This window comes from Phacochoerus africanus, chromosome 9 (genome assembly GCF_016906955.1).
Source record: "Phacochoerus africanus isolate WHEZ1 chromosome 9, ROS_Pafr_v1, whole genome shotgun sequence".
Taxonomy (NCBI): domain Eukaryota; kingdom Metazoa; phylum Chordata; class Mammalia; order Artiodactyla; family Suidae; genus Phacochoerus; species Phacochoerus africanus.
Window position 1 is genome coordinate 40,566,728 of NC_062552.1, and position 71,716 is coordinate 40,638,443.

Sequence of the window (71,716 nt, forward strand, 5' to 3'; positions counted from 1 at the left end):
ACAGAATTGACTTTGATTCTATCATAATAGTTTGTTACATAATAGTTATGCATATTATATTTACCCTGTCTTGCACTGTTTTCTTTTATTATTTCGATAAAAATTTAAAAATTATTTCTTTTGGGAGTTCCCATCGTGGCGCAGTGGTTAACGAATCCAACTAGGAACCATGAGGTTGTGGGTTCGGTCCCTGGCCTTGCTTAGTGGGTTAAGGATCCGGCATTGCCGTGAGCTGTGGTGTAGGTTGCAGATGCGGCTCGGATCCTGCGTGCTGTGGCTCTGGTGTAGGCCAGTGGCTACAGCTCCGATTAGACCCCTAGCCTGGGAACCTCTATATGCCGTGGGAGCGGCCCTAGAAAAGGAAAAAAAAAAAAAATTATTTCTTTTGGTGTTCAGGAATGCTTGTATTTGTGTTCTACTGGTTCTTTACACTAATATATTTACATATTGCTCTTCATTCTGCTTTTCTTATTTGGTCTTCTGCTATTGGGTTGCCAGCTTTATTTATTTATTTATTTTTTGGTATTTTAGGGCCGCACCCGTGGCGTATGGAAATTCCCAGGCTAGGGGTTGAGTGGAGCTGTAGCCGCCAGCCTACACCACAGCCACAGCAATGCAAGAGCCCAGCCACGTCTGCAACCTACACCACAGTTAATGGCAATGCCGGATCCTTAACCCACTGAGTGAGGCCAGGAATTGAACTTGCGTCCTCATGGATGCTAGTCATATTCATTTCTATTGAGACATGATGGGAACTCTGGGTTGCCAGCTTTAAATGATAACCTCAACTCCACCTGTTACTATGTGTGGTAATCCTCTTTCTTCTTACAGAGACTTTCTAGCCTCCAGCAGGTTTATCGGGGTATTTTCCCCATCACGGTGCATTTTTTCCCCATGGTGCATTTTTTAATATTTGCATAAAAATATGAAAATGCTAGCTGCCAAAAGATGAAAGCATTCTTCATCTTCCTGCTCTGACTCATCCCAGGAGTCACACTTCCTGGTACCTCTTGGAACGCACAGAGTGCCACCCAGCATATGCCCTTTCAAATCTCAGACATGGCAGGTTGCTGGAAGTCTGTATCAGCTGAGGTCCCAGCAGAAAGCAGAGGCGCATTCACCTGGGATTCTGAAGACAGTTTAAAGAAAGGACAGTTTACCAGTGTGTGGACAAGTTGGGAGGATGAAGCCCCCAGGGGCTCCTGACAGTGGGAAGCTTTTCCTACTCCTCTGTCTGAGCAGCAGGGAGAGGGCTCATGATTCACATGCAAGTGGGAGAGGGAGAAGGGCTGTCTGAAAGGAATAGTGGTAGTGGAAGAAGCAGCTGCTCCTGAACTGGGGTGCCTCAGGACCTAGGGTGGGAGTCGAGGAGCTCAGTAAGATCCAAACTCTGTCTTTTCACCTTCTGATTTCCTCCCATCAGCCAAGTCTAGCTCAAAGGAGGGAGCAGGGAAGAGTCAAGGTGAAGCAGGCTACAGGGGCCAGCTTCCTGGACAGAGTGGGACACAAGAGAGATCTGGGTTTGGGGCCAGGGCAGATGGTGACAACCAACACTGTTTTGTTTTGTTTTGTTTTTGTCTTTTTCTTATGTACCCGCAGCATATGGAAGTTCCCAGGCTAGGGGTTGAATCGGAGCTGCGGTCGCTGGCCTACACCACAGCCACAGCAGTGCAGGATCTGAGCTGAGTCTGCTATTTACACCACAGCTCACAGGGATGCTGGATCCTTAACCCACTGAGCGAGGCCAGGGATGGAACCTGCATGCTCATGGTTACTAGTCAGATTCATTTCCACTGCGCCACAACAGAACTCCCCACAGTGTTTTATTTTGACACTTGGTCTCCAAAATTGGAGATCTTCTTTCTTTCAGAGGACATAGTGCCTTGCCTACTGAAGTTATCTGTAGTGACCTTTTTACAGATAATAGAGTTGTAGCCTCTCTTACATCTGGTGTCTGCCCCCCTTGTGGCTGAAGTCGGTATGGGGGCTTGCTGTAGGCTTCCTGATGGGAGGGAGTGGTGCCTGCCCACTGGTAGGTGGAGCAGATTCCTATCCCTCTGGTGGGTGGGGCTTAGTCTCCGGATGGGGTTAGAGGCAGCTGTATGCCTGAGGGGTCTTTAGTAGCCTGTTTACTGAGGGGTGGGGCTGTGATCCCGCCTGGATTGTTGTTTGCTCTGGGGCTTCTCAGCGCTGACTGACGGCTGGGGCCAGATTTTCCCCAAATGGCCACCTCCAGAGAAAGGCAGCTGCTGAATATTCCCCGAGAGCTTTGCTTCCAATGTCCTTCCCTCACAACAAGCCACATTTACCCCCGTTTTCCCAGGATGTCCTCCAAGAACTGCAGTCAGGTTTGACCCAGATTCCTATGGAGACTTTGCTTTGCCCTGGGACCCAGTACACGTGAGAATCTGTGTGCACCTTTTAAGAATGGGGTCTCCGTTTCCCCCAGTCCCGTGGAGCTCCTGGGCACAAGCCCCACTGGCCTTCAATGCCAGATGCTCCAGGGGCTCTTTCTCCCCGTGCCAGATCCCCACACGGGAGGGTTTGATGTGGGGCTCAGAACTCTCACACCTGTAGGTGAGTCTCTGTGAACCAGTAGTTTCCAGTCTGTGAGGCTTCCCACCCGGGAGGTATGGGGTTGTTTATATCGCGAAATCACCCCTCCTACCTCTTGATGTGGCCTCCTCTTTTTCTTCTGGAGTAGGGTATCTTTTTTAAGGTTTCCGGTCCATTTGGGTGAAGATTGCTCAGCCTTTAGTTGTGAAGTTTGTTGTTTTTAGGAGAGAAGTTGAGCTCCAGTCCTTCTATTCTGCCATCTTAATCCCATCCCGAAGATATCTGTAAATTTTGCATCAGATAAACTCAAACTCTGGGTGGTGTTTTCTCCCCACAGCTTGCCTTTCTGGGTGAAGGAGAAGGCCAACAAGCTCAAGAATGAGATAAGAGAAGTCGAGGAACTTGAAAATTGGCAGCCGGCGGTCCCCTTCCTGCACAGTTTGCTACCTGCCGATGGGTCAAAGGACCATCAAAAAATAGTATAAAAGCTGGAGTGGAGCTCAGAAGAGCAGGCTTTTCAGAGGCTTTGCAATAGAGAGGAGAGAGGTAGCGCCTCCCCCAGCGCAGATTCGCAGATGTCATGGCTGCAGGTCTTCATGGAGTGTGTGGTTGAGAACTATTAGTCTTGTAATGGAGCACAGCCTTTAATGTCAGGCCTCTATCCGCAGGTTCTTTGGACTTTTCAAGACAATCCTGAACAGGGACAGGTTGAGAAATCACGCATCGTCTGTCTTCTGGAGAGCCTCTTCCAGTTGATGGCTTCTGTCAGCATGACTGTCCTAAATCAAATGTTTGACTCAAATGTGGAATCACTGTGTTTTGCCCTTTTTAACTTTCTATTTTGGAAACTTTCTTTCCTCCTTCTTTCCTTCCTTCCTTCCTTATTTGCTTCCTTCCTTCCCTCCCTCCCTCTCTCCCTCCCTCCTCCCTCTCTCACTCTTTCTTTCTTTTTGTCTTTTTTAGGGCCATACCCGTGGCATATGGAGGTTCCCAGGCTAGGGGTCTAATCGGAGCTACAGCTGCCAGCCTACGCCAGAGCCACAGCAATTCCAGAACTGAGCTGTGTCTGCAGCCTACACCACAAGCTTACGGCAACGCTGGATCCTGAACCCACTGAAGAAGGCCAGGGGTCAAACCCACAACATCATGGTTCCTAGTCGGATTTGTTTCCACTGCGCCACGATGGGAACTCCTATTCTTAAAACTTTCAAAATGATAGAAAAGTTGCAACAATCATACGACGAACACCTACATACTTTTAACCTAGTCTTACATTGTTAGACTTTGTCCAAAGTTGTACACATTCTCTCTTTTTCTCATATTATTACTAGTATTATTTTGCTCAATTATTTGAGAGTGAGTGGCTGACATCATTACCCACTACTCCCACATGTCTATATATCTTCAGTGTGTATCTCCTAAGGTCAAGGGTAATTTCTAACCATGACAATACAAATATCAAATTTGGAAAATTTAACATTGATATGATACTACTAGTATACAGTTCACATATAAGTTTTTTTTAATTTAATTTAATTTTTTTTTTTTTTTCTGTGCTGGCAGCATGCAGAAGTTCCTGGGTCAGGCATTGAACCCATGTCACAGCAGTGACAATGGCTGGATCTGTAACTGCTAGGCCACCAGGGAACTCCTTATATTTAGTCTTATTTTTTTTTTGTCTTTTCTAGGGCCCCTCCGGTGGCATATGGATGTTCCCAGGCTAGAGGTCTAATCAGAGCTACAGCTGCCTGTCTACACCACAGCAACAGCAACTCGGGATCCAAGCCGCATTTTCGACCTACACCACAGCTCATGGCAACGCTGGATCCTTAACCCACTGAGCAAGGTCAGGGATCGAACCTGAAACTTCATGGTTCCTAATCCAATTCGCTAACCACTGAGCCACCACGGGAACTCCTAAATTTCGTCTTTTAAGGATCAAATCAATAGTAAAATGCAGATATTATGAGAGTTTTCATTACTTTTGGTAAAACTATTCTCATTTTATTAATACTTTTTGAGATTTTTCTCTACTGTTCACTCGCTGAGTAGCTGGGAAATACAATGGCAGTTTGGCAATCTCTATCTCATTGGGTTTTAGGTATGTCAACTAATTTGCCCCTCAAATTTATGAGGTATGAATTGTTAACTCCACTTTTCAGATAAGAATACTGAGATTCAGCAAGGTTATTACTCAAGCTGATGAGAGAGGCAAGATTTCAACCCAGCCTGATTTTGTCTAATTTTTTATCTTTTTTTTTTTTTTTTAGGGCTGCACCATGGTATATGGAGGTTCCCAGGCTAGGGGTCAATCACAGCTGTAGCTGCCAGCCTACACCACAGCCACAGCCTTGCCAGATGTGAGCCATGTCTGCAACCCACACCACAGCTCATGGCAACACCGAATCCTTAACCCACTGAGCAAGGCCAGGGATGGAACCCGCGTCCTCGTGGATACTAGTCAGATTAATTTCCGCTGAGCCACGACAGGAGTTCCTTTCTCATGTTTGTGGATGGTAACTCTCTACTATTAATCCACATAAACTGAATAGCAATGAATGAAAATCTCTGACATGACATTTCTGCAGCTTTCTGGAACAACCACTGATCTCTTGGGGTTGCCCTTATTGTAATAACATGTTTTTTCCCACCCCACAGCATATGGAAGTTCCTGGGCCAGGAATTGAATCCCAGCCCTAGCTATGACTTATGCTACTTTTGTGAGCATTTATTATGTATCAAATATTATGCTTAGGTTTACCATCTCATTTAAATCCTTAGGACAGGGAGTTGTGGCGCAGTGGAAATGAATCTGACTAGTATCCATGACCATGCAGGTTCAAGCCCTGGCCTCCCTCAGTGGGCTAAGTATCCCGTGTTGCCCTGAGCTGTGGTACAGGTTGCAGATTCAGCTCGGATCCTGCGTTGCTGTGGCTGTGGTGTAGGCCGGCAGCTGTAGCTCTGATTAGATCTCTGGCCTGGGAACTTCCAAACGCAGCGGGTGCAGTCCTAACCCTCCCCCCCCCCCCCCCCCAAATCCTTAGGACAACCCTCTGAAGTTGTACTATTATTATCTCCATTTTACAGGTTAGGAAGTTTGGTCTTAAATAAACAATGGGTTTTTCCTGTGTATTCTGTGGATAGATTTCCATGCGTTAAATGCCTAATAACATGCTAAATTAACAAAGCTCTTTTTAAACCGGGCGAGCTTAAACTCCACACGCGCGACGTTCCCACTCTTTGCCACTAGGTGACGTCACGACCAATCCCAACACAACTACAGTCCCCGCTGACACCTCGCGAGAGCCGTGGTTTCCTCCACCTATTTTGGGCCTGCGCCGGGCATAGGCCGCTTTGGCTAGAGCTGTTTGATGTTTTTCTGTCAGTCTTTCTACAGCAGCGCTTTAACAGCAAGGCACTTATTTCCTCTCAGCCACTTGAGTTCTCGCGAGATTTGTTACCCTGTCCCCGCAGCACCCCCTTGCGCCTGCGCAGATCTCTTCAAAGCAGAAGGTCGCGCTTAGAGGAAGTGGCGCCTTAGGGTCCCGTGGCCGCAGCGCCGTTACTACTTCTCTGAATCTCCACTCGGCTGCTTGCCGAGACACTCCGCCGCCAAGATGCCTCGAATTATGATCAAGGGGGGTGTGTGGAGGAATACCGAGGTAAGTCCCCTTTTCCCGCCGTCGGATGCCCTCCGCCCCTCCGGCTGCTGATGCGCACGCGCGCGGGGGTCCAGGAGGCGGGGAGGATGCCTGCGGGGTCTGCGTGGGGGGCGGTGCGGGGCCGACCCCCGGACCTTTACCTGGTGCAGGGCTCAGCGTTATCTGAGGACCTTAAGGACAGGGACCTTGATTTACCTGCTTGATTACTTGCCGGGCCCTCGTTAGGCCCTCAGTGAACATTTGTTGAATTGAGGACGCGCCCTCCGTTCTGGTGGATCCCACGGTGTGTCGGGGAGATAAGAACAGCGAGAGTCGATCTTCTGAGCCACCCCCATTTCTCAACCCAGGCACCGTGCCTCTCTCTGATATTCAGAAATGAAGAAGTGCTGTGGCCACAACTTTGTTTTTTCCTTGACTTCCTTGAAGAGGGGAAGCAGTTTGAGTGCCTGGTTATTTGCGCCCATTTACGCCCGCATCCCCACGACTGTTATCAAGGCATAACTTGTCTGCCCTCCCTACACATCTCATGGCCTCTCTCTTCCTGTCATTCCACTTCAGCCTGGATAGAAGCCAGATAGGACAAACAGGGTTCCCGAAACGTAGTGGATAATACCATTCGTGAACCAAAGGATGGTAGAGAGGGAGTAAAATAGAAATAAGGTTTTAGTGCGGTTTGTGTTTATAGGGCACCAAATTTGTCAGTTTTCAGAGCACACCATGTCTTTTCTTGCTCTTTATCTTTACATTTTGCACCTTCTTGGAATATCTTCCTACGCTTGGCATCTTTCTGACCCTCCTTCTAAAACTATTTCAGAAACTCTTCTGGAATTTTTCGTCTTGTGAAAAGTAGTTGCACCCCCCCCCCCCACTGGTCCCATGACACCTCTTTTATCCGTTTGTTTTGGTGTACTTTGTTTTTTTTTGCAAGCATCACATCCTCCTATGTGAATCTGGGTGAATTTATTAACTTCTCAGAGTCTCAGTTTCCTAATGGGGATGGAAATAATACCTTCCTCTCTTGAGAATTAAATGAGTCACTACATTTGGAACTTTTGGAACACAGTCTGGCACATAGTAATTGCTCAGTAAGTGCTAGTTGCTATTTCTTTCCCCCAGTAGACAACACTGCAAGAGGACAGGACCAGATTTTGGTATCTAGAACCTAGGACAGTACCCAACAAAATTTGCTTGGCTAGTGTTTGCTGAGTGGGTCTAGTAGGTTAGATTAACTGTTGTTTATACTTAGTTGAAGCTGTGATTAAGTGTAGCAGTACTGCATCAAAGTTTCAAATAAAGTTAATGACAGCCTTGCCTCATAGCTTGCACCGAGGGAACCAGGATGTTTAAACTGGAGAAGAGATGACTTCTGGGAGAGAGACAGATGTGCAAAATCAAGTAACAGCAGGATTCCTATGCAGTGGCCAAAGTCCTGCAATCTTTTTTAGTCTCTGGTGATAGGGCTGTGGAGTGCCTCCTACATGAAGCGTGTAACTCAAGTTCAGTGTGGAAAAATGCCTAAAAGTAAAATGCCGCAAGTGCATTCATCTATGGCTCTAATATCCCTGGTGTCTGTGCTTTAGCTTGCGGGGCTCCGATTTCCATACTGAAATGGGTGCCCTGGTAAAATATCTATTTGGAGGCTGGAGTCAGAGTTGAGTGGTGAGTTAGGGGAGAAATACTTAATTCTTAGGCTAGACCCAAGATGTAGATTCCTGGGTCAGAGTGGGGGTTGTGGGACTAGAGAGAAAATGCTATTCATGAACTGGAGGCAGGAAGCCTGGATTGAGGGCTGGATGTGTCCTATTTGATTCTCTTTTCCTAAGTAAACAAGACCTGGTATCAGGGCATATGTTTTTTGAATGAATGCATAAGTGAATGAGCCATATCTTTTTGAAGATAATGACAGCCACACATTGGAGAATCCTCTTTAAAATCTACCAAGTAGGATTTCTCAGATTGGGCTGTACTTATTTGAAGTTATTGGTGGGATGGGGGGGGTTGTGTGTAAATCTCTAAGAGATTTCTTTGTTTTGTTTTTTGCTTTTTAGGGCCGCACCCGAGGCATATAGAGGTTCCCAGGCTAGGGGTCTAATCAGAGCTACAGCTGCTGGCCTACACCACAGCCACAGCAACGCCAGATCCCAGCCACGTCTGCAACCTACACAACAGCTCATGGCAACACCGGATCCTTAACCCACCGAGCAAGGCCAGGGATCAAACCTGTACCTCATGGTTCCTAGTCAGATTCGTTTCTGCTGGGCCATGATGGGAACTCCCTTTTAAGAGATTTCTTAATTTCTTGCATTTTGCTCTTTCTGGCTTACTTTTTTTTTTTTTTTAATTGTAATGAAATTTTGTTTTTTTCTTTTTAAACTTAGGATAGGAGTTCCCGTCATGGCGCAGTGGTTAACGAATCCGACTAGGAATCATGAGGTTGCGGGTTCGGTCCCTGCCCTTGCTCAGTGGGTTAAGGATCCGGCGTTGCCGTGAGCTGTGGTGTAGGTTGCAGACACGGCTTGGATCCAGCGTTGCTGTGGCTCTGGCGTAGGCCAGTGGCTGCAGCTCCAATTCAACCCCTAGCCTGGGAACCTCCATATGCCGCGGGAGCGGCCCAAGAAATAGCAAAAAAAAAAAAATAAACTTAGGATATATGTGTATGTCTATATTTCTTTATCCCTAGCACAACCTATTAGAGTTAATTTAAATTTTGTCTTTTCTCACTGTGATTGAGTACACTTTTTCTTTTTAGGATGAAATTTTGAAAGCAGCGGTAATGAAATATGGAAAAAACCAGTGGTCTAGGATTGCCTCACTGCTGCATAGAAAATCAGCCAAGCAGTGCAAAGCCAGATGGTATGTACCAGTTAATGAGTGGAAAACAGAAAACAACCTTAATTATGATGAGGAAAACATTATTTCTTTGAACTTTACCAAGGACAGCAGGCATTGTGATAAAATAGAACGTATGGAGTGGGGGATGGGAATTTAGATTTAAGAATTAGCTGTCATTTGCTTTCTGTGTGATCTCAGGCAAGCCATTTCCTATCCCCTCTCTCCTGCCCCTGTTTCCTCCCAGTTGGCCTTAACTGATGAGAAGTGAGGTGCAAATGAGTCAATGTTGTTTGAGAGTGCTTTGTGAAGCATAAAATACAGCTACTTTTAGGGACAGGCGGACCCTCGCTTATAAGTGGATTCTGTTTAAAAGCTTATGAGTTGCTTGTTTTAGAATGTACTTTCACAAAGAAGTAAATAATAAATAATAGATTATTTTCTAGGCTAGCTTACAGTAGTTGAGTTTCCTCATTAATTAATCCCATTGAATGTTTGCTTCCCCCAAATATAACATAACCCAACAGTACACCTCTGGTGTCCCCTTTTAAGTCACAGGGTAGTGGACACATTAAGCTCTCTACATACGGTTTTGGCGTGAGTGATCTGGCCCCAACTCTGACCCATGTGGTGCTAGGAATCGTATTTTGAATTGTATTAGGGTGACCTAATTCCCTAGGCCCCTCGGTAGAGGGAAGGATCAGAATGTAGAGATGGCCCCGCAAAAAGGAAGATGATCCTCAGCCTGCAAAAGTGGTTCTGATTTCTGCTTCTCTAAGCTCCTACTCCAGTATTTAGTTAGGCTTATATATTGTTTGTAGGCCTCTCCATCCGCCTAAGTAGACAGGATGGAAAGGGTGGAATGGGGGTGTTGGAAAAATAGAGATGACATGCTAGTTTTCTTAAATTAGAAAAACTCACCCAACAAAGGTATACATTGTCTAAAAGCATTTAGTGAATGTAAGTCAGATGCTTAAAGAAGTAAGCCAAGGTGTCCTGACAATCAAATCAAAGCAAGAGAAAGTACTATGAAAACTAGAAACACAACATAAATATGAAGTGGTTTGGTCTTATTTGCAAATCATTTCAAAACCTCTAATAAAGTGTTGTGAGCCACATGGGAAGTCCAAAACCTCTACTATTTATTAGAGGTTTTGGACTTTATTAAAGTGTAAGATGAATGAAACCAGTCAGTGGTTTAGAAAGAAGGCATATGATCATGTTTCAGTCAAGTTACCTTTTTTAAGCATTACTAACCTTGCATAATTAAAATACAGTAGAATTTAGTGAGACAGGGAATTAGGGATGAGGCAAATTTAACCAAATGGTTAATAATTCTTTTGTAAAAGAAGAACAGTTTTTGTGACTGAAGGATGAGAATTAACTTGCATTTTTCAGAGACTAGAAGTCAGCATGTCTTTTGTGGAAATGGGGTACTCATACTGGGTGACTAATTAAGGTATAAAATGGTGTCTTTTTCATAGGTATGAGTGGTTGGATCCAAGCATTAAGAAAACAGAATGGTCCAGAGAAGAAGAGGAAAAACTGTTGCACTTGGCCAAGTTGATGCCAACTCAGTGGAGGACCATTGCTCCAATCATTGGAAGAACAGCCGCCCAGTGTTTGGAACACTATGAATTTCTTCTGTAAGTGAGTCTCCAAAAGCAGTATTAAAATATGTATGTCGGAGTTCTTGTTGTGGCACAGTGGAAACAATCCTGCTAGGGTCCATGAGGACTTGGATTCCATCCCTGGCCTCGATCAGTGGGTCGGGGACCCAGCGTTGCCGTGAGCTGAGGTGTAGGTCGTAGAAGAGGATCTGGCATGGCTGTGGCATAGGCCAGCAGCTGTAGCTCTGATTCGACCCTGGGAACTTTCTGGGAACCTTCGTATGCTGCAGATGTGGCCATAAGAAGAAGAAAAAAAAATGTCTATCTTCTGAATGAGGCTGAATAAACTTTTAGCATTTTCTCTCTTTAAACATTAGTTATAGATCTGAATAAAGCCAGAGGGGCTAAAGCTCTTGGATTGTGTGTTCCAAATCTCATGTGCTTGATCAAGATTATGAATCCTGTTACACAGTTTATAAAAGAATAATTTAAAAATATTATATATGGAGTTCCTGTTGTGGTGCAGCCGAAACAAATCTGACTAGTATCCATGAGGATACAGGTTTGATTCCTGTCCTTGTTCAGTGGGTTAAGGATCTGACATTGCCGTGAGCTGTGCTATAGGTCACAGACACGGCTAGGATCTGGTGTTGCTGTGGCTGTGGTGTGGGCCGGCAGCTATAGCTCCATTTCCATCCCTAGCCTGGGAACTTCCATATGCTGTGGGTGTCTCCCTAAAAAAAAAAATTGTACAAATCATACATGTTCATCATAGAAAATCTGTGGAAAAATGGGTAAAAAAACAAATAAAAATCACGCATAACCACACTGTAGAGAGTTAACTACTTGAACATCTTGGTTCTTCACTGAAAGCTTTTTGGTATAGTTCTGCTGCATTTGTGATTTAAGATGCTGCTTGGATCCTATTTCGTGGTGAATGGAAACAACTGAAATTAGAGAACTTTAAAGCCATCTCTTTCAGGTGAAGCAGTAGTGGAAATGCCTTAATTTGTTAATGCTCATCCATTGGGTTTTTGAAAAAAAGAGTTCCAGCAATAGGGGACCTGGTATTTCTAAGACTAAATGGTGTGACCATGTGACTAATTACTTTGGGCTCATTTCTAGGGATAAAGCTGCCCAAAGAGACAATGAAGAGGAAACAACAGATGATCCACGAAAACTTAAACCTGGAGAAATAGATCCAAATCCAGAAACAAAACCAGCACGGCCTGATCCGATTGATATGGATGAGGGTAAGTGTATGTTTGTGAGGAATTTCTGTGGTAACCATAGACACCTCAGGCCTCTTTTTAACTCTTTTAGTTCTCTTCTAAGCTCCTCTGACTTTTTAGAATCACGGTTCTATCTGCAGTTGTTATTGTAAGTCTCTTTCTATTATAGAGTAATTGTTCTTTTTAGACAGTTCTTTATCTTTTGATATTGTAGTTCATTTTGTAAGTTAAGCAGTGTAACACTGCTGGACAGGTTTTCTGGTGGCTAGATTCCTATATTCTCATTCCTCTTCAAAGGAGAGAGATAACAGATCAGGATTTGGGGCTCCAGTGCTCTTATTAACTACTTTCAACCCTAGGCAAGTAGTTTGTTTTTCATGAAAAGGTAGCACCACAAAACTATGAGGGTGACAAATATGCCTTTTGAGACATTGAATCAAGAATTAGAGAAACTAGGGAGTTCCCTTGTGGCGCAGTGAGTTAAGAATCTGGTGTCGGAGTTCCTGTCGTGGCTCAGTGGTTAACGAATCCAACTAGGAACCATGAGGTTGTGGGTTCCATCCCTGGCCTCTCTCAGTGGGTCAAGGATCCGGCGTTGCCGTGAGCTATGGTATAGATCGCAGACACCGTTTGGATCTGGTGTTGCTGGGGCTCTGCATTGGCTGGCAGCCTACAGCTCCGATTAGACCCCTAGCCTGGGAACTTCCATATGCCACGGGTGTGGCCCTAGAAAAAACAAAAAAACAAAACAAAAAAAAAAGAATCTGATGTCACTATAGCAGCCCAGGTCGCTGCTGTGGCACGGGTTCGATCCCCGGCCGGGGAACTGCCACATGCTGTGGGTGTGGCCAAAAAAAAAAAGTCAGAGGAACTATAATCTAGTTAGTGCGGTGTGTGCCGCTTATTAGCTGTTTGACTTTTAGGCAAGTCATGTAATCTTGCTGAACTTTGATTCTCATTCCTGTCAGATGGAGAGTAATAATCTATCTTACTTCACAGGGCTATTGTGAAGCATTCAGTGAATATTTGTTGAGTTTTTAATTTAAAAGTTTGAAGGTAGTGGTTCCCAAAGGCAGACTGTAGTTAGGCTGGTTGCGTCATTGTCACAGGGTGAACTTTAAAAAATAGAGGTGGCAGGTCCTCCTCAGGAGATCTGAATCAGTAATTTGGGAAGAAGCGAGGGTAATCCTGGAATCTGAGGGTTTTTTTTAAGATTCCCTTGTGATTTCAATTGATACCCTTATATAGAAATTACCCTAAGGTATCAGTAATGAAATATATTATTCTTTGGGGACCCATGGAGAAATGTAGTGGAGGAAAACAATAGTTTTGAGGGAGAATAATGAAGGAAAAATGATAATGAAGATTATCAATTCCTTTATAATTAAATAGTAGTTTTTCCAGTTTTTTTTTTTTTTTTGTCTTTTTGCCATTTTTTGGGCCGCTCCCGGGGCAGCTAGGGGTCGAATTGCAGCTGTAGGCTGCCAGCCTATGCCAGAGCCCCAGCAGCGCAGGATCTGAGCCGTGTCTGCGACCTACACTACAGCTCACGGCAACGCCGGATCGTTAACCCACTGAGCAAGGGCAGGGATCGAACCCGCAACCTCATGGTTCCTAGTCGGATTCATTAACCACTGCGCCACCACGGGAACTCCAGTTTTTCACAATTCGTTTTGTGCCAGGTAGTTGGTGATAATGAAGGATATGATAATTACGGCCGCTATAATGACTTCTTGCTTGATGAATACCTGTTTCATTTTACTTATTTTTTCTCAACGTACTGATGAAGTAGGCATTTGTTATTTATTTATTTATTTATTTATGAAGTAGGCATTTTTTATTCTCATCTTGTAAATGGTGAAACATGTTCAGGGAGGGTAAATACATTATCTAGGGTCACATAACTAGCACGTGGTGGCCTGGTTTTTAACTTAGGTTTCTCTGACTTCAAAACCCAAACTGTTTCCTTTATGCTATACCTTATAAGGATTATATTTATGATTTTTCTTGTCTTAAGCCCTAGGTTCTGTCTCTTGCATACTTTGCTTCTGTTGGAGAAGTTAGTTTTTCTTCTCTTTATTTTTGCAGATGAACTCGAGATGCTTTCTGAAGCTAGAGCCCGCCTGGCTAATACTCAGGGAAAGAAAGCCAAGAGGAAAGCACGAGAGAAACAATTGGAAGAGGCAAGGTATGGTTGCTTCCATCCATAGTTGAACAATTAGGCTGTGCATCCTTAGGCTCAGTAAAATTGCATGATTTATCAACCTCGTTAGGTGAGTGATAAGTAGAATCGTTCACTTCCAGTTTTCTAATAGTCTTTAGTGTCTTTGTTACTTTGGAAACCTTAAATATTTTCTTCTAACCATTTCAGAATAGTTATAGAAACAATACATATTTTAAAAAAGTTTTGTAAAATGTGGCAGAAGCAGTGCCCAGATACAGACACGCATTTATGTGCAGGTGTACACGCGCGTGCATGGCCGCTCTCTCTCTCTCTCAGTGTGTTTAATTTATTTTGTTAGCATAAAATAGCTTCATTTGTTGTGGCCTCTTGGCCTCAGATGCCTAGAGGACACACAGGGCTCTGGGACTTTGGCGTGACTGCCAGTGAGTTACTCTCCTTGATTAGTGTTGGACAGGCACTGACACCAGCTGTGAAACAGGAAACTCGGCTGAACACAGAGGGAGTTAATGAGCCCTGAACTGGATTTTAGGCTGTCATAGAAATTTCTGTGTAAAAAATGAGTGGAGTTACATTTTGCCCTCGACTCAAGGTTGTCTCCATTTTCCCCTTCCTTTTGATTAGATCTATGATTGACGTTACGCCTAATGGCCTAGAAACCAAGGTGAAGTGGATAAAGAGAAAACCTGAACTTTCTAAGAGCTTATTAGCTTTGGAATTCAGGCAGGAATAAACTTCAACTCCAGAATTTCTATTTGGTTCTTTTTAATCATTTCTATCTTTTACCGATTTTCTCTTTTTAATGAATGTTTTCAACCTACCTTCCTTCTTTAATCATGGCTTCCTTTTATTCTTTGAACATACTTCTGTCCCTTTGAAGTCTTGTCTGTTAAATCTGACATCTGGTTGCTCTCAGGCAGTTTCTATTGCCTCCTTGTTTTCTGGTGTGTGGGTCATACTTTCCTGCTGTTTCTTTGCATGTCTTACCTTTTTTTGTTGGGAACTGGATGCTTTGGATGCTCCATCATAGGAATTCTGTGTATGTGTCCCCCGCATCCCCTCTTGGTTACTGTTATTTCTAGTTTACTTGTTTTGTGACCAGCAGGGTTATTTTAGTGAAGTCTGTCCTCCCTTTCCCTCCTCCCACAATGGGAATCCTCTGATCTTGCTCCTTGTGGAGATGGTCTTGGGTGTGGCCAGTCACTTGGGATGATGTGGTTTTGATAGGACTTTCTTTGACATCTTTAATGCACAGCTATTAAACTCTGCTAATTGTCAGCTTATTGCTGTATTGTTTTCAACAATATCTTGGTGCATAAGTTGCTCCACAAAGTGATCCCTTCATTGGCTCCTTTGAAGGGATTGTTTCTGAGGTGAAGGTTTGATATTTGTTCTGACCCCGGGAGGGCTTCCCCCACTTTTCAAAAGAGAAAGACTCTCTGGCAAACTAGTGGGTCTACGTTTAGCCAGTATCACCAGTGAATGAATCTATCAGTTTCTTCCCAACTGCCTTTCACCATAGCTTCCACTGTTTGTTTTGTTTTGTTTTGTTTTGTCTCCCCATGGCATGTGGAGTTAGTTCCCTGCCGGGGTTCAGATCCAAGCCACAGTTGAGACTTACAGTGCAGCTGAGGCAATGCCACATCCTTAACCCACTCACTATGCTGGGAATCAACCTGTGTCCTGGCGCTGTAGAGGTGCCACCAATCTCATTGTGCCACAGTGGGAACTCCCACTTCCACGGATTTTGAGAGCGCCATGAGGCCTCAGGCCAGTGTGGAATGGAGTTTCTGTCTCCCTAAGCTGGGGGTCGGGGAGTGAGTAGAGGGAGTGAGTTTTGATTCAGATAACACAGGTTCTCACTTTTCTTATAGAATTTTAGTGGATTTTTGCTGCTGTTATTGTTTTGTTTTTGGTCACACCTGTGGCATGTGGAAATTTCTGGGCCAGGGATAAAACCCGTGCCATGGTTTGATGCCAGTTCCTTAACTCACTATGCCATTGGGGAACTTGCTAGTAGATTTTATTGAATAAACATTGCTTCATTTACTATACTCTTTAGGATTCCTTCAAGGGACTTAACTTTTTTTTTTCTTAAACTAATTTTTGTCAGTTTTGCCGGGGAGTGGGTGTGTAGAGCCTCAGGAAATTGCTCTTACAGACTGTTTCATCATTTGATTTTTTTTTTTCCCTCTTTGTTACTGCGAAAAACTTTTCAAATCACTAAATCATTAACATTATAGCATCATGGGAAAGTACGGAGAAAAAAGTGAAAATTAAATGCAATTGCAACTTCCTATGATTATCACTGGTACTGTTTGGGCGGGCAGTCTCCCTCACATCTGCGCATGCATGTATTCACTGATAGGTAGGCGGGTAATTTGACATGTTGCTCTGTAACATGTAAACTTTGTAACATGTTGTTACACAGCAGTGTGTTTTGAGCATCTTTCCACTTCAGAGTAGATTTATACATTTTTTAAAGTTTGTTTAGATGGCCTTATAGTATCTTGTAGGTATGTTCTAAATTATTTTAACTAATTTCTTGTTGGATGTTTAGGTTGTGTTTGTTCATCTGCTATTCTGAAGAGCGCTTGGTAAACAGTCTTGTAGCTTTGGCCTCCTTCATGTCCTTACTTATTTCCTTAGGCCAAAGACTGAAGAGTGAGATTGCTGGGTTAAAAAAATGTAAAAGATTCATGTATATTTCCAAATCCTCTTTGGGGAAAGCTATAGCAGTGTACTTTCTCATTACCACTTTTTCCACCCTTGCCACTAAAATGAAACAAAAACTGGAGTTCCTGTCATGGCTCAGTGGTTAACGAACCCTACTAGCATCCATGAGGACTCGGGTTTGATCCCTGGCCTCACTCAGTGGGTTAAGGATCTGGCGTTGGCGTGAGCTGTGGTGTGGGTCACAGACGTGGCTCAGATCCAGTGTGGCTGTGGTTGTGGTTAGACAAGTGCTACAGCTCCAACTCAACCCCTAGCCTGGGAACCTCCATATGCCATGGGTACGGCCCTTTAAAAAAAAAAAAAAAAAACAAAAAAAGTGAATAAAATGAAACAAAAACTGAATGCCGTTGATTAGATATGCAGAAATGGTACCTGATATAATTTGTGATCCTTTATTACTTTGTCATTTTAGCTATTTGCATTTTTTTCATTAGTGAACTGTTTATTTCCTTTTGTTCTTTTTTCCCCTTGTAATGCATTTTTTAAAAACTTACTTAGACTTGCGTAGATTCTTTTTTTCTTTTGGCCTTGTCTGCAACATGTGGAAGTTTCTGGGGCAGGGATTGAACCTGCGCCACAGCAGTAACCATGCTGGATCCTTAACCTGTTGAGCCACCAGGGAATTGTTGCATAGATCTTTATATCTAACTATTCCTAATACTAATTTCAAATTTTTTTTCCTATTATTTGCCTTTCAATGTTGTTTTCTGATTTTTTTTTTTTTTTTTTTTTGCTTTTTATGGGTGCTTCCTTGGCATATGGAAGTTCCCAGGCTAGGGGTCTAAGTGGAGCTGCAGCTGCTGGCCACAGTCACAGCCACAGCAACACGGGATCTGAGTCTGTGACCTACACTAGAGCTCACAGAAATGCCGGATCCCCAACCCACTGAGTGAGGCCAGGGATCAAACCCAAATACTAGTCAGATTCTTACCCTGCTGAGCCACAACGGGAACTCCATGGTTTATGATTTTTAAAAAATGATCTAAAACTTAAAAATTCTTTAATTTATATTAAGAGAGTATATTCCCTTCCAGAGGTTAAATACATATTTACCAGTTCCTTCTGGTTTTTCTCTTTGCATTGTTGTGTGTGTATACCTTTAAGTCAAAACTGGGATTGATTTTGGTAATTGGTGCAAAGTGAGGGTTTAAATAAATATTTCTTCCCCAGATGACCAGATAGTGTTCCTAACCGTATTGGATGGTCCATCCCTTCCCCATGGAATATGATTTTCAAAGTGATCTTGTGTTCTTTTTCTTCAGGCGTCTTGCTGCTCTCCAGAAGAGAAGAGAACTTCGAGCAGCTGGCATAGAAATTCAGAAGAAAAGAAAAAAGAAGAGGGGAGTTGATTATAATGCTGAAATCCCATTTGAAAAAAAGCCTGCTCTTGGTTTCTATGACACTTCTGAGGAAAACTACCAGGCTCTAGATGCTGATTTCAGAAAGTTAAGACAACAGGATCTTGATGGGGAGCTAAGATCGTAAGTTGCCTTTCTGATTTCATGAATGGAAATGTATTATAGGAATTTTATGGAGGGCCAAGTATTTGTCAGAGCCAGGTTTTAATCAGTTAGCACAAGGTAGCCTACATAATGCTTTTATTTCTTCAATGGACTCACCTTTCTGAGGAAACCAGTGACGCGGCTGTCATGTTTTTAGTGCAGACTTTGCTGTTTATGTCTCTCTCTTTTTTTTTTTTTTGGTCTTTTTGCTATTTCTTTGGGCCGCTCCCTCGGCATATGGAGGTTCCCAGGCTAGGGGTCGAATAGGAGCTGTAGCCACTGGCCTACGCCAGAGCCACAGCAACTCGGGATCCGAGCTGCATCTGCAACCTACACCACAGCTCATGGCAACGCCGGATCGTTAACCCACTGAGCAAGGGCAGGGACCGAACCCGCAACCTCATGGTTCCCAGTCGGATTCGTTAACCACTGCGCCACGACGGGAACTCCTGTTTATGTCTCTTGAAACGTCAGCACTTGGCTGTTGGTGAGCTGTTTACTCACCAAGTCAGTCTTAACATTTAGATACCTTCAGGAACAAATTAGTTATTTTGCTAATGGCCTGAAGGAGTCTGTCAGAATCTGTCCTGCTTCTTTTTGTTTTCTTTCTAGTGAAAATTTTACCTTGTTTTACTTAAATTGTGAAATTAAAAGGAAAATAATTATCAATGCATTCTTAAGTGTTTTCATTTAATAGGGATAAGTAGATATATTTATCAGATGTCTTAAAATGTAGAAGATTTTGCTTATTTCTAGGGATATTTATTTATTTATTTGTTCGTTTGTTTTAGGGCTGCATTGGTGGCATATGGAAGTTCCCAGGCTAGGGGTCGAATCAGAGCTGCAGCTGCCGTCCTATGCCACAGCCACAGCAATGCCAGATCCGAGCCACATTTGTGACCTACACCACAGCTCACAGATTCTTAACCCACTGAGCGAGGCCAGGGATCGAACCTGTACCCTCAAGGATACTAGTCCATTTCGTAATCGACTGAGCCACAACGGGAGCTCCTTCAGGGATTTTTAGTTTCTTTAATTCTTAGATCTGAGTGTTGTAGAGAGAACCTTTTATGATCATCAAAGATTTTTAGTTTTCTACTCCCAGAGTGGTCTTCCATTTCTGTTGACATGAGTTGTTGGTAAACAACAGATGTCAGCCACTGTGAAACAGGATTTCCTTAGATGTTCTCCATTGTTTTACTTTTCGCATTAGGACCTTGCTTTAGGTAGCCTCTGCACATAGAGCCTGAAGACAAAAATAACCACGTGGAAGGAGTAGACTAGATGGGGAAGAGCACCTGCAGAGGGGAGGAGGCATTCCCAGAGCTGTAGAAAATGGCTTTGAGCCTGGCCCTAGACCCTGACAGCTTTCTGGTGTCATTTGTCTGGACTTAAATATCCTTTAAAAAGATGTATGAATTAAAAAAACGTAACAAATGATTGGAGTTCTCGTCGTGGTGCAGTGGTTAACGAATCGGACTAGGAACCATGAGGTTGTGGGTTCGATCCCTGGCCTCGCTCAGTGGGTGAAGGATCTGGTGTTGCCATGAACTGTGGTGTAGGTTGCCGACGCGGCTCGGAGCCTGTGTTGCTGTGGCTCTGGCGTAGACTGGTGGCTACAGCTCCGATTAGACCCCTAGCCTGGGAACCTCCATGTGCCTCGGGAAGTGGCCCTAGAAAAGGCAAAAAGACAAAAAAAAAATTAAAAAACAAACGATTGAAGAACAGTTTTAAAGGGAAATTTAAAAATTCACAGTGTTTTAATTCTGTCTCCATTTAATTGTTTCCCTTTTTGGTATACTCATTTTTCTCACATGGGTTTCTATGTGAACATAATCCTGGTAGTTTTATGTTTTTCTTTGCACATTATATGTAATGTTTTGCTTGTCACAGTTTATAGTTACATATTTTTAATATGTAGTACCTAAATTACTTAGTATATCTTATTTTCTTAACAATTACATTGCTATTCTAAGTCTGCTTTCCTCTTGAATATAGTGGATAGGTAATGGTGCAGGAACAACTTAATGTATATAGTTTTTATCTTTTTATTAGTAATTTTCTTAGGAGTGGAATTATTTTGTTCAGAGTATATGACTATTTATATGGCTTTTAATGTTATCGCCTATGTGTAACTTTAAAAAATCTCTTCTCCACCTTGATCCATGACAGTGAAAAAGAAGGAAGAGATAGAAAAAAAGACAAGCAGCATTTGAAAAGGAAAAAAGAATCTGATTTACCATCAGCTATTCTTCAAACTAGCGGTGTTTCTGAATTTACTAAAAAGAGAAGCAAACTAGTACTTCCTGCCCCTCAGGTAATCTGATAAAAGCAGGTTTTTCATTGTGCGAAATCTTATGCTTATCATTTATTCTGAGAAAGTGTTTTCGGGCCTTGCTGCCAGGCTTTTCTAGGTGCTTGGTTAAGGGTGTTAAGACATTCACAGTGTGATAGTATAAATATAAGTCATTGTGAGATAGTATAAATGATTATATCAGGCTTTGAGCTGCTCATTTGAGGATTTAGTAAGTAATTGTCAGCTCTTAGCAATTTGTAAGCAGCCTGGGGCTCCAGGCCTCTTTTGTGAAGCTGATAAAGATGGTCTTTAGTCTTCTGGACCTCAGACAGCTTTCTTTAGGGAGTGTTTTGTTGCCACACTTTTCCTTTTGAGAAAGTAGCTGTGAAAATCAATCAAGGGGGGAGTTGTGAGGAGAGATTTCACTGAGCTTATTCTAGGCTCTGTTCCTTTGTCTTATAGTTGGTCAGAAACATGGGGATTTTGAATAAGCTCTTGTTTTATTTTGACTAATACAGCTCTGTAGAATTGGACAGTTTAATGGAGCAGAGGGATGGATTTAGGAGGCCCAAACGGCTTCTTTTTTTGCCCCCAAATGAGTGCCCTGGTGGCCTCAATATCAAATTCTTGGGCACAAACATAAAATAATTTTGTCAGAGGCTATCATTTCTAGTAGCGATATTTCTTTTCCTCTTTTTCTTTAAACATTTTTTATTATAGTTGATTTACAGTGTTCTGTCGATTTCTGCTGTACAGCATAGTGACCCAGTTATACATACATGCATATATATACATACACATTCTTTTTCTCACATTATCCTCCATCATGTTCCATCACAAGTGATTAGATACAGTTCCCTATGCTACACAGCAGGATATCCACTTGAAATGCAGTAGTTTGCATCCTCTGATCCCAAACACCAGTCCATCCCACTCCATCACTGTCTCCCTTGGTAACCACAAGTCTGTTCTCCATGTCCATGAGTTTGTTTCTTTTATGTATACAGATTCATTTGTGTTGTATATTAAATTCCAGCTATAAGTGATATCATGTGGTATTTGTCTTTCTCTTTCCGACTTGACTTAGTATGAGAATCTCTAGTTACATCCATGTTGCTGCAAATGGCATTATTTTATTCTTTTTTATGCTTGAGTAGTATTCCATTGTGTATATATACCACATCTTGTTAATTCATTCATCTGTTGATGGATGTTTAGGTTGTTCCTATGTCTTGAATAATGTGAATAGTGCTGCAGGGAACATATGGTGCATGTATCTTTTTGAATGAAAGTTTTGTCTGGATATATGCCTAGGAGTGGGATTGCTGGATCATATGGTAGTTCTGTATTTAGTTTTCTGAGGTACCTCCATACTGTTTTCCATTGCGGTTGTACCAAATTCCATTCCCACCAACAGTGTGAGAGGGTTCCCTTTTCTCCACACTCTCTCCAGCATTTGTTATTTGTAGACTTACTGATGATGGCCATTCTGACCAATGTGAAGTGGTACTTCATTGTAGTTTTGATTTGCATTTCTCTAATAATTAGCGATGATGAGCATTTTTTTCTTAAATTGAGATTTTGCTTATAATTTTTTATTTTTAGTTCTTAGGATATTTATTTTTGGTAAAATCACTAAGGTAACGCATTTTGATTTTCTTAGGGAGTTTGTGGCTCAGTGGACTCTCTGATATTTTAATTGATTTTCAGTATCTCCTTCCCCAGTTGATAACTGGTTTTGTACAAACATTATTTTGTTCTTGATTTATTAATATGTTGGTTTGAAAGAATTTCGATATGGAATTACAAGGCTTTGAAGCTTGATACTTTATCACATATGGAACTTATCCCCTATATTATATAGGGAAGACTTCTAAAAACTTTTTTATGGAAATTTCAAACCCATGAAGAGTAAAGAGTGTATTACAGTGAACCCTGTGTACTCATCACACAGCTTCAGCAGTTCATCTTTCTGGAATGTGGAAGTTTTATACTGTTACTCTATGGTTAAAATATTGCTACTGTGATAACTGTGTCTTCAGATTTCAGATGCAGAACTCCAGGAAGTTGTAAAAGTGGGCCAAGCAAGCGAAATTGCACGTCAGACTGCCGAGGAATCTGGCATAACAAACTCTGCTTCCAGTACTCTCTTGTCTGAGTACAATGTCACCAACAATAGCATCGCTCTGAGAACACCACGAACACCAGCTTCCCAGGACAGAATTCTGCAGGTAGGTTGCCATATGGCAGAGTGAGCCTTTCACTTTTTTTTTTTTTTTGGTCTTTAAAAGTATTATGAAGGAGGAGTTCCTGTTGTGGCTTAGACAGTTAAGGACCCAGTGGGTTTGATCCCTGGCCTCACTTAGTGGGTTAAGGATTCAGTGTGCCACAAGCTGCAGTGGAGGTCGCAGATGTGGCTCGGATCTGGTGTGGCTGTGGCTGTGGTGTAGTCTGGCAGCTGTAGCTCTGATTCGACGCCTAGTCTGGGAACTTTCGTATGCCACAGATATGGCCATAAAAAAAATAAAGAGAAAAGGAAGATATTCTAAATAAATGTCTGGTCTCTAGGGAAGGTAGATGATCACAGAGGCCGCCTTGGTGATGATACTGCACATAAAGTTATAAAATAATCATCTGTATTCCCTGTGCTATATATTATATCCCTGTAGTTTTTCTTTGGGGAGTTCTCGATGTCAGTATTTCAAGATCTCTTCTCTCGGGTTAGTCAGATTCCCCAGAGAGGGGGCTTCTGATCTTCTGCCTGGAGGCATAAAGCTGGCCAGCGTTTTGAGAGCTTAGCTGGGAAAAAATGCTTTGTGTTTGGAATGGCAAAAAGAACACACATAGAATTTTGATAATGTGAGATTCAGGGTTCTTTCCATGAATAAAGACATACAGAATAGTGGAATAAGCCTTGCTCCTGTTATCTTCATTTTGCCCCCAAACTCAGTGGCTTAAAACATTTTCTTGTGTTAATGGTTTCTGCGGGTTGGGAATTTGGACAGGACAGAGGAGGAATGGCTTGTTTCTGCTCTGTGATGTCTAGAGCCTCAACTTGGAAGACTCAACATCTGGGGCTGACTTGATGGGTTGGAATTATCTTTCCATGTCTGGTGTTTGATGCTGACTGTGGGTTGGGGCCTCACCTGGGAAAGTGGAGTGAGTCTATATGTAGCTGCTCTGTGTGGCCTGGGTTTTTTCTACAGCATGGTGGCCTCAGAATAGTTGAGTTTCTCCCATGGTGTCTCAAGGCTCCAGTGTGGTGGGAAGCTGTAGTTTTCTAACCTTGCCTCGGAAGTCAGGCACCGTCACTTTTGCTCTTTCTGTTAGTTGCAGGTGAGTCACAGGGCCACCTACATTCAAGAGGAGGGGACATAGACCCCGGAAGGAGTATCAGGGTTGGATACCAGGGAACTCCTTTTTTTTTTTTTTTTTTGTCTTTTTGCCATTTCTTGGGCGGGGTTGGATTGTTGAGAGGAGCATGTGAGATTGGTTGTGGCTCTCTGGAAAATATAGCCTGCCACAGGCCCTGAGTGGGGATTTGGGGGACTTGTGGGTGCAGGGTCATCGGAGAGGGACTAAACAGAGCGTAGTCAGTCCTACCTAAAGAGGAAGGAATCAGGAAGGAATCTGCCCTCATGAGTTTTCTTATGGAGTGGGTAAGCCAATTGTTGGTATCTTAACCTCCCAGTAGAAGAAGCTGAGACTCAGAGAGGCTAATGAAGACTGGGTAAAGAATTAGCAATAAAGGCAGACTAAAACCTAGGTGATCTGACATCTAGCCTGAGCTCACAGTAGGAAATTGAATTCTTAGCTCTTTGCGATTGTACAGAGACTTGGCACAGGTCATAGGAAAAGCTTGTGGGTAATGGGGGTTTCATAGGTGAGGCCACGGAAGTATTTCTTTTTTTTTCTTTTCTTTTTTTTTGTCTTTTTGCCATTTCTTGGGCCGCTCCCACGGCATATGGAGGTTCCCAGGCTAGGGGTCCAGTCGGAGCTGTAGCTGCCAGCCTACGTCAGAGCCACAGCAACGCGGGATCTGAGCCGCGTCTGCAACCTACACCACAGCTCACGGCAACGCCAGATCGTTAACCCACTGAGCAAGGGCAGGGATCAAACCCGCAACCTCATGGTTCCTAGTTGGATTCATTAACCACTGTGCCACGACGGGAACTCCAGAAGTATTTCTTGATAGATAAAATTTTATTCCAAAACTTCTGATGTGCTAATGTTAGGTTGACAGAAGGAATCAAGTATTAAATTCTGCCATGGCCCAGTATTAATTTTCTCTATTGGTTATCATTGAGAAAATGTCTAAGAGTTCTGCCTGCTTCAAGATTTGTGTAGTGGGACCAGAAGAGAGGAGTTGGCCATTCTGTCGAAACTGTTAAAGCACTCTTCTTTGCTTTCTTGTTCATCAGGAAGCCCAAAACCTCATGGCCCTGACCAATGTGGACACCCCCTTGAAGGGCGGACTTAACACCCCCCTGCATGAGAGCGACTTCTCAGGTGTGACTCCCCAGCGGCAGGTAGTACAGACTCCAAACACAGTTCTCTCTACCCCGTTCAGGTATTGTACATAAACACGTGTTTTCTGCTTTAAAGAAACTTGAATGTTTGCTTTAGTAATGTTGACAGAGAATGGAGATAAGTGTTTAGCTTGCTTTTTGATTTCTCCTCATTCATAGTAGCAAATGCTAGTACCCAGGAAATGATTAAATACCAAATGGAGCTTCCTTCTTTTTTCAGAGTTTCTAGTGCTGTCACCTTGTTTCTGAAGACTTTTAGTCTGATTTGAAAGAGCAGATCAACCCATGTTAAGGATGACTTGGTGAATTTAAAAAACTTTTAATCCTTTTAATGCATGTATTATTACTGCTTTTTCCCCAATATTTTATTAGGAAAATTTCTGACAGAGAGGTTGAAAGAATGGTAAAGCAAACTTCCATGTGCCCACCACCTGATTCTACATTGTTAATATTTTACTCTGTTTGTTTTATCACATACCATCCATCTATCCATTGTGATTTTTTTTTTTTTATGGCTGCACCTGTGGCATATGGAAGTTCTTGGGCTAGGGGTTGGATCAGAGCTGCTGCTTCTCACCTGGCCACAGCGACAGCAACGACGGATCTGAGCCACATCTGTGACCTACACCATAATTTGCAGCAATACTGGATCCTTAATCCATTGAATGAGGCCAGGGATTGAACCCGCATCCTCATGGACGCTATGTCAGGTTCATAACCCACTGAGCAGCAACAGGAACTCCTATGCATCTTAGTCTTTAATGCATTTCAAAGTAAATTGCACGTATCGGTTCATTTCACTCTAAACACTACCACATGTGTATCATTAACTAGAGTTCAGAGTTCAGTGTTTATACTTCTTGTGTTTTAAGCTACTGTCTTTAGAGAAGAATTTTTAAGATGCAAATGTTACAGAAGCAGTTTGTATTAAAATGGAAATTGAGCTTTCAAGGTTGGAAATATTTAGGGTTTACTTTTAATTGTAAATGTTAGGCTGTGTCCTCCTGGTGGTTAAGTACGCGAAGCAACTTACACTGTTAAAACTGTACATGGCAGCAGGATCAAGAAACACTGGCAGTCAAAACCTTATATAACATTTAACACTTTTGCAAGAGAGTCTAATCTCTCCTTTCCTGTGTATGTCCTATTTCTCAGCTAGGTTGTAAACTCCTAGGGCAGGGACCATGACTTGTATGGTAGCACTTTACCTCATCTCTGAGAACAGCTGTCTGGCAGTACTGGCTGTCTGGAACACAGCCAAGATATAGAAAGTAATCAACCAAAAAAAAAAAAAAGTCTTTGAAAAATTAAAATACAAGGTGTAGAATCTGTGGATTTTATTCCTAAGAGTGTTTCTTAGCCCTGACTCAGAACTGTGTATATTTTGATGTGATTCTAAAAGCCTGGTGTTTGGCTTCCAAACAAAATAGAGAGGGAGCAACTGCTTCAGGTATGCACACCTATGGTGATGACTCTATAGCCAGCAGCTCCAGGCAGGGAGGAGACACCTGATCAGTCGCAGACATTGAACTCAGAGAGTCATCTGGGGTTTGAGTGTGGTGGCCAGCCTTTCTGCCCACTGTGTGTCGTGAGCCACCCTGATGTGTCAAGTAGAGTTGAAAAATGTTTGGTGGGACTGTTAATGAGATAAGAACATATCTGATGTAATGACAGTATTTGTGAAATACTGAGTTAGCTAAACCAAACCTTGAGGTCTAACTTCAAACCAGGTAGGGAGACAATTTCTGGAATCTTTCTTTTCTGCTTTTCTCGTAAAATAATTTATGTGAAAAGCATTTGAAAGTACAATCCAGATAAAACCGGCATTTTCAATAATTAGAATTTCTGTCTTTCTAGAACTCCTTCTCATGGATCTGAAGGGCTGACTCCCCGAAGTGGGACAACTCCCAAACCAGTTATTAACTCCACCCCGGGTAGAACTCCTCTTCGAGACAAGTTAAACATTAATCCCGAGGATGGAATGGCAGACTACAGTGATCCCTCTTATGTGAAGCAGATGGTGCGTGTCAGTTGCCTTTTGTACTCTTTTAAAAAAGTTTATTTTTAATACCTTGTGGGTGTCAAATTAAAAATTTTCCCCTTGTCACTGCACATTTCATATACCTTAAAACTCTATACACCTACGGGCACTCGAAAAGGAAAATGATTAGTAGGACTTGAGAAGGGGACCCTTTTGGTCGTATAAGCCTACTTATTCTTAAATAGGTGTTGACTATTGATTATGCTGATAATGCTCCTTGTATCTTTTATGATTTTAATTTGTATCTTTCACTAATTAACACTTCACCTTCTTGAATGATGCATTTAATTTTTTTCCTATTTCTGTAGAATATATTTTAAGTTTTGAATGTCTCCAGAATTAGATTTTGAGCCTTGATTCTTTCCTGTTTGCTCTATACTTTTAGAAGGATACTCTAGATCTCAAAGTCATGTTAATTTGATGTTCATTGCTGACCTTAGTGAAGTTTATTTTTTGTATATTTTGAAAAATGTAGAAAGCTAATTATGAAAGTTAAAGTTTTGCTTCTGCTTTATTATGTCACTATTGAGACTTCTTATGCCACAGAAGATCATTGTGAGATTTTTTGTTAATGAAATGAGTCCTGTTTCCAGTTTTCCAGATAGTCCGTTTCCAGTTTACAAATTGATTCTAACTTCATGTATAGATTTGATTAGTTGAGAATTTTTTTTCAATGTCCGCATTGGTATCATCTAATGCCAACTCTGAATGACTACGTAAGAATTAAACAAATGGGAATTCCTGTCATGGTGCAGTGGAAACAAATCCGACTAGGAACCATGAGGTTGTGGGTTCGATCCCTGGCCTTGCTCAGTGGGTTAAGGATCCGGCATTGCTGTGAGCTCTGGTGTAGGTCACAGATGCGGCTTGAATCTGGCGTTGCTGTGGCTCTGGCATAGGCCGGCAGCTACGAGCTCCGATTAGACCCCTAGCCTCAGAACCTCCATATACTGCAGGTGCGGCCCTAAAAAAAGACAAAAGACAAAAAAAAAATTAAATGAAGGCTCTAATGTGTGCAAAGCATGAATCTGATCACTCGAGGGGATCTAAAGTTGAATAAAGATATCCTTTGTCGTAAGGAAGTTTATGCCCTGGAGAGCTTCGCAGTACTAAACTAAGTCCAAAAGTAATTGTAATAGAAGAACAAAATAAGCCCTTTGAATAAAACCAACATGCTTAGAGTAGCCCAAGAAAGAAGTAATCACATTTGTTGGGTGGGTACCAGGAAAGCCTTCATTGAGGAGGTATGCTTAGAAGGAGTGTGGGGCTGTCCCACATGGAGGCCACAACATAAGTAAGCATGGAGCATTTCTGGAAATAGCAACTCCTTTGGTCTTCCCACCTGGCCTATGTGTAATGGAGCAGTGGGGAAAGAGATGGAAAGGTGAGCTAAGAATGTACTGGGAGAAACTTTGAGGTCCAGGCACTTTCTTTTGGGAAATACGAATTGTTTTCTTTGGCTTGCATATGCTCTAAGTTGTTTGCATTAAAAATAAACACACAGGGAGTTTGCCTAGGGTGCGGAGGGTTAAGATCCGGTCTTGCCACCGCAGCAACTCAGGTTTGATCCCCGTCCCTGGAACTTCCACATGCCCCGGGCATGGCCAAAAATAAATTAGTAAATAAACACACAAATTCAGACATCTTTTCAGATTAGGTTTTATTAGTCCAAGGAAAAATTACTTTTGAACTTGTTCTTTTCATTTGCCATGAGATCTTAGTGTCAGAAATCCTTAAAAGGAAATCCTAAAGGACCTTTTTTTTTGTCCCTGCAGAGGTAACTCTCAAACCTTATATATCTCAGAGTAGCTTCATTGATCACAAATCAAAGTTTATGATTGGTCTTAATATAGGGAAGAAATGGAGAGAGAAATTAAACAAAATCTTGTCTCAACTCTGAAGTTAGAGGTCATTTTTCTAAAATTTAGTTTTTAGAAACTCTTACAGAATATTGGTTGAATATTTTAATGAATTGAGAAGGACCATTTCTTTTCTACAGGAAAGAGAATCTCGTGAACACCTTCGTTTAGGCTTGTTGGGCCTTCCTGCTCCTAAGAACGACTTTGAAATTGTTCTACCAGAAAATGCTGAGAAGGAACTGGAAGACCGTGAAGTAGATGATACTTATATTGAAGATGCTGCTGATGTGGATGCACGGAAGCAGGTGGGTGATGACTGTTACATGTCTCAGGATCTCTACTTGAAAGTTTTTTCAGTATTAAAAAAAATTACCCTAAAGTAAATTATTTATATCACCAATTATATGTACTCACATAATTCATAGTATATGTCTTGGTAGGTATGCTTAAAATGTCTAATTACATAGATGGCAATTTAAATACCCTCTGTTGGAATTCTCTTGTGGCACAGCAGGTTAAGGATCTGGCATTGTCACTGCAGCAGCTTGGATCGCTGCTGTGTTGTGGGTTCGATTCCTGGCCCAGGAACTTTCACATGCCATGGGTATGGCCAATTAATAAATAAATCGTCTGTCAAATTCATTATGCTTTTTAAAAATACATGTAGGAGTTCCCGTCGTGGCGCAGTGGTTAACGAAGCTGACTAGGAACCATGAGGTTGCGAGTTAGATCCCTGGCCTTGCTCAGTGGGTTAAGGATCCGGTGTTGCTGTGAGCTGTGGTGTAGGTCACAGATGCGGCTCGGCTCGGATCCCGAGTTGCTGTGGCTGTGGTGTAGGCCGGCGGCTACAGCTCCGATTCGACCCCTAGCCTGGGAACCTCCATATGCCACAGGAGCGGCCCAAGAGATGGCAAAAAAAAAACAAACAAAAAATACCTGTAAATAGTCTTTTAGACATTGCTTTCTTCTAGCCAAGTAAAGATGTTATTGATCAGTCTTTAAAAACAAGTACATCTTGAGTTCCTGTTGTGGCTCAGGGGTTACAAACTCGACTAGTATCTGTGAGGATGACGGTTCAATTCCTGGCCTGGCTCAGTGGGTTGCAGATCTGGCATTGCCGTGGCTGTGGTGCAGGCCTCAGCTGCAGTTCTGATTCGACTCCTAGCCTGGGAGTTTCCATATGCCACAGGTATGGCCATAAAAAGCAATAAAAACACGTCTTGGATTGGTTGAGTAAATGGTTTTAGGTCAGTGTAAACTAATTAAAAAATGTGGATCCAGAAATGTAGAGTCCATCAGAATAATATTAGTAACGCTTTTACTAATATATCTTTTTGTTAATTACTTATTTGCACGTTACTACCACATGATGTAAGTAGGATAGGTATTAGCTTCATTTTAGAAATAAGAAAACAGGCTCAATTAAATTAATTTTCTCAGATCTCATGGATGGAAAGTGGTGAAATCTTGAATTAAAACTGAAATCAGGAGTTCCCGTCGTGGCGCAGCAGAAACGAATCTGACTAGGAACCATGAGGTGCAGGTTCGATCCCTGGCCTCGCTCAGTGGGTTAAGGATCTGGTATTGCCATGAGCTGTGGTGTAGGTCGCAGATGCGGCTCAGATCTGGCATTGCTGTGGCTCTGGCATAGGCTGGCATCAACAACTCTGATTAGACCCCTAGCCTGGGAACCTCCATATGTCGCAGGTGTGGCCCTAAAAAAAAGGACAAAAAAAAAAACCCCACAGAAAACTGAGATCATGTGATCTCCCTTCAGGAATTCTTACTGCAGTCCATTTCAGGATAGTTTTAGAAACTGAGTAATTTCCTGGAATTGGAGTGAGAATGGCATCAGTGGAAATCCTGTTTTAGAGGGAAACCACATGAATGTGCTTTTTGATGGAGAATATATGATACTTCTTGTGTTTAGTTTTTTAGCTACTTTGAGTTACATTTGCTCTCACAAATGGTTTGAAGTTCATTTTTTTTTTTTTTCGGTTTGAAGTTCCAATGTGTTAACCTACATTATTCATAAATTAAGGATTAGGAAACACACTCATTAGTTGGCTTTTAAATGAAAAATCAGTAGCTTTTTAGGTGGAAGGAAAGGTGTTGCAGAAGGTATCACTGGAAGTGCTCCCTCTAAGTTTATGTGATGGAGGGAGCTGAGTAAATTTGTTTTTGTCTTTTTTAGGGCCGCACCTGTGGCATATGGAGGTTCCCAGGCTAGGGGTCTAATCAGAGCTGTAGCTGCCAGCCTGCACCACAGCCACAGCAACTCCAGATCCAGGCATCGTCTGCAACCTACACTACAGCTCACAGCAATACCAGATCTTTAACTCACTGAGCGAGACCAGGTATCGAACCTGCATCCTCATGGATGCTAGTCAGATTCGTTTCCGCTGAGCTATAACGGGAACTCTGGAGCTGAGTAAATTTGGAGAATGCTTCTAGTAGATGTTGGAAGGTCTTAGTTTCTGCTGTAATGAGAGAATGAATAGACTGATTGATTTCAGAGGCCTTATATTACCTTTCCACAAACTTACACAGATCTCTACAGCTTTAGCTCTTGAAACATAGATGTTCTTAAATACTAAAGTGTTTTCAACTTTACTGAAGTGTGTCAAATAATGTATAGCTGCAAAAATGGATATAAAAATAATTTTTTAGGCCATACGAGAGGCAGAGCGTGTAAAGGAAATGAAACGAATGCACAAAGCTGTCCAGAAAGACCTGCCAAGACCATCAGAAGTAAGTATTAGGATTTCTGGCTTAGGAAGTTTTAAGTTTCTTTTTATGTGATTGATGTTATTTATATTATTCAAAAAGTCTATAAAACAGCATTTCATGTACTTGCTGGAATATAGTAAAAGCAGTTTGCAGATCCAGTCTTTGAAATGCTTCATTGATACAAATACGAATTTTGAAGAAAAAAGAAAATAATTTCTTTTGAAGATGCAAAACTGCTATGGGCATACCTCGGAGATACTGCGAGTTTGGTTCCAGACCATTGCAGTAAAGTGAACGTCACAATAAAGCGAGTCACAGGAGTTTTTTTGGTTCCTAATGCATGTAAAAGTTGTGTTTACAATATATTATTGTTTTTAAAGTGTGCAATAGTATTTCGTCAAAAAAACCCACACTGTATATACCTTAATTAAAAGCTTTTGTAGCTTTTTAAAAAATGCTAATCATCTAAGCCTTCAGTGAGTCATAATCTTTTTGCAGTAGTAACATTAAAGATCGTGGATCATAGCTGATCAGAACAAACAGAATAGTAATGAAAAAGTTTGAAATACTGTGCACATTACCAAAATGTGACCTAGAGACATGAAGTGAGCAATTGCTGTGGAGAAATGGTGCCAGTAGATTTGCTCAGTCAATGCAAGGTTGTCACAAACTTTCAATTTGTAAAAAATACACTATCGGCAAAGTACAGTAAAGTGAAGCGCAATTAAACGAGGTATGCCCGTATTTAATTCATGCTAGAACAGGTAATAACTTCAGTATGTTGCAGTGGTATGTTTGGTAATTGTACTTGTTTTAAAATTTTAGGTCAATGAAACTATTCTAAGACCCTTAAATGTAGAACCACCTCTAACAGATTTACAGAAAAGTGAAGAACTGATCAAAAAAGAAATGATCACAATGCTCCATTATGACCTTCTACATCACCCTTACGAACCATCTGGAAATAAAAAAGGAAAACCTGTAGGATTCGGTACCAATAACGCAGAGCACATTGCCTATCTGGAGCATAACCCTTATGAAAAGTTCTCCAAAGAGGAGCTGAAAAAGGTAGCATTGAACGTATCCTGCCTCAAGACTTAAGTGTTGTTAGAGACCATTAGCGGCCAAACTGTATGGTTAGGAGGTAAATGTTCATACGAAGTGTTATGCAAAGGACATGCCACCCCCTCCTTCTCCATGTTCAGTGAGAGGCCTTCCTCAGATAAACGCTGGCTTTGATGGCAGGGTGTTTTTGTTTCATGGGCATACACCTGATAGGCAGTTGCTACAGTTGCCCTTTTTCTGGGTGTAACTCTGCTGTCTCTGAAAAGAATGGAATGCTTTTCGTACTTAAACCTCACTTATTCTAAAAAAGAATACTATGAAAAAAAAATGTCAAAGACACTTACAGGTTAAACTTTTCACCTATTCAAAGAAAGGAAATATAGTTTACTGAGTTTATTCCCCTGGCATGATTTCCCCCTGCCCTTTTGGATAAGGAAATAAATGTTTTCTGTATAAAGCCTGTCTTGCCTCTCCCCCCATTTGCGCTTTATTCTTTCTGCTTTGACAGAGCAAAGCTGTGATTGTGACTAGATATCCGTGCAGTGGTACAAGGAAATAGAGTGGGTTTCATGGATGGAAGCAGAGTAGTCATTTACAAGTCTTTTTTCTTTCGTCTTTGGCCCTGAGGGGCCGTGGTGGACCCATCGCTCTTGGAATGAGCTGCACAACTTGGGAGAAAACAAATTGAGCTTCTTTTGTCTTCTTTCCTGCACTTTGCCTCTCTCCTTCTTTCTCTTTCTTACTTTCTTTTTCTTACTGCCTAAGTGATACATGTTTATTGTAGGATTTTTAGGAAATAGAGGAAGGAGGGTTTAGATTTGTGTTTCAGTTTGCCCTTTGTTTCTGAGTGTGGTGGGAAGCTGCCGACTGTGGCAGGCACAGTCAGTCACTGAACTGGGGTGAGATGAGATTATGAACTTGATTCCCGCACAGTTTCCTGTTTTTAGACTGAACTCTGAGGGGAAGATGGAATTTAGGAAATAAATTTATTTCCTAAATTTATTGTATGTTTTGAAACCTGAAGTAAAGATCACATGGTTGCTAGTAGAGGTTCTGTAAGGGACAGATTCTAATGAACTTTTTGAAAATAGTAGAGCTTAATTCTAAGTAGAGCTTTGTAATTATTTGAAACTGTTATACAGTAGTTAAATATCCTCCCATGTTTTATTTATCTATTTATATTCCCCTTTGTCCTGAAAAGAATTTTAAGCAGCTATTTACTTGGCAAATTCTTTAAGGACAGTTTAAATAGAACCTAGCTATACTCTCTTCTAATTATTGTAAAAGCTGAATTTGTAAAGTTTTACTATGTGCAGTTTCAGAGTGAGATACCATTTCTTTTATAATGAAGTGTCAGATTTTCATTGTGTGTTAAAATTGGTTTGTTTCCATTATTTCCCCTAAGAGGTATTGTTTAAAAGTATCTACTTTTTTTATCTTCTATAGACATGATTCTCCATTTTTTTATTTAAGTTTTTTCATATGCTGGTTATTTATCTTGATTTCATATGTTCTGGTCTGTGTTTATTTTCTGATGTTCTTGGAATGATTGAAAGCTTTCTATAAAGCACAGAAAGTAATTGTCAGTTTTTCATGAGCCATGAAGCGAAAGGGCTGGAAAAAGTTCATGTGGTATGCTCACGGAGTCTGTGTGTCTGGGGTTGGGCTCGGCTCTTTGTGTATTCTGTATCACTTAATCCTCCTAACAAACATGTTAGGTATTATCTCCATTTTACAGATGAGAAATGGGCTCAGAGAAGTGCAGCAAGTTCACACGGCTACTTAAGTGCCGAAGCTGTGATCTGAGCCCGGGCTTATCCATCTCCATTCTCCTCATTCTGTCATCTTAAACCGTATCTTTTGGGAGTGTACAGACGCTGGTCGATGATCCATCATTGTTTGATTCGCGCCCCCAGTCTCATTCTCTGGCAGTGTCAGGGAGCATTCTTTCAGATGAGAAAAAAGGCACGTGTCATGGAAACACCGACTTCCCCTTCATGAGCCTGGGAAGTCCCAAGTGTAGCGGGGAGATAGTAAAGTGGAAGGAGCACCCCTGTGCGTTGGTGCCCTTGGGCCTGGACGTGACCCTGGCCTGTCTGCTTACTATCGCTGTGTTTTTGAGCCCAAAGTTTAGTCTCTCTGAGCCTTTGTTTCATCAGCTTTCGAGTGAGGTTAATGTTGACTACTTTGAAAGGGCGGTGTGCTCTTTGGATATAAAGTAAGTAGAACTTTTCCGTCCAGTTCCTGGCACATGGTAGATACCTGAGAAATGGTAGCAAATAATGAGCGCAGGCAAAGGATGTTTCTATTATTGGGGAGAATAAATGGATGCTTGGTTTTTCAGATCTGTGCTGCCTTAGAAACTTCTTCATTTGCTTTGCTTAGGCATCATACCCCTCTTCCAGGTAACAGACAACCAGAGCTCCTGGCCTTTGCCCAGAGGCGGAAACAGTAGTCCTTTAAAGCTTTCTGTTGATGACAAGTATTTCTTGTACTCAGACTTACTGAAATTATTATTGTGAACAGGCCCAGGACGTTCTGGTACAGGAGATGGAGGTGGTAAAACAAGGTATGAGCCATGGAGAACTCTCAAGTGAAGCTTATAACCAGGTGTGGGAAGAATGCTACAGTCAAGTTTTGTATCTTCCTGGGCAGAGCCGCTACACACGGGCCAACCTAGCCAGCAAAAAGGACAGAATCGAGTCCCTGGAAAAGAGGCTTGAGGTTGGTATCCTTTTAAAATTCTAATTTGAATGTGCTTTGATTGAAATGATGAACCAAGTAATACCGCTGGAGACAATTTCAGAAAAATAGATTTCAGGTAACTGTTTCTTTCAAATTTCTTGAGGAACAACTACACTGAAATTTTGGCACCTCCTTGGCCTTCTTTGTTGGTTTTTCAGAATTGCTGGCCTTTGTGATAAAGAGCGCCCTCCAAGTTGATCATAGGTCAACCCGAACTTTTTCGATGTGGGAGCAGGGAGCCAAGAAGTGAACCCTGGTCCCTCAAAACAATGTAGATCAGGGCTGGGATAGCAGTTTTCGCTAAGGAGGGATTTCAGTGTGCCCAGAGGCTTTCTCTCTGTAGCCAGGGGGGCACATTACAAAACCTTGGGGCCTTTCTCTTCATCCTCTGAGTTCCAAGTATTTGTTGCAGAGAGAGCACACAGCTGGATTATCTGGACAATGGCTTCTGTGATTTTTCACGTCGATGAAATGTTGAAACGTACTGGATGGGTGTTTCATGGCATGTGGTTTGTTAATATAGTCTGCATGTTTTGAATTCCAGAATCTGTGTAGGCATTTTGCCAGTGGTATGTAAATTGTGGTACATGCACGGCTAGGCTGCCTCGTGAATTCTTAGTGGTGGTCTTCAGCGGTGTTTCTGAGGCCACGGGGATGGGAAGGAGAGAGGGGTGCTTGAGGCAGTCACGTACAGGCAGTGGCCTCAGATTCCTCTTAGGTGATTATCAGTTACTCTTTACAGAGAGTAGATTTGAAAATACTTTTATTTAGGCTTAAAATAAAAAATAGTAAGGTCCCTTGGGGATGGTTGGGGCTATGTAGGGTTAGGGAAATGGGCTGGAAAAAGCAGTATCCCTTAATTAACTTCTTAATTTTACTTTTAAAGTCCCAGGTATAGGCACTTGACGGTAATGCCTCTGAACTTCTTTTATCATTTAGTAGGAAATTAGAATTTCTTTCTGAAGTAACTCTCATCTTGGGTGGAATTTCAGCCGTCCAGCTGCTCATTGCTCTAGCTGTGTTACAGGCTTCCAGCAGGGTGTGCTGTTGCTCTGTGTTTTAATTCACTGGTACGTTCTGGGAAAGTAAAAAGAACATGAGTGGTTAAATTTAAGATATATTTTCTGTTGTGTAGGCTTCATTTCTTCTAAGTGGTAGTTAGCAATGTAATTCTGATCTAAGGTCAGCATCATAATTGGTTGGAAGGCTCTTTGGAAAGCTTCCTCATAACATTTATATATAAATACTTAGGTCTCTCACTTAGTTTGAAAATCTTCTCATTTGAGGTGGGTAAACTTTTTCTTCCTCAAATGGTAAGGACATTTTGTACTGTTTAAAATATAAAAAAGTTTTTCCCTAAATCTCATGTACTTTGTTGAGGCACTAACTTTCATGGCAGCAAATAAATGTGTCACAAAGTGAGTGGGGCCATAAAGTACAGTGATTTTTATTTCTATGTTGAATTGGTCTTGTGAGTTTTGAAGGGAAAAATACAGCGAGAACCACTGCTGTTCTTTTGGAGATTTATTTGGGTCGTTTATGAGCAACCATTAAAAACATGTGGTTCTCTTTGTTCAGTTCAGTACCAAGAACTGAAATCTTCCGTTGAACTATTTTTGCTGAAGGATTGGTGATTTTTGGAAGAATATTCATAAAACAGTCTGAAGTAATTTTTCTTTTCTTGACTCCTGGATAACTTGCCTTATTGTTTACCCAACTAGTTACTTTTAAAGAACATGTAATCAAATCCTTTAATTTGGTAAACTATGCTTATTTCAAATGAAAGTTCATTAAATCTTTAAAAAGAAGAAAAGAGACTCAAAAACCCAAATAAACAAATCCCCCATTTTATTTGTATCCATCCCTAATTCAGAGCTAGGTTTGTCTTAGCCTATTTTAGTTTTTGAAGACAATTCTGCTGGTTTGAAATACATAAATATTTTATTTCAATTGTGGTAATTCTTTCATCATTTCAGTTGATTGCTAAATTATAAACATTATTCAAAGTTTGTTGTGGGAAAGAAACTCCAGTTGTATTATATAAACTCAGGGCTCTCCTTAAATTATCCTTCCACTCTTAGGCTCAGGGAGATATGCCTTGCTGTGCAAGCAGAGTACACCATGCCTGCCAATGTGTTTGAATTTTGCTGCCCTGAACTCTGGAACAGTGAATCTAAATTATGGCCCTATTCACAGTGCTTCAAGCAAGATGAAATCCAGCTTTGTCGTGGTTGGTGTCTCCTAAGTGGATTAAAAAAATATGCCCTGAGGTTTATATTGGAGCTAGTGTTTGAGCCATAACTCATGATTAATATTTGAAATTTAGAACTTAAATGAAAATCCTTAAGATACCCATTTGAAACTAGTAGAACCATCTCAGATTTTAGGTAGAATGTCGTGGGTGGTACAAGGAGACTCTTGAATAGGATCAGAATGTAGTCACAGGCGCAATGTAAGTGGGAAGAACTTCTGAATTGTAACCAAGTCTGTGCGGTTTATTCTGCTTAGGAGGTGGAATTAGTTTCGGACGTTTGTGTGTAAAGTAAGGCAGGAGCTGCAAACAGAAATGACAATATCAGAAAAGGAAAAGTTATAATAACATAGCATGTTGAGGCCATTTAAATATGGCGGCAAAACCCTGTTAGGAGTTCCTGTCGTGGCGCAGCAGAAACGAATCTGACTGGCATCCATGAGGACGCAGGTTCCCTCCCTGGCCTTGCTCAAGTGGGTTAAGTGGATCTGGCATTGCCCTGAGCTGTGGTGTAGGTTGCAGGTGCAGCTCTGATCCCACCCTTAGCCTGGGAACCTCCATATGCTGCAGGTGTGGCCCTAAAAAGATTTAAAAAAAAAGGGGGGGGAGGGCCTTGTTATTTGAATAGCTTCTGAGGGCGTTATTGGTGTGTGGTAGGAGGGTAGAGTGATTCTCTTTATAGTGAAGCCACAAGTTAATTAAAGAAGCTTAATGTCTGTTCAATGTCATGTTTTTAAAAAACGGAAAAAGAGGGATGGCTATCAGTGTAGAAAAGTTTTCATCAAATGGTTAAAAGTTAAAGAGTACTTCATTTAATCACACCTTCAGTGAGCATTACTAAGCATCTCCTGTGTGCCGGCCCTGTTCTAGGCCCTGGGAATGTAGCAGGGAGCGAGGCAGACCGGCTCGCTAGAGGCTCCTGTGGACTTCATTTATCTGGAGAACGCTTAATGTGGGAGAACCTCATTTTCCGATGATGCCAGATAAATGAGTCATTACTGTATTTGGGAAGTGCAAATAGAATTTGAAGTGTTCTAATTTGTTTCCACTTTAAGTGGAAATAGGAAATCGTCTGAAGACATAATTATTTTGAGTGAAATAATTTCCAGTAGGTGCAAAAGTGAAATGAGAAGTCCAAATTTAGGCCTGCCATTAAATTTAATAGTATTTGAAATAGTATCTAAACTGCTGTGTTGAGGAAGTTTGGCTGAAAAGTAGATTTTGTCATGTTAGCTATAAAAATGGAAAGGCTTTCCTTAGAGGTGGAAACTAGGTCCAGAAGTAATACTTCTCCCTCTATGTTACTGGCAGTCAATTTAGTCAAGAAATATTATGTAACATTGACTTCTTGGAAATAAAGTAACTTAACACAGATAACACGTTTAAAATCCTTCCCAGTGTATTTGTAGAACTCTTATGGGGACCCCCTGACTTCACTGAATGGTTATATTTCAGCAAAATTGGCTGTACAATGGCTCCTATTTTCTCAGTGATTTTCATTATAGAGTCAGATATTTTTACCCAGGAAAAAAATTTCCCTTAATACTTTGGAGAGTGAAAACTTAGAGTAAGGATTAAGTTGGTGGGCAGTTGCGGGTGGAGGGATTGTATGTTGTAGTATCTCAGCAGGTTTATGCTTATGTTCCCTTGAGGGTGAGGGGGCGGGGGCGGGGCACTTGGGATGGTGGCAGGAGAGAAGTAAGTCCCCGGTACTTTGGAATGCTCTCTTTCTCAAGTTCTGTTCTCTGCCATCAACCCTTAGAGGCATTGACAGATTTCTTGGTTGTTTCTAGCAAGAACTCTGGAGCTGGACCAGAGATCTTGTTACAAATGTGTTGCTTCTGTTGTGCCTCAGCATTGAGTTGAATTTGTTTTATCCAGTTTATGTGTTTCATTTCCTAATTTATGTAGATGTGAGATGCTCTCAGGTTTGCTTTGTTGGTACACTACTGTTCTTGGAAAGGTTTTTAGCAAGGTTTTGCCTTATTGCTCAGCTTCCTTCGCAGGGATACAATCTGATGGTTGCTAACTCTGATAGGTGCTGAGAGTAGTGACTTAACTGGACCTGCATTCTCACCAATACAGAGCTGGCTCACTGCTGTAACTTAATGCTAGTGAACAGTAAAGAGATTAAAGAAGAGTCACTCATGTTCTTTAGTTGTTTGCAAACATTTTGCTGGTTGAACACATCTTTACTGCTGTAAGATCATTTTGTGAAATGATGGACTAGGAAGTGGAGCCACCATTAACTCTGTATTTATTTTAGGTATCCTGAAACCTGTTTTTCCACTGGTATGAGGTTATGTTCTGGGTCCCCAAGCAAGACTTTCAGTGAGGGATGCTCTTAATGTTTCTGAACCTCACTCTAACAGACTTTAACTGAAGACAGCGTTGGAGACCCAAGGATAATGTGTTTATTTTGGAATTACTTATGCTTAGTAACCTTAACAAACTTAGTGAGTTTGAAAGTAACAATTACACTTTTATAAGTCCCATACAGCCCCCTTTTGTAATGACCCGAGGAAACACTTATGGTTCCACTGATTCATCTCCTGGGGACCATCAGTTTTCCATTGGTCTCTGGCCAGTCTTTTTTAGACAGTTTCTCTTCTATGCATTTAAAAAATAACATTTGTAGGTTTTTTTTTCTCCTAAAAATAATACTTGTACTTTGTAGAAAATTTTAAATAAAAAGAAAAGTCTGCCATCCAGACATAATCACTTTAAACATCTTGCTGTGTGTATGTATAAGATTAAACATGATAGAAAAAGATTAATATATGTATATCCACATATATCTAAGTGTGGATGAAAGGAGAGAGGTGTTTAAAACTAAATTGGGATCATCATATGCTGTTATGTTCATTTAATAGTCTAATGTTATAAGTATTACAAAACAAAACAAAAAAAGGAACCTTATCACTTGCTCTCATTTAAAGTCTGTGGCACAAGATTAGCTTTGGCAAAATCTCCAAATAGTTATAGTTATATTCTTCCCAGTGTCTTAAAAAGTTATGAAATAACCTTTCTTCCTTATAAAAATTTTCTGAGAGATGTTTGTTTTCCTGTAGTTTTATAGCTTAAGAATACGAGAATTAGGAATTTAAAAATATGGGCTGGGGAAATTAAAAGCTTTTCTCCAGTGTCAGAAAAATTTCTCAGTGGCTACATACAGGTTAATGTCTCAGTCACGGAAGGAATGATGGGGTGGATCCATTAATTAAGATGTTTACATGTGTCTAGAATAATTTACTTTTCGGTGAACTGTCTGGTGGCATTAAGCCATTTAGCCCCACAGGTTGAATTTCTTCAGAAGTGTTTGCGTTTTAGGGCTGGGTAGGGAGGATACTGGTGGATTAACTGCTCTGTGGCCTAACGCATTGGACTTCCAAGTAGGACACAACTGTGTCGCATCATCACTTAGTGACTGTGTGGCCCAGGGCAAGTTCCTTAGCTTAGATGATTGTCTGAAACTTGAAACATAGGTCAGTTTAGGAGAGAGATTTGAGCAATACTTAAGGGCTCAGATTTTATTTAGTATAAATGAATTGTATGTAATTGTGGATTTTAATTTAACATTTCATATGAGCATTGTGGTACCACGAAATAATTGACATAAAAAAATTTAATGTCTCCATTGTATTTCATTGTATTAATGTTTCTTGGTTTGTGGTGTATGGTCTTAACAAAATTGTTGTCCTTGAGTAGGTGTTTAATTTGAAATTTAAAAAACCTTTTATTATGGGAATTTTCAAATATATTCAAAAGTAGACCAATGTTATGGATTTTCACATACTATCAGTTAGGACAGTTCACTCATTTCCTCTGAATCCCCCCCCCCCCCCCCCCCGCACTATTTGAAGCAAATCCAGACCTCATATCTTTAAACACAATTATAATGCCTGAAATTTGTCAAATTGGTCTCCTTACACATTTGTCTGTAGATATATTCTATTTGTCTCCTCTTGAATTGAAATTTACTTTCATCTTGGATGTGTCAGTTTTAATTATGTCAGGTGTGTTTCCTACTTTAAATTTCTAATAGTTATAGTGAACTTTATTTAAGATTATTAGAAATTTTGTGCAGATACATATTTACCACAGACTTCCATCATAACCATATTTGGGGGAGTTCCCGCTGTGGCTCAGGGTGTTAATGATCTGGCTTGTCTCTGTGGCATTGTGGATTCAAACCCTGGCCTGGCCCGGTGGGTTAAGGTTCCGCAGCTGTCGTGTAAGTTGCAGGTGAGGCTCAGATTTGATCCCTGGCCCTGGAACTTCCATATGCCATGGGAGTGGCTGAAAGAGAAAAAAACAAACTATATTTGTGAGGCTTGTCTAGTGGCCAGTGAATAAAATGTTTATTCCTAGTTCCATTACTAACTTTGTTAGAAGTTTTAGGAAGACTTTATATCTCTAATGCAGATAAGGATTTGAAAAAAATTTTTTGACAACTTTTAGTAAGTCAACTATAAATGCAGTGGTTTGAAAATCATTTTTTTTTGGAAGAACTTTTTGTAAATTAGCGGTAAGAGGCAGTTGGAAGCTCCTTAAGCCAATACTATTTTGTTCAAAATGAGTTGTCCTTCAGGGTAGTTGCTGACATTTAATTGCATTTTTTAAAAAAGGCTTAGAAATACCAATGTGGTTAAATCAGAGTCTGGTTTCTCTTGATTCTGTATATTTAAACAATAAGTTTTTATTCTCTGTTGGACTTTTTTTTTTTTTGAATAGCTGCACCCATGGCTTATGGAAGTTCCTGGGCCAGGGATTGAATCCAGGCCACACCTGTGACCTAGGTCACAGGCAGTGCCTAGGCAATGCTGCATCCTTTACCCACTGCTCTGGGTCAGGGATCAAACCTACACCTCTGCAATGACCCAAGCCACTGCAGTCAGGTTCTTAACCCACTGTGCCACAGTGGGAACTCTGTTAATATTTCTGTGTGTGTATATGAGTGTGGGGCAGGGGAGTTTGAGCTGATTTAAGATAGTTCTTTTCCATGTATGCATGCACATTTCATGCTTGGGATTTATTGACTAGAAAATGGCCAGACATTATGGGTTAGTTTTTTTCCTCCTGAAGTGTACTGAGCAGTCATTGGTTGAGCATTTTACAAAGTGTACAGATATCTTCCTTTATGTTTTAATGATCAGATGGCAGATGTAAGATAAGTAAGCTCAAATTGAATATTAAAAGCTGTATTCTATTTCTCCTTTAAATTTTTAGACTAACTCTACATAGTTATTTGACTAATTTTTTTCTGTTTTATTTTTTGGTATAATTTATTTCCATATTTGCTTGGAATCAGCACAGTATTTGAGCCAGAAGACTTTAAAAAAAGCTTGTGCTAATAAATTAAATAAAGTTGTTGGCATTCAGTAGAAGCTAGCAACTTTGCAGTTTTAAAATCTTTGGTGTTTGGGGAATAATAAATGACTCAGCTGTGTGAGGTGAGGTAATTCCCAGATACAAGGTACCAGTCATATAAATGTGCTTTGATGACTAATTAAACACTTTCTAGGGATAGGTATTATGTTGTCATGCCAAACGGAAATTGAATTTCCACGCAGTGCAGTGTACAGCTAGTTGAATTGTCTTAACTGATGGAAATGCTAATTTGTATGACTAATTTTAAAAAAAGCACTGTATGTGTTAATTTGAAATTTTGTGCTGTTAAGGTTTTTGGAATGTGTATTTGAACCACATGTGATTAGAATATCTAATGTTGGTATTCTTGGAGCATGCCGAATTATAGCGTAAGGAACTTGATGCAACTAACTTATGGATTTAGTTGACTTATTATTGGGAATGAGGAATTTTGGTGGGTCTCGTAAAAGAAAACAGCTGATACCCAGCTTCTGTAATGACAGTGGCTGAAACAGGATTCTCCATCCCGATTGCCTATTAGAATCATCTGGGGGCTTTAAAAATACGGTAATCTGAGACCATTTAAATAAGGGTCTCTGGTTTTACAGCACTGGTAGATTTAAAAAGCTCTAGAGGTAATTCTAAAGCTTAGCTGGGGTTGAAAAGTATTGGCTCAAAAAGATGTGCTCCAGGACCTGTTCCTTGGTGTGGTGCCTCCGGAGGCAAACTGCTCTCCCTTGAAAGAAGGAACAGCTATTTTTCCTTGCTTTGTTCCCAGGCAGGGGTCCACGTTATTTTAAATGAGGGTTTAAAGTGTCATGCTTAGTCCCTTGGTCCATTAGAGAGGGGAGCAAAATGGTTAAACTCTTAGTACCCATAATAGTTGTAATCAGAGCTAACATTTGTTGACTGTGTGTGTTATGCCAGTTACTGGGCAGCTAAGGGCTTCATGTACGTTATTTTATTTAGGCTTCGTAATTTTTAGCAGTGACTTCCATTTCACTGACGGAGAAGCAGCAATGCAGAGCTTAAATAACCTGCATCAACTCAAAAGAGCTGGGCGGCAGTACTGAGTAGAGACTGGCTCAGCCCTCCTCTCTGTGGTGCTGCTGACTTCATCCAGTGTTTCCTGACTCTCAGAAGACATGTCATTGCCGTGGAACTTTGATTTGTTATTAGAGGAAAATGGCTCCTTTGCAAAGGACATTACTTATTCATGGATTTAGTCTGCAAGTAAATTGCAGAGGAATAAAAACTTTTTAACTTTTATAAAAGGCTCAAGAATGTTTTTAAAAGAGCTTCATGTAAATTAATTTTATCTCCTTTGCACGTTCTTAAGGCACACATGCAACATGTCCCTTCCCTGCCACCCCCTCTGCCATAGACTTATTTGACTTTGACTTTGGTAAACTAAGCTGGGGATGAATAGATATGAAGTACTGCTGTTCCAGTAGAAGTGTACTTTATATTTTGGGGAACACTATTTTGGCGTTATGCATTCTAAAAAAAAAAAGTTTTGAGATTGACATGCTTGTTTTTAAGTCAGATGTAATGCACTGAAGTAGCTGTTTCAAAGTTGTTATCATGAAAAGCCATATATTTGTTTTGGTGATTGTATTGTTTCTAAATATTTAAAAGACATCCTGTGTACAGTTTTCCTATCAGTATCTTGTGTTTGACAATATTTTCTCATGGTACCATTTCTGCTTATCTACCCTCCGCCCCCACAGTTAATATTTCAAAAAAAAAAAAAATTTGTCACACTGTCTCCTTTGTTACAGGGTGTTCTCAGGTAAGTTGTTATGAATTACAGAGTATCATTTGGGTGTGTATTATCCTGAAACCACTTAGTTTTGATTGCTTATGGAAGTCATTTGATGGAATCAGTTTGCGAGAAGGTGGGGGAAAGGAAGTAGGTGGCGGGGAGGGAGGAAGAGATAAACACAAATTAACACAGATTTAATACATATTTCTAAGGCTTTGACCTCACAAAGTGTTGTGTGTTGGAAACAAGCATTTGCAGATTGTGATGAAGTGATTATATTGTGGGAGGTAGAAAGTACATGTAGAGAAGGCACGGTACTCAGGAGTTTCTGTGTCACACACCTGCTCCCTGCTCAGCCGCCTTTCCTCGGACCTCCTAAGCCGGCGCTTTCTCTGCCCTTCTGCATCAGCTCTGGAATTTTGTTGAAATTTTCTGTTTATTTGCCCTCTCCAGTTCCTTTTTGAATTTATACATTTAAGAAAATTCTTTTCACCTCAATTTAGAATGTTCTGAGGAGGCAAGCCTACCTGTGTACATATTTACTAGGAAAACTGTCACTTCCTTTTAATGTTATGGTATACTTTTGCTTCCCCAGATTAAAAAGTTTTGTTGTTGCCAAATGTGATATTGTCTTTCCTTTATGGGGTGTATGCCAAATAGAGGATTATAACCTTATAAAGAAGTCTAGTAATTTTATACTTTGAGAGGGTTATGTTTTCATCATAACTGTTGTACATTAATTGGATATTATTCAGTTATTAAAAATGTGTTTGATGTAGAATATAGAGGTATATTTTGGAAACATAGATGGTGAGGATGTGTCACTGCCAATCCTGAAATTGTTTCAGATTTGTGATAGCGGAAGTTATTTTCAGAGATAAAGATTAGCTTCCCCATACTATGAAATTCAAGCTTGCTTGGAGTTTGAATCGTGGGTGAAGTTATTCTGAGTAATTTTTTTGGGACTAACCTGTAAAGTGTTCAAGTGCAAGAGAACCCCTTCTTAAGCTTGACTTTCTCTTAAGGTCATTTGAAGTATAAGGAAGTCTAATACTAGTACTTTTCCCCCCCATTATTGGGTTTGTCATAGGATATTGAATATTGTTCCCTGCACTATACAGTAGGACCTTGTTGTTTATCCATTCTATATATAATAGTTAGCATCTGCTAATCCCGGACTCCCAATCCATCCCTACCTCTCCTTCCCCTTCCCTTGGCAACCACAAGTCTATTCCCTAGGTCAGTGAGTCTGCTTCGTAATTAAGTTCATTTATGTCGTATGTTAGATTCGCACATATAAGTGATATCATGTGGTGTTTGTCTTTCTCTTTGACTCCACTTAATATGATAATCACTGTCCATCTGTGTTGCTGCAAAATGGCATTATTTCATTCTTTTTTATGGCCAAGTAGTATTCTCTTGTAGGTAGGTATCACATCTTTATCCATTCCTTTGTCAGTGGATTTTGACGTTGTTTCCATGTCTTGGGTATCGTGAATAATGCTGCCGTGAACACAGGGGTGCCTGTATCTTTTTGAATTATACTTTTGTTCAAATGTATACCCAGCAGTGGGATTGCTGGATCATATGGCAACTCTAGTTTTCTAAGGAACCTCCACAGTCTTTTCCATAGTGGTCGTACCAATTTACATTCCCACCAGTAGTGTAGGAGGGTTCCCATTTCTCCACACCCTTTCCATCTTTTGCTGTTTGTAGTTTTTTTGTTTTGTTTTGTTTTTTGTTTTTATTGTCTTTTTGCCTTTTCTAGGGCTGTACCCGCAGCATATGGAGGTTCCCAGGCTAGGGGTCGAATCGGAGCTGTAGCTGCCAGTCTATGCCAGAGCCACAGCAACTCGGGATCTGAGCTGCATCTGCTACCTACACCACAGCTCACGGCAACGCTGGATCCTTAGCCCACTGAGCAAGGCCAGGGATCAAACCCGCAACCTCATGGTTCCTAGTCAGATTCGTTAACCGCTGAGCCATGACGGGGACTCCTGTTTGTAGATTTTTTTAATGATGACCATTCTGACCATTGTGAGGTAGTGTACCTCACTGGGGTTTTGATCTGCATTTCTCTAGTAATTAGTGATGATGAGCATCTTTTCATGTACCCATCAGCCATCTGTATGTTTTCTTCAGAGAAATGTCTGTTTAGGTCTTCTGCCCATTTTTTGATTGGGTTGTTTGTTTTTTTTGACATTGAGTTGTATTAATTGTTTATACATTTTGAAAATTATGCCCTTGTTGGTCACTCGTTTGCAAATATTTTTTTCCCAGTCCGTAGGTTGTCTTTTTGTTTTGATTATGGTTTCCACTGTGTAAAAGCTTATGTTTGATTAGGTCTCATTTGTTTATTTTTATTTTTACTTCTATTGCCTTGGGAGACTGACTTATGAAAACATCGGTAGGATTTATGTCAGATTATTTTGCCGATGTTCTCTTCTAGGAGTGTTATGGTGTCATATTTAAGTCTTTCAGCCATTTTGAGTTTATTTTTGTGTATAGTGTGAGGGTGTGTTCTAAATTCACTGATTTGCATGTAGCTGTTCAACTTTCCAGACACCACTTGCTGAAGAGACTGTCTTTTCCCATTGTATATTCTTACCTCAGTTGTCACAGATTGATTGACCATAGGTATGTGGGTTTATTTCTGGGGTCTCTATTCTGTTCCATTTGATCCGTATGTCTGTTTTTGTGCCAATACCATGCTGTTTTGATTAGTGTAGCTTTATAACATAGTCTGAAGTCTGGGAGGATTATACCTCCTACTTTGTTCTTTTTCCTCAAGATTGCTGTGGCAATTCTGGGTCTTTTATGGTTGCATATAAATTTTAGGATTATTTGTTCTGGTTCTGTGGAAAATGCCATGGGTGATTTGATAGGGATCATATCTAATGTACTTACTGCTTTGAGGCAGTACATGACCAGTGGTGCCATTTTAGTCTTATTTTTTTTAAGCTTTATTGAAGTATTGTTGAAGTCTTGTTGTTTAGCCTGCTTTTCCCATGTGTGCTGATGTGATCTCCCCTGAACCCCAGATAAACAGGGGTCACATGACGACAGAAGCCAAGAGAGCTGCAAAGATGGAAAAGAAGATGAAAATTTTGCTTGGGGGCTACCAGTCTCGTGCAATGGGGCTTATGAAACAGTTGAATGACTTATGGGACCAAATTGAGCAGGCTTACTTGGAGTTACGCACTTTTGAAGAACTCAAGAAACATGAAGACTCAGCTATTCCCCGGAGGCTAGAGGTAACATTATTACTTTGCAGCATTGTTTAAGAAGAGAGCTTCAAAGAATTATCAGGGCTTTCCTCTTTTCCCTTCTTGTGTGGGCTTTCTTTTGCAGTTGGTATTATCTGGCTTTTTTTTTTTTTTGATGAGAGCCTAGAGCTTGACATTCTAGTCCAGAATTGCCTGCGTCTGGATGAATAGACCAGGCCAGTTGTGGATACATGAAGGCTTTTCCTTTACTTATTTTTTGTTTTGTATGTAGATAGTCTCTGAAATGCAATAAGTAACCCTTCCAATTTGTCCGCCTGAAACTTAAGTGCATCTCATTCATGTAGGTCCCTCTGAGGTCCATTAAACCAATGTCTCTTTGTTTTGTAATTTAGGATCCTGGGAATATAGCTGGTCATCCCAAAGCATCAAATTCCTTTGGCCAGATTTGGTTTATTTGCCAAGTGTGCATGGTAGCCCCTGCCCGGACAAAGGGCAGCCAGGGCTTATTTAAGTGCATCTGTGGGTGTTGATAGGACAATAATGGCTTGTTTATTTGAGGTAGTAGTAGAGATTTTACAGCAAGATGGTAGCTGTATGACCAAACCAAAGAATGTCCGCAGCACTGGCTCTGCAGAAAAAGTAATTGCAATTTTTGTTTCTCTTCGGGGAATACTTGTCTCTTGGGAATCTTGACCTAACTCAGCTGTTTGTAAGATGGTAAAGAACCATAAGATGTTTTTCATTTTCAGTGTGCTTACATCTAAAGTAATTATGTAATACTTTTGTTTTTTCAAGTGTCTAAAAGAAGATGTTCAGCGACAGCAGGAAAGAGAAAAGGAACTTCAGCATAGATATGCTGATTTGCTGCTGGAGAAAGAGACTCTAAAGGCTAAATTCTGAAGCATAGTTTGTATTCTGTCGCAAGATGAATTAACTGCTAGTGTTCACACCCTGGAAGGCCGAAACTGATGTTTATCTTCCTCGACAAATTTGCCCACAATCGGTGGTTTTTCAGTTATTTTAAATGATATCCATCTCACACATTTATGTATAAAGACTTAACCCCACAGGACATTTTAGGGTTTAAATTATTAAGACGATCATTCTTTCAGCAGTGTCATCTTTGCAGATTTTTTTTAGTTTTGGCCTTTAATTTTAAAAGCCTGATTTTAAAGTGCTGCCTGTGCGTAAACTCTTGAATAAAAACAAAATAGAAAACATTGAGAATGTAGCCTTTTGTCTGAAGTAATTAGATACTTAGAGTGCCCACACACCAGCCGGTATGTACTCTGTGTCTTATTTAGTAAGTAACTCTCGGGTGATGATGATGATGGCGATCCAGAAGCAATCTTTTTGTGGCTTTGATAGTTTTGACCTTTTAAGGGTAGAATGGTCATTTCTCTATACACTGACATGATAGATGGATTTTTTAATGCCTCAGGTTTTTTTTCAGTATAACTCTAGGGAGGTCTCTTCTCTGCCCAGCTATTTGTACAATTTATGGAGTAGGACTCAAAATAATTGAATTTTTTCTTGACCTGTTATTTTCTTGTAAATATTTTTTTTTGACAAAGACATTTTAAAGATTAATTTCAGTAGTACTATCGGATGTTATTAAAGCACGTTGTTCATCTTAAATCAGTCACAAAAGTGTAGAATTTGGGGAGTGGATAGAGGTGGAAAGATCTAACTTTATAACAATTCCTGTGAAATCATTAGTTGACTGTAAGTTTTATAAGCCAGTAATGTGTTGGATTCAACAAAAAAAGCTTGCTTAATCTTAGACTTCTAGGGATTAAAGAGAGGGAATGAGGGTTGCATTCATTCATTCATTCATCAGATATTTATTGACTGTTCAGCCAGTGTCTGAGTCCTGGAGATGGAAGAGTGACTAGAATAGGCATGGTTCCTGTTCTGTGGAGTTTACAGTCTATTGGGAATGACAGACAATTAAAATTTAAGGAAGGAGTTCCCACCATGGTGTGGTGGAAACGAATCCGACTAGGAACCATGAGGTTGTGGGTTCGATCCCTGGCCTAGCTCAGTGGGTTAAGGATCCAGTGTTGCCATGAGCTGTGATGTAGGTTGCAGATGTGGGTTGGATCCCACGTTGCTGTGGCTGTGGTGTAGACCGGCAGCTGTAGTTCTGATTAGATCCCTACCCTGGGAACCTCCATTTGCTGCGGATGCGGCCCTAAAAAATGACAAAAGACAAAAAAAAAATTTTTTTTCAGGGAAGAAGTGACTCTTCTTATGTGCCAGGCACTTATTTAAATTTTGGAGATGAACAGTTATTAAGACAAAAGTTCTTGCCCTCATGGAGGTGATGTTCGTGGGAGGAGATACCAAACATAAAAGGAAAAAAAGTGTCAGACCATGAGCTTTAGATCCTATGGAGGGAATTAAAATAGGACAATGGGCGATAGGGACTGGATGATCAGAGAGCCCTCTGAGGAGATAACGTTTAAGATGAGATGTAATTGGCATCTTAGAAGGAGCCACCCCCACCCTTGTGAGGTTAAAGGAAAGAGCAATGCTGGCAGAGTGAAGAACTAGCACAAAGCCCCTTGGGTGTGTTGAGGAGCAGAGAGGACGACTAGAGTGTCAGGAATGGTGTTTACATAAGGCCCCGGTGGGTAGGGCCATATATGAAGCCGTGGTACGGAATTTGGGCCTTGTTCTAACTATGGTGGAAAAGTATGAGAAGATTCTAAGCAAAAGAATGACATCAGATTCGTCCTGTGACTGTGCTCTACGTCTCACCAGGCTGAAGGCAGGGAAGCCAGAAGTCAGTAGGAGCCTGATGCAGTAATCTGGGCAAACAGTAACAGTGACCCAAACCAGGGTGGAGCCAGTCCTGATGGAGGCAGGTGGAAGGATTTGAGCAGTAATAATTCTATAATCTCATCAGGCCATACATTTATATTTTCCTGGTACTTTTTCCAGAAGTTTTGTGTGGCTTTTCTAGGAAATACTTTGATATCTTCTATGAATAATGATAATATTGTTTCTTCTAATAGTTTAATTTTTATTGCATGTTTTGTTGGCTGAAATGTTAAATTATGGTGATGGTAGGCATTTGGTTTTGTTTCTTTTATTGGATATATCTATAGTATTTTACCTTTATGTTGGCTGTGTTGAGTCATATTCTTTATCTAAAAAGGAAATATCCCACTATTTTTAGATTTTAAAAATTTGAATTATAAAAGGCTCTGGAATTTTGTCAAATACACTTTTTGGCTATCTGTTAAAAATAATTGTGTATGTATATTTTTTCTTTCATTTGATTTGTTGATGCTTTCATAGACTTTTCCAACATCAAACCATCTTTGAACTCCTGGAATCAGGTCAGTTATTAATTAAAAAACATTTTTTTTGTAAAAAATTTACAGTTTACTTGCTTCTTATGTAAACAAACTATATGGTTTAAAAAGAACTGATCTGGAGTTCCCTGGTGGTGCAGGGCCTGGTGTTGTCACTGCTGTGGCACAGGTTTGATCCCTGGCCTGGGAACTTTTGTATGCAGTGGGCACAGCATAAATAAATAAATAGCTGATCTAATAATATTAATGAAGTCACTTTGTTTTCAAAATTTGAAATAATGCACATACTTATACCCTAAAAAATTACCAAGAATTGGGTCATTTCAAACCTAGCAGTCATACTGCATTGTGAACTGCTCATGACTTTGCCTCATAGCAGTGCCACATTCCTGGTAAACATTGCCCTTCATTGGCGTCGTAATGCCCATGGTTCTTTACCTGAGTGCAGTCTGGGTGGCTGTTTTAACATTCACCTTTATCATATTCTCTTAGAGGCATTCATTAAGTGGTGGTGTTAGGACTAGTGTTCAAAAGCACGTTCAAATCTCAGTGATTTAGGGACAGAAATCAAACGTGATAAAGAGCTAAAGGAAACCAGCACTGTGAGTGAGAGTCTTCTTGGAAACCTTTGAAATTATGATGAGTTAAAAAAGCAGTCTCGGAGTTCCTGCCATGGCTCCGTGGGTTAAGAACCCAACATCGTGTCCATGAGGATGCCCATTTGATCCTTGGCCTCACTCAGTGGGTTAAGGATCTGGTGTTGCTGCAGTTGTGGCATATGTTGCAGATGCAGCTCAGATTTGGCGTGGCTGTGACTGTGGTGTAGGATGGCAGCTGTAGCTCCCCTAAAAAGAAAAAAAAAAAAATAAGAGGAAAAGCAGTCTCAAAAAAATACACTATAGTGATTGTGGACTTGCGCTCTCCAATCATGCAGCCCTATCTTGATGTTCATTTTTCTTGGAAGATTAGTTTTGAAATAGGGGATGTCTTTTGGAATCCATTTTTCCTAAAATGTGACTGCCATGTTCTTTCTATAGAATTTGATTTGGTAATATTTTATTTAGGAAAATTGCCTTTTTACATGAATGAGTTTATTAGTCTTTTGGGCTGTTGTCCAAGTTTTAAGATAGGGATTTTGCTGGCTCTATAAAGTGAATAGAATAAGTCTATATATTTTTCTGTACATTAAGAAGTTATAGCATGGGAGTGATTTGTTCCATGAAAAATTGAAGGACTGTGCCTATAAAACTTTTGAGTTCAGAACCCTTTTAGGAAGTAAATTCTTGATAACTACTAGTTTTTTCTCTGGCTATATTTTTAAAATTTAAGTAACTTTAAAATTAAATTTTTCTGGAGTTCCCGTCGTGGCGCAGTGGTTAACAAATCTGACTAGGAACCATGAGGTTCCGGGTTCAGTCCCTGCCCTTGCTCAGTGGGTTAACGATCCGGCGTTGCTGTGAGCTGTGGTGTAGGTCGCAGATGCGGCTCGGATCCTGCGTTGCTGTGGCTCTGGCGTAGGCCGGCGACTACAGCTCCGATCAGACCCCTAGCCTGGGAACCTCCATATGCTGCAGGAGCGGCCCAAGAAATAGCAAAAAGACAAAAAAAAAAAAATTAAATTTTTCTGTTTTAAAATGTTTTTCTCCTTTTGTGTTTATTATTTACTAAATTTAAGTAATTTATGCTTTTCTGGAAAACTTTTCATTTTGTTGAAATTTAAAACATTTATTAGATAATTTTAATAGAGAATAAAAAGTCTCCTTTCTACTAAGCATGCTACTTCTAAGTTATAAGAAATTTACCTTTTCTTAGTCCTTTCTTTTTTTTTCCCTTGATGAGACTTAATAAAGGTAACTTTTTTCCCCTGAAGAAAAAAAAATAAGAAAACAATGTTTGGATTTGTTTTTTTCAGTTGTGATTTTGTTTTAAAATGTATCTCGCATTTTATGTTTATTATTTCCTTTATTTGCTCTAGATTTTTTTTTCCCTGTAACTTTTTGAGTGATAATTTTTGTTTTTTGTATACAGTCGAGTATGTTAAAAGCTTTTGGTATATCTCTAATTTCAAATGTGTTCAAATCCCAGCTATATATATATATATATATATATATATTTTTTTTTTTTTTGTCTTTTTGCCATTTCTAGGGCTGCTCCCTCGGCATATGGAGGTTCCCAGGCTAGGGGTCTAATCAGAGCTGTAGCCTCCAGCCTACACCAGAGCCACAGCAATACTGGACCCGAGCCATGTCTGCGACCTACACCACAGCTCATGGCAATGCCGGATCCTTAACTCACTGAGTGAGGCCAAGGATCGAACCTGCAGCCTCATGGTTCCTAGTCGGATTTGTTAACCACTGAGCCACAATGGGAACTCCAAATCCTAGCTATATTAATGTGTCATGTTTTCTGAGTGGTTATCATTGTGTTCTAAGTTTTTGTTTCTATAACTAAGAATATTTAACAATTTCTGTGTGGTTGGCTTTTTTAAAGAAATTTTTTACTATTTGCTGAATTTTTACCTTGGAAGAAAATATGGTTTATGGTTTCTATAAGAATTTATTGAGGTATCAGGGTCTAGCATTTTAAAAAGTTGTTGTTTAGGTGTTTTAAATGAAGGTTTATTCAGTTTGGGTGGGACAGAGGTGAATTTTCAACCATTTCATTCAAATTCCATTTTCTTACTTTTGGATATAAACTACCATAGACTAGTAGTATTGTCTTAGAGTTCCTGTCATAGTTATTTCTCTCAGTTTAATCTTGTTTGTCTAGAGCTTTTGCTTTGTATATTTTGATACTGTTATTTAGTATATAAGTACTTGTGTCTGTTAAGGTACAATTCATAAGGAAGACTTACTGGGCTAAAGTTTTTCTTTGTGTCTTATTTAAAATTTGCCTTGAATTTTACTTTCTTTGATATTAGAGTATTTTTCTTCTTTTTTGTTTATATTTGCTTGATAAATCATCCTCTTATTTTTAAAAATTTAAAATTTTTTATTAAAATATAGTTGATTTACAACGTTGTGCCAATTACTGCCGAACAGCAGAATGACCCAGTCATACACACACACACACACACACACACTCCTTTTCTTACCTTCTGTTGTGGTCTATCCCAAGAGATTGGATATACAGTAGGACCTCATTGCTTATCCATTCTAAAGGCAATAGTTTGCATCTACTAACCCTAAACTCTGAGTCCATCCCACTCCCTACCCCCTTTTCCTGGGCAACCACAGTCTGTTCTCTATGTCTGTGAGTCTGTTTCTGTTTTGTGGATAGGTTCATTTGTGCCATTTTTGTTTTTTACTTTTTAGGGTCACACGTGTGGCACATGGAAGTTCCAGACTAGGGGATGAATCAGAGCCATAGCTGCTTGCCTACACCACAGCCACAGCAGCACAGGATCTGAGCTGCATCTGCAGCCTAGAACACAGCTCATGGCAATGCCGGATCCTTAACCCACTAAGTGCAGCCAGGGATCAAACCTGCATCCTGATGGATCAAACCTGCATCCTCATGGATACTAGTCAGGTTCATTACCGCTGAGCCACAATGGGAACTCCTGTGCCATATTTTAGTTACAGTGTAAGTGATATCATATGGTATTTGTCTTTCTCTTTCTGACTTCACTTAGTATGAGAATTTCTAGTTGCATCCATGTTGCTGCAAATGACATTATTTCGTTCTTTTTTATGGCTGAGTAGTATTCCATTTGTATGTATGTGCCACATTGTCATGATCCATTCGTCTGTTGATGGACATTTAGGCTACTTCCATGTCTTGGCTATTGTGAATAGTGCCGCAATGAACACTGGAGTGTATGTATCTTTTTGAATGAAAGTTTTGTCTGGATATGTGCCCAGGAGTGGGATTGCTGGATCATATAGTAGTTCTATATTTACTTCTCTGAGGAGCCTCCATACTGTTTTCCATATTGGTGGTACCAATTTATATTCTCACCAGTAGTGTAGGGAAGTTCCCTCTTTTCCATTCCCTCTCCAGGATTTGTTATTTGTAGACTTATTAATGATGGCTATTCTACCCGGTGTGAGGTGGTACCTCATTTTAGTTTTTTTGTTTTCTTTTTTTTTTCTTTTAGGACTTCACCTTCGGCATATGGAAGTTCCCTGGCTAGGGGTCCAATCAGAGCTGTGAGTGCCAGCCTATGCCATAACCACAGCAATGGGGGATCCAAGCTGTGCCTGCGATCTACACTACACTCACGGCAATGCCAGATTCTTAAGACACTGAGTGAGGCCAGGGATCGAACCCATGTCCTCATGGATACTGGTTGGTTCATTTCTGCTCAGCCCCACGGGAACTCCCTGAGTTTTGATTTGTATTTCTCTATTAGCGATGTTGAGCATTTTTCCATGTGCTTATTGGCCATCAATATGTCTTTTTTGGAGAAATGTCTGTTGAGGTCTTCTGCCCATTTTTCGACTGAGTTGTTCATTTTTTGTCATTGTTGAATTGTATGAGTTGTCTGATATTTTGGGGATTAAGCCCTTGTCAGTTGCATCATTTGCAACTTTTTTCTCCCATTTCCTATATTGTCTCTCTCCTTTTAATTTTAACTTTCATATAATTTAAGTTGTCTCTTGAATAGCATTTGTTGTTGGATTTGCTGCTTCAACACATTGCAAGAGTCTTTGCATTTTAATAGGGAGTCTCATCCATTTGCTTTTATGTTAATTACTGATTTGGGTCTTCTGTGATCACGATTTATGCTTTCTCACCAATTCCTCTCATTTCCTCAGTGGACTTGAATTTCCTGGTTTTAATTTTCTTAGTGATTTAGAAAATATACATCCTCTTATAAATTTTACATATGATTCTGTTATCATTTTAAGGTTTTAGGATCCATTCAGGAGAAAGTAACCACAAGAGTAATTTGAACAGGGAAAATTCAGTATGAAGAATTATTAACTAGTTAACAGGGGATTGACCACTAAAGGTGCAGACGTCTCTGGAGAATACAAGATTAGCAGATGTAGGGAGCGGCCACTACTTATAGACCGAGAGTCCCTAAGAAAGGGACTTGAAAGAGCCCTCTCCCTCTTCCCCCAAGGCTGAGATTCAGATCTCACTGAGGACACTATGGTGTGGCCCATTGGATGGGGAAGTTGGCTGAGGTGCCACAGTTTAAGGTGGCAGGCAGGGTGCCAGGGAAGCCTGCTAGGAAGTCACTTGCTGGGGTGCCATTGACACTCGAGGAAGGCCACCTCATGAGGTGCTAGCAGAATTCTGGGGAGTGTGTGCCACTGGCAAGAAAGCCGATGCTGACAGTGATACATGAGGGGCAAGCAGGAAAAGCAGCAGAACTGGGAGTGACGCCCCTCCCACTTATCGTGTCCCCTCCAGTGCCTCCCACTGATGGTGTCTGGTACTGTGCTCATGGTAAAGGAGGAGCGTTTGTAGGTCACAACTCCAGTATCACAAACTGGTGCAAAAGGGTAGATTTGGAGCTGGCACACTGATCACTGTTTTCCTGAATCCCACTCAAACCTGTATTTTTTCTTAGCAGCTAAGTTAAGAATGAAGCTGTTGTTGGAACCAGCTTGAATTCCATTAACAGCTCCTTTATGTCTTTGGGGAATCTCCAGGGGATGTGTTTCAGTTTCACTATTCAAACCTATTTTAGCTCATCTGATTGTTGTCCCTGGTAGCTCATCTTTTTAAGTTTAATGCAGGATTTTCATCTCTGCCTGGCCCCTTGGGCTTAGGGCATTTGCGGGAAGTGTTTCCTTGGTTCCTTCTCCTTCCTGCAGTCCTGAATTGTTTCTTTTTGTCCTCTTTATTCCACATTTATAGCCAGAAATAAAGCCAAGGAGGGGGAGTTCAGACAGTATTGATTCTCTGAAAGTTTTAGTCTTATAAGTCAGGCATGCATTTGTTCAGAAAATCAAGTTCTGGAATGATGGTGATGGCGGGAATATCTTCTAGATTTGTGTGTTTTCTTACTGTCCACATTAAAAATGTAGCAACCACAACCCTCTGGACAACCTTTACAACATAACTTGATGACAGGCTATCCCCACGGACTCCAAAATATGAATGAGTGGGGATAAACCGCCTTCCGGCATACAGCATGCGTGTGATTGTGTCCATGCAGGAAAAAATAAAAGGGAGGTGATGAGGCGTCTGACAGATCTAAGAATAGTAAAACCCATAGTAGCCAACACTTAGTCTTGGAATGAGTGGTAGACCAAGTTGGCTAAATTTGGGATGTGTTTTACCCACTGCAGTAGAGGGTGAGTGAAAGAGGAAGTAGAAATTTGAAGACAAATTAGCAATCTCGATGATTGATGTGTTAGTGTTTTTTAAGGTAGGTCTAAGTATTTCACAAGTGTCCCAAGGCAAGATTTTTCCCTATGGGGGGAAATACAACAACTTATTATAGATGCGTATTAAAATTACCAGTTCTAACATATTTGTTAACGTACCATGTAGAGTTGTGCTGTCCAGTATGGTAGCTGCTAGCCACGTGTGACAACTGAGCACTTGAGATGTGCCTGGTTTAAATTGTGTTGCGCTGTAAGTAACTTCCTGGATTTTGAAGACTTCATAAGAAAAAAAAAAAAAATCTCAATTTAAAAATATTGCTTAGGCTTTGAAATGAGAATATTTTTGATACAGTGGGTTAAATAAAACATTATTAGAATTAAGTTCACCTGTTTTTACTTTTTAAAATGTGCCTGGTAGAAAATTTATAAATTACATGTAATGTCTTGAATTATATTTCTGTTGCTAAGCACTTTTCTAATTTTTTTGTTATTGATTTATAGTTTAATTCCATTGTGGTTTGAGAACATACTCTGGATGATTTGAAGCTTGTTTCATGGCCCACCATATGGTCTGTTTGGGTGGATGTTCCTTGTTCACTTAAAAATAATGTGTATTCTGGAGTTCCTGTCGTGGCTCAGTGGTTAATGAATCTGACTAAGAACCATGAGGTTGTGGGTTCGATCCCTGGCCTCGTTCAGTGGGTTAAGGATCTGGCGTTGCTGTGAGCTGTGGTGTAGGTTGCAGACGCAGCTCGGATCCCGTGTTGCTGTGGCTCTGGCGTAGGCCGGTGGCTATAGCTCCGATTCGACCCCTAGCCTGGGAATCTCCATATGCCGCGGGAGCGGCCCAAGAAATGGCAAAAAGACAAAAAAAAAAAATAATAATAGTAATAATGTGTATTCTGCAGGCTGTAATGTTCTGTAAATGCCAAATGTGTCACATTGATTGGTAGAGCTCAAGTTTCCGATATCCTTAAATTGCTTTTTTTCTCTTACTTGTTCTATAAGTTGCTAAGAGGGATGTGTTGAAATCACCATCTATAATTGTGGATTTGCTTATATGTCTCCTTTTTATTATATGTCAAACTCCTTTCTCTGTCAGTTTTTGCTTCTTTTCTTTAGGAATTTTGTTACTGTCTGCATTCACATTTGGGATTATTACGTCTTGTTGAATTATCCCTTTTGTTGTTGTGAAATGTCCTTTACATCTGGCAACATTTTTTGTCCTGAAAGCTTGTTTTATCTGATCCCGATACTATATGATTATGTATCTTTTTCTGTCCTTTTATTTTTGACCTCTCTATCCTTATAGTTTGGGTGGGTTTTGTCATGTTGTTGGTTGTGGTAGGTATGTCTCTTAGACTGCTTGATACTCCATAGGTCACCAAGGTTCTGTTCTTTTAAAACCTATTTTTTTCTTTTCTCCTCTGTTCTTCATTTCGCAAATCTTTTTGCAGTTTTTCAAGTTCACTCATCTTTTTTTCTACAATATCTAACTTTTATTAGATACTTCCCAATGAAATTTTCATTTCAGATGTTTCATTTGTCTTTGGCAGTTCCATTTTTTTTTAACATAATTTCTCTCATAGTTTCCTTTATAGTCCTGAGCATAAAGAGCATGTTTTAATAGTTTTTAATTTTTCAAATATATATCATTCTTATTGAAGTATAATTGATTTACAGTATTAGTTTCAGAGGTACAGCATAGTGCATCCATATTTTTATAGCTTTTATTCTATTTAAAGTCTATAATAGCTTTTTAAATGTCCTTATCTGCTGTTTCTCATTTCTGGGTCTGTTTCTATTGACTGGTTTTTCTCCTGGAAGGTCATTTTCCAGTTTCTTGTAGGTCTAGTCCCTGCAAAGGATGGCACACATTGTGAATGTTGTGTTGTTGGCTTTTGTTTTCTTTATGCTGAGCAGGTATTCCAGCAGGTAGTTCATTTACTTGCAGATCACTTCAATCCTCTGAGACCTGTTTTAAAGCAGATTAGGGCCCATGCCTGCTCATTTGCTACACGTTGTGGCTGCCTTTAGGCTACAACAGCAGAATTGGGAATTTGTAACAGAGACCACATGGCCTGCAAAGCCTGACATACAGTTGATCCCTGAACAACTGGGTGGTTAAAGGTGCTGACACCCCCACCCCAACCCCATGCAGTTGAAAACCTACATATGACTTATACTTGGTCCTTCATCTACAGGCTTCCTCCGTATTTGTGGTTTGCCTGTGGTTCTGCTTCCTCAGATTCAACCAACCATGGATCTTGTAGTTCTGTAGTGTTTACTACTGAAAAAAAGCATGTAAGTGGACCCACATAGTCCAAACCGAGTTGTTCACGGGTCAACTGAATTTACTGTCTGATGCTTACAGAAAAAGTGCTTTCGCCTTCTCTAGTGTTTATTATCACCATTTAAAAATGAATTTAGAATTTTAGATGTTTTTAGGTAAATATCTAAAAACTTGCTCAGTTTTAATTTCTAATACAGTAAATATCAATAGATAGGAGCCATATAAGTTTTTTTGAGGTCCTCAACTTTTAAAGCATAACAAGATCCTGAGGGACCCAAATTGGGAAATGCTGACTTATATGAAACATGCTAGATATAAGGACTGTCTTGTGCTCAGAGAATCTGCAGCTCTGTGTGGTCTTTGATCAGCAGTGCAGTGTGTCCTGCTCCCCTGGTCCCTCCCAGCCCCACCTCTGTGTCTAAGAGTGGCTGGTGGTGCTGTGTCCTGTGGGTGCAGTGAGTCCCTGTCTTGTCCTTTACTCTCTTATGGTTGGATTTCGAGGCTTTTCAGCTTAAACAAGCAGAAGTGATTCGTTTGATTTTTTGTTTTGTCTTTAATTGTTCTTTTCTTCTATACTAATCCTTGAGAGGTGTGCAAAATGGAAAGACATGAGGGAGCCCTAAGCAAGTAATGCAGTAAAATCTTGCAGATGAGGTGACTGAGATCTCTTCATAGAAGGAGATTTGCCCAGATAAAAGGATATTTAAGCGAAACCCAGAGCCCAGGCTTTGTTTTTCCATTATAGCCAGCTGCCATGGGATCTAAAGTCTCAGACCAGACTAATCCTAGGACATGTATTAATTAATTAATTAAAAATATTTGGACATGTATTTTATTTATTTGGACATGTTTTAATTTAAAAATAAAGCCTCCCTTTATTTTACTGCACTTAGTATACGTGGAGGACTCATCACCCTGAAAACGGGCATAAGCTGAAGGTTTAAAGAAATCCACCTTTTTGATTCAGGAATAATTTTGGAGGTTGTTTTTTTATCTTGGGAGTATATTTGTACTGATAACCTTTGAAGCTGAATTCATTGAAAAGCAGTTGTCATCTTTTCCCACCAAACATCACTTGATGTTCTGCCCCGACCTCTTTTGACTGAGACCATTTGGTGAGTGTACTCCGATTGTCCTGGTATTTCAATGAAGTGGCCAAAAACAGAAGTTGGACCAGATTTTTAAAACGATGCCTATGGCCTGCCTCTAGGAAGTGTATGATGGTCTAATTGGAAGAGTAAACATATAATTTACCCTCTGCTTCCAGAATAGCCCTTGCAGAGAAACTTAATGTCTGACTGAGAGTAGAATTGTTCAGAATATGTAGGTGATGGTGATTTGATTGCTCCAAGCTCCCTGCTCCTCAGCAAGAAACTTCAGGTTTCCCACTGTAGATTTATATTTAAAACTCTTTACCTGAGGAAGAGATCAAGAACTTAGGATCTGCTTGCTTGAGAAATCTAGACTGGGAATTTTGTTTTGTTTTCTTTTTGTTTTACTTTTTAGGGCCACACCCATGGCTTATGGAAGTTCCCAGGCTAGGGATTGAATTGGAGCTGCCGCTACTGGTTTACACCACAGCCACAGCCACAGCTACACGAGATCCAAGCTGTGTCTGCAACCTACGCCACAGCTCACGGCAAGGCTGGATCCTTAACCCACTGAACGAGGCCGGGGATTGAACCCATATCCTCATGGATACCAGTCGGGTTCCTTACTGTTGAGCCACAACAGGAACTCCCTAGTTTGGGAATCTTTAACCTCCACGGAAGTGTGCAGTTTCTGTCCCTGAAGTTCAGAATTGGTTCATAAGATTTGGTGGGAGGGGAGTGGCAGCCATGCTTAATTTGGTGTTGGGCCAGCAGGGAACTGAGGTTGGGCAGGAGTGAGCCTCTTTGCCTGTTGAATTAGGAGGAGCCCATGTGAATGAACAGTTTTGGGAACTTAGAGGACTGGGCTTTGGGGAATTGAGCCTGGAGGGAAAGTGGGAGATCTTAGCCGTGATGAGCCTGCAGATGGTAACAGGTACTCAACTAGAGGGACTTGGAGGCATTTAACCTGCAGAAGCTGCCATTTTCAGGAAGGGAGGTGGAACTAGGTAATCAGGATACACAGACTCTTGCGCGGAATTATTTTCCAAGTCACCTCTTTGGTTTTATTTTCCTCTATTGCTTTGATGGTAATCAAGTATTTCGTCCTTGCCTCTAATAAGAATTGGTTCTGAAGTGACATGCCTGGTATGTTGGTTAAGGAAGTGGTGGCATACCTCTCCTAAATTCCCATTGTCTCCTCTGTCAGATCCCAGGGGGTGTGGTCCTGAACTTCAGCCAGTTGGCTTGGGATGCCAGGGCTCAAGTGCCATCTAGTGGCTCAATGGAGGAGTTGCTTTTAACTGAGGGACCAACAACTGGGTTAAGAGTTGTGACCTTCAAATCTAGGAAACAGAACATGTTCACTCTCAGGTGTCATCACTATTACTTACTCCTTTGTCCATCTTTGTTTTGAACTAGATGAATTCCAAAATAATTCTAGGTCCTAAAATCCCTAGCAGATAATGAGGGAATAATAGCAATGATTTTGCTTGATTAAAAAAAAAACACAGCAAATATGTACAAGGAAAAACCTAAACAAAACCAGTGCTCTCTGTGGAAGTGGGTTTATTGACCTGAGACTTAAGTCTCCCTCAATAGACTGAGATGTTAATGCCTCAGCCTCCAGCCCTAGTGGTAGCTCCCGGAGTGTGGAGGAGGCATTGAAGGCATCTCTCTAACTATACCTGCAGCATGGCTATAAAGCACCACAAGGATTGTGGAGAAAATTCCTAAGATCAGGGTACATGTGTGGCCTTTTCCCAAGTGGTCCCCTAGGAAGTCATGCACTTATGCCAACATTGCTGCCACTGCTTCAACGAAGGAAGGTTTTTGGAACTGCTAATTGGGATTGCTTTGAAAGCCCCGGTGGTGCTTGGGAAAGACTGACCTGGAGGCAGTTCCTGCAGTAGGGCTGGAAAGGAGAGAGGCAAAACAGGAAGACTGGTGGGAAGTGTTGCAGGAATCTTAGAGCAGGTGATGAGGTGTGCGCAGTGGAGGCAGAAGATGGTAGATTCAGGAATCTTTCTGGGGATTTCCTGTTGTGGCTCAGTAGTAATGAACCTGACTAGTATCCATGAGGATGTTGGTTTAATAATTGGCCTCACTCATTGGGTTAAGGATCTGGGATTGCTGTGAGCTGTGGTGTATGTAGGTCGCAGATGTGGCTCGGATCTGATGTTGCTGTTGCTGTGGTTTGGCTGGCAGCTGCAGCTCCAATTCGACCCCTGGCCTGGGAACCTCCATATGCCATGTGTGTGGCCTTAAAAAGCCAAAAAAAAAAAAAAAGAGTTTTTCTGGACACAGAATAAGAAAGTGTTGGTACTTAGATATGGAGGCAAAAAATGACTTGTGGGTGTTGTCTCTGACAGAGATAATGATGGTACCTCTGACGAAATGGTAGGGAAACATTTTGAAGAAAAGTTGGAAATATCAAGCAGCATGAAATCTGAAGGTCAAGAGGGAGGTTATTATTGGAGACTGATCTGTACTTATGCAACAAGCATCATAAAATACTGATAATCATAACAGGTTACATTTAGTAATCACCTGTCATACTGGGGACAGGGCTAAAAACACCTCTGTGTGCTAACTTAATCCTCACAAAACTGAGAGGTCGAGGTGTTCTATTGTCCTCACTTTAGAAAGAGATGAAATGACTTGAAAGGTCAAATTATACCAATTGCGTTCTCAGTTAAGGCTGAATTAAATGAGAGATAGTAGGAAACAAGAAGAAATAAATGAAAACATCAGTGTTATTACTGATGACACCAGAATGGAAGACGGAGCTTAGATTTGTGCTAAACAACTGATCTCCCCACCCTTAGGCCTCAGATCAGCTCCCTTGTAGGCTAGTCTGAATTTGTGGAGCAGCTGCATTGACCCAGGCTGCTGGCTGCCACTGGTCTCTCAGGGCTTTGGTCCTGTATCTTTGGTTCTATATGATGGGTTCTGACAACTTTGAAAAGGTCTATTGACTTTTGGTTGCAAAAGGTGAGTTGATAAAGTGAGGCTGAATTCCTCGGAGACAGGCTCCAAAATGATCATTTCAAGAGAAACTAGCCCTTGGCAGGCAGGGCTGGGCTGGGAGTCAGGGCACTAACAGCAACTGCCAGGTGTTCTGAGTGGACTTCAGGAGCATCCAGGCGTGGAGGCTCCCCATGCAGACCGGGCCTGCTGTCTGTGAATCTGCATTTTCTTCTTCTTCTTCTTTTTTTTTTTTGCTTTTTAAGGCTGCTCCTGCAGCATATGGAAGTTCCCAGCCCAGGGCTCCACAGTTTCGGGCCTACACCATAGCCACAGCAACAACAGATCCGAGCCATGTCTGCAACCTACACCACAGTTCATGGCAATTCTGGATCCATAACCCACTGAGTGAGGCCAGGGATCGAACCCTCTTCCTCAAGGACACTAGTCTGGTTCCTTACTGCTGGGCCACAATGGGAACTCCCTGAATCTGCATTTTACCATGACTCCTCAGGAGGCGTGCATGCACGTCAAAGTTTGGGCAACACTGCTGGAGCCGTACCCAAGAGCTGCCTTGTACATAAAGGAAAAGCTTGTTTTTCTCCTGGTTGCCCCCTGCTCTCGGGAAGCCCTGATTAATATTCTCCTCCCTGCAGAGGTCTTCCTGCTCCAAAGGCTGCCACCCGGCACTTCCTTGGATCATTCATTATATCAACAATTTGCCTGTTATTTGGGAGCAGGGAAAAAAGCCTTCTCAAAACATGCCCTGAAGCTCATGGGGCATATGTGATAACTTACTCAAGCCAACCTGATACTTATTTCATTTCCCTGCATAGTCCACTCCAAAGAGTTTTTAAAAAGCAATTTTCTGAAACCTTTGGATAGGCCATTTGTTTCGTTATAAGACTTTCTTCCCAGAGGGATTTGTGATTATAACTGGAGTGAGAAAACTCTGTTATTAGACATAATATTTGGTCCTAGAAACCTCTAGAGAGCTTGGGTGGAGGCAGGGGGCGTGCTAGAAAGGACAGGGGAGGTAGGGGTGAGGATGGGGAGAACAAGGGCTCTTGCTGTATCCATGATTCCCGTGTTTCCTTTTTGTCGGAGGCATAAAAATCCAAGGGAAAATAAAGGTTCCGGAAGGTGCTGCTGCTTCTAGAACTGTGATGTCCAATATGGACACTAGCTACGTATAGCTGTTAAAGTAACCATTTTCATACATTTATAAACAAAGCTAAAATTGGAGTTCCCGTCATGGTGTGGCGGAAACGATTCCGACTAGAAACCATGAGGTTGCAGGTTCGATCCCTGGCCTTGCTCAGTGGGTTAAGGATCTGGCGTTGCCATGAGCTGTGATGTGGGTTGAAGAGGCGGCTCGGATCCCGTGTTGCTGTGGCTCTGGTGTAGGCCAGCGGCTACAGCTCTGATTAGATCCCTAGCCTGGGAACCTCCATATACTGCGGGTGCAGCCCTAAAAAGACAAAAGACAAAAAAAAAAAAGCTAAAATCTATAAATCTATAATCTAAAATCGAATACAATCTAAAACAATCTAATACAAATCTCAACTCTCTATATAAATCAAAACAAATTTACATTCACTCACCTTAGCTGCATTTCAGGTGTTCCTTAGCCACATTTCCACCATCAAGAAAGTTCTACTGGGAATTCCCGTCGTGGCTCAGTGGTTAATGAATCTGACTAGGAACCATGAGGTTGGGGGTTTGATCCCTGGCCTTGCTCAGTGGGTTAAGGATCCAGCATTGCCGTGAGCTGTGGTGTAGGTCACAGATGCAGCTCGGATCCCGCGTTGCTATGGCTCTGGTGTAGGCCAGCGGTTACAGCTCCAGTTAGACCCCTAGCCTGGGATCCTCCATATGCCGAGGGAGCAGCCCTAGAAAAGACAAAAAAAAAAAAAGAAAGAAAGTTCTATTGGGCAGTGCCACTCAAGAAAGTCATAGAGGGATGTAAGACATATCAGCTGCTAGGATATAGTCATTTATTACTCAAAAAAATTTTTTTATTATGGTTGACTGGCAATATGCTGTCAATTTCTGCTGTACAGCAAGGTGACCCAGTTAAACATACACATACATTCTTTTTCTCATATTATCTTCTATCATGTTCTATCACAAGTGATTGAATATGGTTTCCTATGCTGTACAACATGACCTCACTGTAGTAATTTATTTCTAATTCAAAATTCAACTGTACAAGAAAGGGTCTGAAAATCTGCATAGCTTCCCAGAGGCCTGGGTGGATAAATGTGCCTTTCGACTCTGAGATGCTTTGAAGACAGAAAGTAAAATGAGGGCATCTGTGCCCATTTCCTCTTGAAGCGACAGGGAGCTGTGGGCCGTGTACTGAGCCCAGAGCCAGAAGACCTGGTGTCACTGTCTGCCTTGTGTCCTGCTGGACAGCTGGCAACACTAGTGGTCTCTTTATACAAGACTGACATGTGCTCGGTCTTATGTATTTTAGCCCTTCTCCCTGGCTTCTTCCTGTTATGTCTTTGCTGCTTGGCTAGATCACAGGTTTTTTTTTTTTTTTTTTGGCTTTTTGGCTTTTTGGCTTTTTGCTATTTCTAGGGCCGCTTCCAGCGGCATGTGGAGGTTCCCAGACTAGGGGTCTAATTGGAGCTATAGCTGCCAGCCTACACCACAGCCACAGCAACGTGGGATCCGAGCTGCATCTGCAACCCATACCACAGCTCATGGCAACGCCGGATCCTTAACCCACTGAACAAGGCCAGGGATCGAACCCACAACCTCATAGTTCCTAGTCAGATTCATTAACCACTGAGCCCTCAGTCTGTCTCCTCTCTGCTTCTCTCTCTGTCTCTGTGTGTTTCTCTCTCCCTTCATCTCTAGGCACCTCTGGTCCACAAACACCAGATCCCCTGGTCCGTCCTCACCCCTGACACCCACACCAGCAGGATGAGCCTCCACTCTGGAAGTGACCAGTTGGTGGTGGGAGGTGGGAAAAGGGAGGCATTGGGGAGGAACTTCCTGGGAAACAGGATCAAGCTCTGTCCTCAGAGCCAGAAGTCCTGGGTTTGAGTCCTGCCTCTGTTATTTTTAGGCTGTGTGACTTAGGGCAAATTACTTGATGTCTCTGAACTAACTTTTCTGTGTGAAATGCAGCCAGGCCTGCTCTCCTGAAGGACTGTCTCCAGGTGAGGTTGGTGTGGTCAGTGAGCTGCCGAGCACCCACACCCTCAAAGCTTTTCTACCTCGCGTGCCCCCCTCACTCCCGCCCCCCAGTTCTGCCCTGGGTTCTCATGCCTTCTTGACTGGAGCTCACGGAGAAAACCTAGAGAGAGCTTCACGTCAGGTTCAGAGCCACAGCTTGGTCTGTGGGGGAGGAGGGGCTGGCAGGGGAGGCTGGGCGCCTGGTGGCTTGACTCATATGTCCTTGGCATTGGTTTCCATCTGAGTGAGTGGATGTGCTGATTAGTTGTACTTGGTGAACCAGAAGCACAACCAAAATATGTTGCTCTGTGGGATTTAAAAAAATTAACAGAGCCGTGTGGTGATGAGTGTGGAAACACATTTCAGTTTGAGTTTTCAACCATTAACACATATGTTCTGAAAGCCAGTCTAGGAAAATGTGCTTCTGTCAACTGTACAGTTAGCTGGGTATTGTCTGCCCCCCTTTGTGCCGAGGTGGGGGCCACGTGAGGGTGGCACCTGTTATCCCCTGAATGGGAAGAGCTCTGGATTCATGAAGCTCTGCCACGAAGGAGCTGTGTGACCTTGAGCAAGTTACCTGCCTTCTCTGAACTTCAGTCTCTCACCTTTAGAGTGGGAAACTCCTTTAAAGGGGGTCTTGTAAAGATTAAATGTTCGGTATTTAGGACCTCGCCCTATACACAACAGCCTCCCAGTCAATGGGAGGTTTTACTATCACTTCATACGGTCAGGAACAGGAAACAGAACCAAACCACTGTTACTTTGGGGTTTTCTGTTACAGCTGAACTAAATTCCGGCTAATGCACTTGCTTTATAAATAAATTCCCCACATCTCTTAGGAAAGAAATCCAAAGTTACAAGCCCCAAACTTCCTACACATGGCCTAGCCTCTAAGCCTGTTTGTATTTTCCCCCCCAAACTACCACTCAATGAAAATTTTCAGCACTTTTACACAGTTTTCAAAGCCCAAATAAAAAAAGCTATGTGTGGAAAAAAATGAAAAATAAAAATAGCTGTGGATCTCAGTTCTAGCCAGAGGGACTGAAGCAGAAATGTGAGAGACATGTTCTTAAAAAGAGAGGGGGTGCCCTTCCTTCTTTCTGCAGATTTTCCTTATGGCACCAAATACGTGGTTTCCTGTGTCCCTCTACCCCCTGCCCTTGACCCACCAGTCAATTCACCCACTGGGTGTCGTACAATTCAGCTGTCTTCTGACTCTGTGACCACTTGGAGTTTTTATTTGTATTCAAAAATTTAACAGTGAAACAGTGCAAATGGTGAATTGTAATATTTTTGTTGGGCAAGTGCAAATTTTAGCTCAGTCAATGATGTTTTAATATGTAAAAGCAATGTGTTAAAATATGATGCGTGGGAGTTCCCGTCGTGGCGCAGTGGTTAACGAATCTGACTAGGAACCATGAGGTTGCGGGTTCGGTCCCTGCCCTTGCTCAGTGGGTTAAGGATCCGGCGTTGCCGTGAGCTGTGGTGTAGGTCGCAGACGCGGCTCGGATCCAGCGTTGCTGTGGCTCTGGCGTAGGTCGGTGACTACAGCTCCGATTCGACCCCTAGCCTGGGAACCTCCATATGCCGCGGGAGTGGCCCAAGAAATAGCAAAAAGACAAAAAAAAAATGATGCGTGATGGGTATCAGATATGCTGAGTGAGGAGGGATGCTCACAATCATTGAGAAATTGGGTGAGTTCCTGTTGTGGCTCAGTGGTTAATGAATCCGACTAGGAACCATGAGGTTGTGGGTTCGATCCCTGGTCTCGCTCCATGGTTTAAGGATCTGGCGTTGCTGTGAGCTGTGGTGTAGGTTGCAGGTTCAGCTGGGATCCCGCGTTGCTGTGGCTGTGGCGAAGGCCGGTGGCTACAGTTCCAATTAGACCCCTGGCCTGGGAATCTCCATATGCCATGGGAATGGCCCTAGAAATGGCAAAAAGCCAAAAAAAAAAGAAAGAAAGGAAGAAAGGAAGAAAGGAAGAAAGGAAGGAAGAAAGGAAGGAAGAAAGGAAGAAAGGAAGAAAGGAAGAAAGGAAGAAAGGAAGAAAGGAAGAAAGGAAGAAAGGAAGAAAGGAAGAAAGAAAGAAAGAAAGAAAGAAAGAAAGAAAGAAAGAAAGAAAGAAAGAAAGAAAGAAAGAAAGAAGAAAGAAACTGGGGAAAACTGGGCTGGCCCAGGCAAACTGGTGACCCCATTTTTGACCAAAGGTCAAGGGATGATTTTGGGGGAACAGTTCTTCCCTTCTCAGAAACTAAAAAGGACCAGTCCTTGGAGAAGGTTGTGGGGCAAGGAGACACTGATGGGGGCAGGACGACCAGGAGGGAGGAGGAGTCCAAGGATGACCTGATATATTCTTCAAAAACATGCATATAATTTAATACCATATATGCCATAATAGCACAATGCAGTTGTGTAATTGGCTTTAAAAATGCATAAGATTATAAATCTTTTCATGCCATTTCTTTTCCCTCTGTAATATTAAAAAAATTACTAAACTAAAAAGTGGCTGCCATCTTATCTTCTAAATTCCCTTCTGTGTATCTCCTTGCCTTACTTCCCCAACACCATACACAAAAATAAATTCCAGATGCCATAAGCAGTTAACATGAAAAATAAGTTCTGAAAACAATTAGAAATAGAAAACTATCTTTCAGAACTCAGGTAGGGAAGATGCTTTTTAAAATAAGATTACCACCCTATTCCCCAACCACAAAGGGAAAGAACAAATTCAATGTCATTTTCTGGATGGCTGGAGATATCTCATAAAAGTGAAAGGACAAGGAACAGATCTGTAATCTATATAGAAAGCAAAGGATTGGTAACCAGACTTTATAAAGAACGCCTCCAATTAAAGAAAAAGACAAATGGCTTAATAGAAAAAATATGAACAGGCAATTTACAGAAGAGGACATCTCAAAGGCTAATACACAGGAAAGATGCCCAACCCCACCAGTAATCAGGTCCAGGGGGCCCTGGGCTATGCTATGTGCTAACTCTTTCACAGCTCACATCATACTCAACAGTGAAAAGGCTAAAGCCTTTCCTCTAAATTCAGGAACAAGTAGTTCCCGTCATGGCTCAGTGATTAACAAATTTGACTGGCATCCATGAGGATGCATGTTCGATCCCTGGCCTCGCTCAGTGGGTTAAGGATCTGGTGTTGCTGTGGTTATGGCATAGGCCAGCGGCTACAGCTCCAATTAGACCCCTAGCCTGGGAACCTCCATATGCTGTGGGTGTGGCCCTAAAAAAGACAAAAAATAAAATGACAAAATAAATTCACGAACAAGACAAGAATGCCCACTCTCACCACTGCTGTTTAATATAGTATTGGAAGTCCTGGCCATAGCAGTCGGACAAGAAAAATAAATAAAAGGAATCCAAATTGGAAAGGAAGAAGTGAAACTGTCACTATTTGCAGATAACATGATACTTTTAAACCTGGAGTTCCCATTGTGGCTCAGTTGTAATGAACTGGACTAGTATCCATGAGGTTGCGGGTTCAATCCCTGACCTCTTAAGAATCTGACATTGCCATGAGCTTCGGTGTAGGTCACAGACGTGACTTGGATCCCATGTTGCTGTGGCTGTGGCTGTGGCTGGCAGCTGCAGTTCTGATTCAACCCCTAGCCTGGGAACTTCCATATGCTGTAAGGTGGTCCTAAAAATAAAAAAAAAAAAGAAAGAAAGAAAGAAAGAAAACCCATGCCTCCACCAAAACAAACAAACAAGCTAACAAAAAAACCCCAAAACCAAAACCAAAAAAAACCTATTAGAACTAATAAAAGAATTCAACAAAGTTGCAGTGACTAATATACAAAAATTTGTTGCTTTTCTATACACTAAAATATCAGAAAGAAAAAGTAAAAAAAATCTTGTTTAAAATTGCATCAAAAAGAATAAAATACCTAGGAATAAACAGCCAAGGAGGTGAAAGGCCTATACTATGAAAACTATAAAACATTGATGAAGGAAACTGAAGATAATCCAAAGAAATGGAACGATATTCCATGCTCTTGGATTGGAAAAATTTATATCATTAAAATGGCCATACTACCAGAGCAATCTATGATTAATGCAATTCCTATCAAATACCCATGACATTTTTCTCATAACTAGAACAAATAATCCTAAAATTCATATGGAACCACAAAAGCACCTGAGCTGCCAAAGTTATCTTAAGGAAAAAGAGCAAAGCTGGAGGTATCATCATCATCCCTGACCTCAGAATATGCTACAAAGCTGCAGTAATCAAAACAGCATAGTACTAGTATAAAAACAAAGCCATAGATCAATGGAACAGGATAGAGAGCCAAGAAATAAACCTACACATCTATGGTCAATTCATCTGTGACAGAAGAGATAGGGATATACAGTAGATA

General features: G+C 41.1%; 2 protein-coding genes across 2 annotated transcripts in view; both read left to right on the forward strand.

The window, feature by feature from the left end:
* The window catches only part of SPATS1 (spermatogenesis associated serine rich 1), a 27,107-nt gene extending 23,686 nt beyond the window's left edge, over positions 1-3,421 (forward strand). Inside the window, exon 7 of the mRNA XM_047795925.1 lies at positions 2,894-3,421. Within this exon, the coding sequence (XP_047651881.1) occupies positions 2,894-3,041 (148 nt within the window). The 3' untranslated portion in view covers positions 3,042-3,421. The remainder of the gene's footprint in view (positions 1-2,893) is intronic.
* Positions 3,422-5,905: 2,484 nt separating this feature from the next.
* Positions 5,906-49,409, forward strand: CDC5L (cell division cycle 5 like). Its single transcript, XM_047795346.1, has 16 exons — positions 5,906-6,218; positions 8,968-9,071; positions 10,532-10,693; positions 11,783-11,910; positions 13,978-14,077; positions 18,070-18,288; positions 20,482-20,626; positions 22,648-22,836; positions 25,027-25,175; positions 26,992-27,154; positions 29,175-29,339; positions 31,705-31,785; positions 32,590-32,832; positions 35,356-35,553; positions 48,002-48,214; positions 48,983-49,409. Exons 1-16 carry the CDS (start codon positions 6,174-6,176, stop codon positions 49,085-49,087), a joined length of 2,409 nt encoding a protein of 802 aa, XP_047651302.1. The 5' UTR covers positions 5,906-6,173; the 3' UTR covers positions 49,088-49,409.
* The last annotated feature ends 22,307 nt before the right edge of the window (positions 49,410-71,716 follow it).

Excerpts from the sequence above, each read along its gene's own strand:
- CDC5L (XM_047795346.1), top strand. The coding sequence starts at position 6,174 with ATGCCTCGAATTATGATCAAGGGGGGTGTGTGGAGGAATACCGAG. Across the intron at positions 10,694-11,782 it reads GAACACTATGAATTTCTTCT|GGATAAAGCTGCCCAAAGAG; the intron begins GTAAGTGAGTCT and ends GCTCATTTCTAG. Across the intron at positions 18,289-20,481 it reads CTTGATGGGGAGCTAAGATC|TGAAAAAGAAGGAAGAGATA; the intron begins GTAAGTTGCCTT and ends GATCCATGACAG.